The sequence below is a fragment of the Ictalurus punctatus genome, chromosome 2 (genome assembly GCF_001660625.3).
Source record: "Ictalurus punctatus breed USDA103 chromosome 2, Coco_2.0, whole genome shotgun sequence".
Lineage (NCBI taxonomy): Eukaryota > Metazoa > Chordata > Actinopteri > Siluriformes > Ictaluridae > Ictalurus > Ictalurus punctatus.
This window is the reverse complement of record NC_030417.2, coordinates 13,661,189-13,733,277: the sequence shown is the minus strand read 5'-3', so window position 1 is coordinate 13,733,277 and position 72,089 is coordinate 13,661,189. Positions and strand designations below refer to the sequence as shown.

Sequence of the window (72,089 nt, the reverse complement as noted above, 5' to 3'; positions counted from 1 at the left end):
TGTAATCTCTGCATTGCTAGCATTTTACACCGGAAGAGAGCAGAAGTGAAGCGGAAGTTTTGGCATTGAGTCCAAAAAATTTTTTTTCTGCGCTGCCCGAGCTGCTCACGCTGAATTAAAGCGCCAGTACACTGATGAAAGATTTAAATGAAGCTGAGTTGACAAAAAAGGTGTATATATTGCACAGAAAAATATATTAGTAGAGTAGTATGATATCATCAAAAAAAAAAGAGTTAATATTCAGTCTATATTACCAATTTGATGTTCACTGATGAAGTAGAAATGCTTTTGTTTGTGGTGAGTGAATGTGAGACTAACAGGAGGTTTTTTAGAATTCAGTCAATGTTAATATGAATTAATAACATTCAATAAGTTAAGAAATCTTACTTTAATCTTCAGAATTTAGCTAATGTGTTAATGTTAATTTGAGTAATGTATTTTCTGTTTATGAGACCAGTTACTGTGAAACAACTTGTTGAAATGGAGAGAATAAAGTTTTTATTTGCATTTCCTTCAGAATTGTGGAATTAATTATTATTAATTTAAAAGAAGGTATAAAAGGCAGAACTATCGGTATTGGCCGATATCACTCTGAATAATCGTTTATCGGTATCAGCTGAGAAATTTTGGTGCATCTCTAAAACACACACACAAAATAACAATAAACATAAGTGATACATTTTTATAAAATATTATTCAGATATGAGTATTAAAAACTATAAACAAAACAACAAAAATATAACTATTTAAACATTACATTTACATAGAAAATATATGCATATAACTATATAAGGCAGTAAATTCTATTTCTTTTATATTTACACCACCCACTGCTTTTTCTTTTGTTAAAGTCTCGGTGTTTAACAGTAAATACTGCCCCTGTTTTGGCTATGTCTTTGCTGTCCTGTAGTGACCACAGTTTTTTTTTGCAAGTATTGGCCTCCATTCTTGTAATATATTGTGGGCATGTGGTTGACGTGGCACATGTGGTTGTATGGCAGAAGCTGGTGTGGAGTACTGCTGGGGAGTGGTGACGGCTGAGGGTCCAGAGACCAAAAACACACTGAACACACACTCTAATATGGGGTTAGATTGGGGAACAAGCATGACAAAAGTGCTGGGCCCAATGGGATTAACATGGGCTGGCTCCATGATGCCTGGAGGTCGAGGAAGCAGCTGTTTCTGGGGTGCACACTTTGGTCTGGCCCTCTCAGGTAGGTCTGGGGGGATGTGTATGTGATGCACCTCTTATATATTGCTTGACATTTATCTATCTGTAACATTCAAAACACTGTATCAGTTGACAAGCAACCTATAGACTACATTTTATGGCCATTTTGATATTAAAGTTTGCCAATATATACCCTTTTAAACAGGTCATGCCATTTCTTATAGGAAGGATCAGGTCTTTTGCCAGCATCAGCGGGCCACACACCTGTTGAAAATAAATACTGATTATATCATCACACTGCACTGACTACAACATTCTTATGTTTTCTCTTATGAAGTTGTACACATACATTCTACCACTATTATTTAAAAACATCCCTGGTTTCTTTCAATTTTCATTTGTACCATCTTAGTTTTTTGTTTGGTCATTTTTGCCCATGACTTGCCCACTGTAGGTTCTGACCAGTGTCTGTGAAGCTTTGAGACAGTAGGCAAAGTGAAAGCTAAAAAGCTAATACAATTATAATATATAATAATTAAATTAAACAGATTAAAACAGCCAATAAAACATAAAGGTGTACAGTTTATATCCCTATACATTAAAACATTTGTTATAATGAAGTTCAATATATAATGATCTAACAAAAGGTTTCCTTAAAGCATGATAAACATTCCAAGACTTCTTAGACTTCTTATAATAAAGAACAATCAAAGCAGCAAACACCTAAACACACAATATAAAAGTTACTAAAATATGCACATAAATCTTATTATAATAAAGATCCCTCAAAGCACACACATAAATAAGACATTGCAATCATTGCAAAACACACTTAGTTTTGTCCTATCACACTCCAAAGCTGAGATCTGAGATCCACCGTTTTCCAGGGACTTGGCCGAGCAGCATTTCAAAAGAACCTGCGCTGAAATAAACACACTGAAAGACTAAAAATGTTAATAAGAACTTCCCAAATATTACTGAAAAAATCCAGAACAAAATAATTTTGACTCAGTTTTGCAGTATACTTGGACTGGAAGAGGGTCATGACACCTCTTACTATATTAATATTTTTGCTTTGAGCAGGATAATAGAATACAGTGAGGGAAAAAAGTATTTGATCCCCTGATGATTTTGTACGTTTGCCCACTGACAAAGAAATGATCAGTCTATAATTTTAATGGTAGATTTATTTGAACAGTGAGAGACAGAATAACAACAAAAAAATCCAGAAAAACGCATGTCAAAAATGTTATAAATTGATTTGCATTTTAATGAGGGAAATAAGTATTTGACCCCTCTGCAAAACATGACTTAGTACTTCTTGGCAAAACCCTTGTTGGCAATCACAGAGGTCAGATGTTTCTTGTAGTTGGTCACCAGGTTTGCACACATCTCAGGAGGGATTTTGTCCCACTCCTCTTGGAGAAGATCGCAGATCTTCTCCAAGTCATTAAGGTTTTGAGGCTGACATTTGGCAACTCGAACCTTCAGCTCAATCCACAGATTTTCTATGGGATTAAGGTCTGGAGACTGGCTAGGCCACTCCAGGACCATAATGTGCTTCTTCTTGAGCCACTCCTTTGTTGCCTTGGCCGTGTGTTTTGGGTCATTGTCATGCTGGAATACCCATCCATGACCCATTTTCAATGCCCTGGCTGAGGGAAGGAGGTTCTCACCCAAGATTTGACAGCACATGGCCCCGTCCATCATCCCTTTGATGCGGTGAAGTCCTGTCCCCTTAGCAGAAAAACACCTCCAAAGCATAATGTTTCCACCTCCATGTTTGACGGTGGGAATGGTGTTCTTGGGCTCATAGGCAGCAGTCCTCCTCCTCCAAACACAGCGAGTTGAGTTGATGCCAAAGAGCTCCATTTTGGTCTCATCTGACCACAACACTTTCACCCAGTTGTCCTCTGAATCATTCAGATGTTCATTGGCAAACTTCAGACGGGCATGTATATGTGCTTTCTTGAGCAGGGGGACCTTGCGGGCGCTGCAGGATTTCAGTCCTTCACGGCGTAGTGTGTTACCAATTGTTTTCTGGGTGACTATGGTCCCAGCTGCCTTGAGATCATTAACAATATCCTCCCGTGTCGTTCTGTACTGATTCCTCACTGTTCTCATGATCATTGCAACTCCACGAGGTGAGATCTTGCATGGAGCCCCAGGCTGAGGGAGGTTGACAGTTCTTTTGTGTTTCTTCCATTTGCAAATAATTGCACCAACTGTTGTCACCTTCTCACCAAGCTGCTTGGCAATGGTCTTGTAGCCCATTCCAGACTTGTGTAGGTCTACAATCTTGTCTCTGACATCCTTGGAGAGCTCTTTGGTCTTGGCCATGGTGGAGACTTTGGAATCTGATTGATTGATTGCTTCTGTGGACAGGTGTCTTTTATACAGGTAACAAGCTGAGATTAGGAGCACTCCCTTTAAGAGTGTGCTCCTAATCTCAGCTCGTTACCTGTATAAAAGACACCTGGGAGCCAGAAATCTTTCTGATCGAGAGGGGGTCAAATACTTATTTCCCTCATTAAAATGCAAATCAATTTATAACATTTTTGACATGCGTTTTTCTGGATTTTCTTGTTGTTATTCTGCCTCTCACTGTTCAAATAAATCTACCATTAAAATTATAGACTGATCATTTCTTTGTCAGTGGGCAAACGTACAAAATCAGCAGGGGATCAAATATTTCTTTCCCTCACTGTACATCAAAAAACCACTCGGGATAAGCACTGTGTACATGGACTTTTTAATAATGCTCTAAAATGTTTAGAAAAGGGTGACTTCATAATCTTGGTTACAAATCAGAATATATAACTTAAAATAATAATAAACAAACATAGGAACACTTTTCTGTAACCCATCATTCATAACAGCCTTTAAATCTGTTTGCTTGTCCATCTATCCCTCTGTTTGCTTGATCCCTCTGTAATAGAAAAAAAATTTCATTTTATTTATACACATGCATACAAAAACAAATTGCCAGCCCAGCTGCACATTTAAGGTTTCATGCTAACTGCAATTCTAACTGCTTATTATAGTTATATGTGTGGTTCACATTTATTGTGTCATATTTTGCATAGAGCATAACAAATTAGACCCTTCTTTAGCCTACCATGCTTGACTGTTGCTTCGAATTTCATGTGTGTATAACATTACAAGCTTGGTGATTGGAGTAACAATTCAATTTATACTGACATAGACATGGTCTATATAAGGGGTGATCCACTGCTTTGTGTCAGGTGATTTTTTGATGCCATGCATTAAAATGGTGTAATACACACCTAGCCATTTTCATAAAATTTTTGTTTTACAAATAATAATGCTTACAAACGCCAATGAGCATTGGCACAGAAAACCCTTGTAGATGTTTAATTTAATGAGAAAGAAGTCTGAGGAGAAAGCACACTATATAAATGATTCATTTGATTCATATTGCCTCACAGCATTAATGATACTAACTTTTTAATTTATAAAACAAAGTGTTCAATGGCTATACCTAAAATACAACACAGCTATGATGTTGATCTCCAGCTCATCATATCACTGCACAAATCACAGGATTGATTATGACACTTTCCCCTGGTTACACAGACAAGTCTTAAGCCTAGTCCTAGACTAAAATGCATGTTTGAGCTGTTTTAACTGAAAGTAACTTGCACTGACATATCTTAAAATATGTCTGTGCCATCATTTTGTCTCAAGATGTGCACCAGTAATATATTTTTTTTCTAAGGCACGTTTATAAAAGCTACTTAAAAGCTACTTGTCTTAATTGATCGAAGGCCTAATCCTGGCTTAATGTAAACCCTGTCTGTGAAACCAGGCTTTTATCTTCTAGTGAAAGAAAAAAATATATATTCAGCCTGTAATAAACTTTAAAACAACTTTTAAATAGTAAAAAAAATTAAGGACACTTTAAAATAGTAACCGCTGAAAGCATAACGGTGAATATAGTCACAAATAAGGTCAAATGCTTCACAAGACCTTGAGGCTAGATCTTTGTGACTTTTTTCACAATATAACAGCCTCTCCACAATACCAGTCTCAAAGATTATAATGAGCTCTATTAGAACAAAAATCTATAACATTTGTAATGGACAAGGTGCACAGCTGGTTATGGATTGCCAGACGGGACACAGGTGTGGGGATGATGGTGAACTGTGCATTTTAGGATGAACCATCTCCTAAGGTGTTTGAAGAAAAGAAATGGAAAAAGATGAGCATTTTAGCATTTTTAGAGCATTTTATATGAAAACATTTACAAGTTATTGTGGGCAAAAATACTTATTTCTCACAAACAACATTGGGCAATCAACCCCAAATTAATGACAATGAACATGTACAATGTAGCAACATGTCAATAACCTCTCTACTAGATACTACATGGCTGTGCTGATTAAACCAGATTGATATACGTCCTCCAAACAATGTGAAAACTAAAGTCAAACAAAACAATTATAATGAATGTATTTATATAGGCTATGCTACACATTTGCAAAAACAGGGTTAAAATATAAACATGATATTCTAAAACAAAAACAACTGTTTGCCCACCATTTTAAAGCATAAATAAAATAAAAATAAATAGATTAAAAATGATAAAGAAAAACAAAAGCACAGACTAAATGTTAACTGGTATGAAGAACACAGACATTCACTTATCTGAATACAGTAAATGAATATAGTATGTGCCAGCCAGTATCCAGTCAACTCGCTTCATGTAGATTGAGCACAACACAACTTCAACACAACAGAAATATAATTCCTTTTGACAAACGCAAGTTCCACAAGTTTTCATGAAGTTTTACAGCATTAGTAATAAAACAATAAATCAAGTGAAACATCCACCTGCCATGCGGTTAAAAACTGTTTGCTTTTACTGAAAGGCAGTCTTTTCAGTCTACCACATCCTTTTAAAAGGGACTGTACAGGTATCATCTAGGTGCAGTGACTGGTATACAACACTAGAGGGAGGTATTCAGCTCAAAAGAATAACAAAAGGTAAATGGCTTCAACAGGTAAGCAATGAGACAAATACTCTGCTCTAATGAAAAAGGAAAAATAAGATTGCTCTAACAGTAATTATATGACATGTAATATAATTGTAGTAATTATGTCTAGTAATTATATTACATGTATACCCTCTTTACAGTTACTGCTCTCATAAATACAACATGTAGAATATTAAACATATATTTCAATGTAGAACAATAAATATTGAGGCAAAAAGGAAATTTTAGTCCGAATTATAGCGCTCCCATTCTCTTCATCTGTTTCCAACATTAGATAAGGATAAGACCATCAAATGTAAGTTATACACTGGGGGAAACATGTCTGAAGTCCTCATACATCTGTCGAAGCGTCTGACAGGGCAAACTACGATAAACTATATGCTTGGTTGTTTTGAAGCACTCTCTCTGCTCCAGACAGTTTTGTGGTCTGTGTGCGACTCAAATACTCCTCTCTACAAAAGATACCAGCTGCTGTTGATTCAAGATTTGACAGATGAAGACGTGTCAATTGTTATAAGACTTTTGTAGTTTTATGGACATCGACCTCTTTGATATTACATCACTGTTGCAATGGTTACAGGTAATAGTCCGAATAGAATACAGGCTTGACTTCGGTTACTTGTTCATACAGACCAAATTCTAAATGCTATTGTAAGCTGCTGTGTGAACAGGACATTTCGAGACTCACACCTGTAAGTAAATTTGGTTGTTAATTCCCAAACACTGACAGTGTGAACGAAGCCTACCAATGAGTCATAAGCACAGTTTGTGCTTTTATTTTTCTTTTATGATTAATTGAGTTAAACTGGCTTTTGCTTTACAACTCCGGACAAACAGTTGTTTAATATTTTATAATTTTGAATTTATTTAAAACCTCTTTTATATGCATAACAGTAGTCTGCTAAACAATTCATTACCTTGTCTACATGTGTGAAGAGGTTTGGTGGTGGAAGGTGGAGGAGAGGCCAAATCTCACCTAAGATTTGGCCTGCACTTTCCAAAGCTGGTACACCCAGGGGCTTTGGTGAGTGGGTGTCACGATTCCCCCTTGAAGCAGCGTGCTCTAAGAGCGAATGCGCGAGCACCTGCTTTTCCCTTGTTGACTGTAATGACATCTGGACACGTGTGTTTTGTTTATGTTTCTGTCTCCTCCCTCTTCTGTCATTGGCTGGGATTTCACGTGGGTCTGAATTGCTCTCAGCTGCTAGCGGTTTAGACGCTGATCATGTCCGCATATATACCGCGCGCCTCCCAGCACACACGGCGCGGAAGAGTAAATGTTTAGAGTTAGTTTGGCGCGTGTCATAGTCATAGTCATAGTCATAGTCATAGTCATAGTCATAGTCATAGTCATAGTCACAGTCATAGTCACGGTCCATGTTTAGAGTTAGTTCGCGCTGGATTATCCGCTTCCAGTCCCTCGTCATAGTTCGTTTCTTGTTTTGTTTATTGACCCTGTTTTCCGTGACCACGACCTAGATTCCTGCCTTGCCCCGTGTATGCCTGTTTGCCAATCGCCTGACCTCTTGCATGTTTATGGATTACGTTTTGGATTTGTCTACCTGTCTCACTTTCAAATAAACATCTGTTCATCCTGCACTTGCATCCGTCCTATCTCTGCTCCGTCACGATTCGTGACAGTGGGCAGCATTATGAAGGAGATTAGCTCAAAATCTTACAACATTTAAAACATTTAAAAATGATTTACAACATTAAAGCTTGGTCATATTTGTGTTAATCCATCTCAGGTTGTCCAATTGTCCCCATTTTAAATTTGCGGAGAGCCTAGGGTTGCATAATTATGGCCAAAAAATAATTCCGATTATTTTGATCAATATTGAGATCACGATTATTTGTCATGATTATTCATTGATTTTAGGGACAACATATTTTTTTATTGCACTTTCACATTTAAATAAACATACCGCTGCTTTCACCTCCATGTTGTGCTACATTCCTTCTAATGTACAAATCTTTGCATCAAATTAGACTGGTCCTTAAAGTGCATCATCTCGTAAAAGCAAAATATAAATAAAATTCTACCCCCCCCCCTCCCAAAAAAACAAAAAAAAAACAACAAAAAAACAAAAAAAACAACAACTGTTAACCTGTTCCACCTTGTAAACAAATACAATAAACCTCAATGTTCAGTTTTTTTTAAAAGTCTGCTCCTCTTAAATATATTTAAAACTACACTATTAGACATTTTCCGCTGTCATGGTTCTGGGCTGGAGTCAGTTCTTGAACCGCTCTGTGTATATTGTGTATATATGTGAATAATCTCATATAGGATTTGAATGGGTGAGTTCATTTACCCGTCAGATGCAAAGCGCTTTACTTTAATGGTGATCATTACTGATGCTCAGATCAGGATCTTTACGACTGAAACCGATCCAGATACCAATCTTTTTTTGTTTTGTTTTGTTTTGTTTAAGCTTTAATCAGAAGGTCTATCATAAACTGTTAAATGTAAGCTCTCTACTCATGGTCACTGTTAATTGAATTAAAATAATAGCAATGAGGAATACTGTTGGTTAATTGATAAATAAACAAGTATATAATATTTATTTTTAAATATCATAAACAATAAAGAGTCCTGATTAAAAGTAGACTAACACAAAAATTATTCATATTAGGAAAAAGGCTAACAGACTTCTAAGGAAATAGCCTACTAAACTTAATGTCAAATTGATATTAAATGCAACCCATAGTAATTAAACATCATTTCATTTCTCATTTTATTTATATTTTATGAGTTTATTATAATATCTATTTTTTTATATTAAATGATTTATTTATAACTAAGCACATTTTATGTCTTTACATTTCACTATTTTTGTTTGTTTGTTTGTTTATCATTGTTCCTTTTAGATCGGTCCCCCAGTACAGTTTTGCTGTTTCTGCTGATGATATTGCATTTTTGGGGGATTAAATCAAAACCTGAAAACCGGAATTGACTTTTAGTGATATCTTTTATAGTGATATCTGCCAACCCTGAGCTGACAAGTGAATGTGCTGTCTATTAGAGTTGGTGAAGGGAGAGTGGAAGCATACTGTATGTTTGCAGACTGAACAGTTGCTACTCTTGATTATGATTGGTGAGGAATGATTTAATAAAGAAGTTTGAATTAATACCCACCTTGTAGCATTAGCGTTATTATTAATTTACTGGTGAAAGACGCTGTAGTGGCTACACAAGCGTGTCACAGTCACAAGTTCAGGTCATTTTGGATGATCAATAAAAGATGGCGGTTTGTGAGATCGACAAGTTGAAAGAAGCAGATGATGAACAGTGTTACTTTCGTCATCATAATGGCTTCTTTGCAGTATTTACACACTTGTTGATGATGATGAAAAGCAGTGCGAAAGTAACTGTTGCGAGGTGTAGATGCATTCTGGAGTTGTAGTTTTTATTGCTGTAGAAGGAGGAACCTATGACAATAGGCTTATTTTGTGGAGCTGGTAAACCTAGCTCATTGGATGAGTATCTCAAAGAATTTGTGAAATAAAAGAATTAGGTAATGGTTTTGAATTTGAGTAAGTCAAGTTAACACTACAGCTTACCTCAGTGGTTTGTGACGCACCTACACTTGCGCTTCTAAAAAAGGGGAAAGGACACACATGCTACCATGGATGCAAAAAGTGCATTCAGGATGGCGTCTACCTGGAGAACAGAATGACCTTCCCTAGAAATGACATGCCTCTTAGAAATAATAAGAGTTTCCGAAATAAAAACGATTCGGATCACCACCATGGCACCTCACCTCTGGAAGAAACATCCCTGGACATGATCTCTGGATTCCCCCTTGATTACATGCACCTTGTGTGCCTTGGAGTCAAGAGGCGGCTTCTCCACTTGTGGCTTTGGCTGGGTCCTCTCACTTGCAGGCTGTCAGGAATCCAAGTCACTGTGCTGACAGAAAGGTTAGTTGGTGCCCAGAAAAATGTTCCCATGAAATTTGCACGCAAAAAGGTCACTGAGGGAAATAGATAGATGGAAGGCAACCAAGTTTAGACAGTTTTTATTGTACAAAGGCCCTGTTATGCTAAAAGATCTACTCAGCACAGAGGTGTACAAAAACTTTTTTTTTTATTGTAGGCTGAATGTTTAAATGTTAGCAATTACCGCAGACGTTAGCAAAAAGTGGGCGTTTCCTGCAAAGTCATTTCTCACAAAATCAGGTGATAATGTTCGCCCAGCAATGCAACTATCTCTTTATCTATAGAGACAAAAGAAAGATATTACAGAATGATCTCTCTGAATGGCCGCCCATCCATGTAAATATCTCTATTTGTAAAGACAAAAGAATGAGGTTTAATCACCGTCTTAATGTGTAGTGACTGGGTTTATTTGTGAAGATACTGATGAATGAAAACATGGTGCAACCCAAAAGAAAACCTGTCAGCTTGAGCTTTATTTTATATAGCTTTGTTCTTTCAACTTTATGTACAAAAGCAAATAGAAATAACTATATTTTGTAAAAAAAAATTTCCTGAATTTTGCGCCATCTGGCTTTCTCTATGGTTCCCTACTGCCGTCTAACTCCACCTGCCACCTGAAAGAAAAAAATAATAAATTTAAAGGAAGCAAGGAGCCACAAACCGTAGAGGCTAAGCGAAGAAGACCTTCATCGACGTCGAACTCTACCTGCCGCCATATACCGCCATATACCGCCAACCCACCGCCATATAGCTCAAACCTACCACCTGAAAGAAAAAATAAATGTAACAGTAACAATGAGCCACGAGCTCGTCCTCGTAAAATCCTTTGAAACCAACCAAGCCTGTAAAATCAAAGCGCTATTCATTGTATGGGGGCGAGGGAATCTCCTCAACCACCACCATCTGGATGATGGACTAAAACCCACAGTAGGAAAAAAAGAGCAAGTAATCAAATAAGAATGATAAGAAATCCAGAAAACTTTGAGATTATCACTTGTCACCTTACAGGAAAATAAAGCCATGAATATGAGAACCTGTATTAAACTAAATTGATTAACCAATTTTTTAAAATTATTATTTCATTCATTTCTTTAACTTTTTTGATTAAACACTGACCTTTACTTTCATTGAATAGACTTATTATTTATTGTAGACTGGATGTTTAAATGTTAGCAATTAAAGCAGACGTTTGCAAAAAGTGGGCGTTTCCTGCAAATGTCATTTCTCACAAAATCAGGTGATAATGTTCGCCCAGCAATGCAACTATCTCTTTATCTATAGAGACAAAAGAAAGATATTACAGAATGATCACTCTGAATGGCCGCCCATCCATGTAAATATCTCTATTTGTAAAGACAAAAGAATGAGGTTTAATCACCGTCTTAATGTGTAGTGACTGGGCTTATTTGTGAAGATACTGATGAATGAAAACATGGTGCAACCCAAAAGAAAACCTGTCAGCTTGAGCTTTATTTTATATAGCTTTGTACTTTCAACTTTATGTACAAATGCAAATAGAAATAACTATATTTTTTTAAAAAAAATTCCTGAATTTTGCGCCATCTGGCTTTCTCTATGGTTCCCTACTGCCGTCTAACTCCACCTGCCACCTGAAAGAAAAAAATAATAAATTTAAAGGAAGCAAGGAGCCACAAACCGTAGAGGCTAAGCGAAGAAGACCTTCATCGACGTCGAACTCTACCTGCCGCCATATACCGCCATATACCGCCAACCCACCGCCATATAGCTCAAACCTACCACCTGAAAGAAAAAATAAATGTAACAGTAACAATGAGCCACGAGCTCGTCCTCGTAAAATCCTTGGAAACCAACCAAGCCTGTAAAATCAAAGCGCTATTCATTGTATGGGGGCGAGGGAATCTCCTCAACCACCACCATCTGGATGATGGACTAAAACCCACAGTAGGAAAAAAAGAGCAAGTAATCATATAAGAATGATAAGAAATCCAGAAAACTTTGAGAATATCACTTGTCACCTTACAGGAAAATAAAGCCATGAATATGAGAACCTGTATTAAACTAAATCGATCAACCAATTTTTAAAAATTATTATTTCATTCATTTCTTTAACATTTTTGATTAAACACTGACCTTTACTTTCATTGAATAGACTTATTATTTATTGTAGACTGGATGTTTAAATGCTAGCAATTACAGCAGACGTTTGCAAAAAGTGGGCGTTTCCTGCAAATGTCATTTCTCACAAAATCAGGTGATAATGTTCGCCCAGCAATGCAACTATCTCTTTATCTATAGAGACAAAAGAAAGATATTACAGAATGATCACTCTGAATGGCCGCCCATCCATGTAAATATCTCTATTTGTAAAGACAAAAGAATGAGGTTTAATCACCGTCTTAATGTGTAGTGACTGGGTTTATTTGTGAAGATACTGATGAATGAAAACATGGTGCAACCCAAAAGAAAACCTGTCAGCTTGAGCTTTATTTTATATAGCTTTGTACTTTCAACTTTATGTACAAAAGCAAATAGAAATAACTATATATTTTTTTTTTAAAATTCCTGAATTTTGCGCCATCTGGCTTTCTCTATGGTTCCCTACTGCCGTCTAACTCCACCTGCCACCTGAAAGAAAAAAATAATAAATTTAAAGGAAGCAAGGAGCCACAAACCGTAGAGGCTAAGCGAAGAAGACCTTCATCGACGTCGAACTCTACCTGCCGCCATATACCGCCATATACCGCCAACCTACCGCCATATAGCTCAAACCTACCACCTGAAAGAAAAAATAAATGTAACAGTAACAATGAGCCACGAGCTCGTCCTCGTAAAATCCTTGGAAACCAACCAAGCCTGTAAAATGAAAGCGCTATTCATTGTATGGGGGCGAGGGAATCTCCTCAACCACCACCATCTGGATGATGGACTAAAACCCACAGTAGGAAAAAAAAGAGCAAGTAATCATATAAGAATGATAAGAAATCCAGAAAACTTTGAGATTATCACTTGTCACCTTACAGGAAAATAAAGCCATGAATATGAGAACCTGTATTAAACTAAATCGATCAACAAATTTTTAAAAATTATTATTTCATTCATTTCTTTAACTTTTTTGATTAAACACTGACCTTTACTTTCATTGAATAGACTTATTATTTATTGTAGGCTGAATGTTTAAATGTTAGCAATTACCGCAGACGTTAGCAAAAAGTGGGTGTTTCCTGCAAAGTCATTTCTCACAAAATCAGGTGATAATGTTCGCCCAGCAATGCAACTATCTCTTTATCTATAGAGACAAAAGAAAGATATTACAGAATGATCACTCTGAATGGCCGCCCATCCATGTAAATATCTCTATTTGTAAAGACAAAAGAATGAGGTTTAATCACCGTCTTAATGTGTAGTGACTGGGTTTATTTGTGAAGATACTGATGAATGAAAACATGGTGCAACCCAAAAGAAAACCTGTCAGCTTGAGCTTTATTTTATATAGCTTTGTTCTTTCAACTTTATGTACAAGAGCAAATAGAAATAACTATATTTTGTAAAAAAAAATTTCTGAATTTTGCGCCATCTGGCTTTGTCCATGGTTCCCTACTGCCGTCTAACTCCACCTGCCACCTGAAAGAAAAAAATAATAAATTTAAAGGAAGCAAGGAGCCACAAACCGTAGAGGCTAAGCGAAGAAGACCTTCATCGACGTCGAACTCTACCTGCCGCCATATACCGCCATATACCGCCAACCCACCGCCATATAGCTCAAACCTACCACCTGAAAGAAAAAATAAATGTAACAGTAACAATGAGCCACGAGCTCGTCCTCGTAAAATCCTTTGAAACCAACCAAGCCTGTAAAATCAAAGCGCTATTCATTGTATGGGGGCGAGGGAATCTCCTCAACCACCACCATCTGGATGATGGACTAAAACCCACAGTAGGAAAAAAAGAGCAAGTAATCATATAAGAATGATAAGAAATCCAGAAAACTTTGAGATTATCACTTGTCACCTTACAGGAAAATAAAGCCATGAATATGAGAACCTGTATTAAACTAAATTGATTAACCAATTTTTTAAAATTATTATTTCATTCATTTCTTTAACTTTTTTGATTAAACACTGACCTTTACTTTCATTGAATAGACTTATTATTTATTGTAGACTGGATGTTTAAATGTTAGCAATTAAAGCAGACGTTTGCAAAAAGTGGGCGTTTCCTGCAAATGTCATTTCTCACAAAATCAGGTGATAATGTTCGCCCAGCAATGCAACTATCTCTTTATCTATAGAGACAAAAGAAAGATATTACAGAATGATCACTCTGAATGGCCGCCCATCCATGTAAATATCTCTATTTGTAAAGACAAAAGAATGAGGTTTAATCACCGTCTTAATGTGTAGTGACTGGGCTTATTTGTGAAGATACTGATGAATGAAAACATGGTGCAACCCAAAAGAAAACCTGTCAGCTTGAGCTTTATTTTATATAGCTTTGTACTTTCAACTTTATGTACAAATGCAAATAGAAATAACTATATTTTTTTTAAAAAAATTCCTGAATTTTGCGCCATCTGGCTTTCTCTATGGTTCCCTACTGCCGTCTAACTCCACCTGCCACCTGAAAGAAAAAAATAATAAATTTAAAGGAAGCAAGGAGCCACAAACCGTAGAGGCTAAGCGAAGAAGACCTTCATCGACGTCGAACTCTACCTGCCGCCATATACCGCCATATACCGCCAACCCACCGCCATATAGCTCAAACCTACCACCTGAAAGAAAAAATAAATGTAACAGTAACAATGAGCCACGAGCTCGTCCTCGTGAAATCCTTTGAAACCAACCAAGCCTGTAAAATCAAAGCGCTATTCATTGTATGGGGGCGAGGGAATCTCCTCAACCACCACCATGTGGATGATGGACTAAAACCCACAGTAGGAAAAAAAGAGCAAGTAATCATATAAGAATGATAAGAAATCCAGAAAACTTTGAGATTATCACTTGTCACCTTACAGGAAAATAAAGCCATGAATATGAGAACCTGTATTAAACTAAATCGATCAACCAATTTTTAAAAATTATTATTTCATTCATTTCTTTAACATTTTTGATTAAACACTGACCTTTACTTTCATTGAATAGACTTATTATTTATTGTAGACTGGATGTTTAAATGTTAGCAATTAAAGCAGACGTTAGCAAAAAGTGGGCGTTTCCTGCAAATGTCATTTCTCACAAAATCAGGTGATAATGTTCGCCCAGCAATGCAACTATCTCTTTATCTATAGAGACAAAAGAAAGATATTACAGAATGATCACTCTGAATGGCCGCCCATCCATGTAAATATCTCTATTTGTAAAGACAAAAGAATGAGGTTTAATCACCGTCTTAATGTGTAGTGACTGGGCTTATTTGTGAAGATACTGATGAATGAAAACATGGTGCAACCCAAAAGAAAACCTGTCAGCTTGAGCTTTATTTTATATAGCTTTGTACTTTCAACTTTATGTACAAATGCAAATAGAAATAACTATATTTTTTTTAAAAAAATTCCTGAATTTTGCGCCATCTGGCTTTCTCTATGGTTCCCTACTGCCGTCTAACTCCACCTGCCACCTGAAAGAAAAAAATAATAAATTTAAAGGAAGCAAGGAGCCACAAACCGTAGAGGCTAAGCGAAGAAGACCTTCATCGACGTCGAACTCTACCTGCCGCCATATACCGCCATATACCGCCAACCCACCGCCATATAGCTCAAACCTACCACCTGAAAGAAAAAATAAATGTAACAGTAACAATGAGCCACGAGCTCGTCCTCGTGAAATCCTTTGAAACCAACCAAGCCTGTAAAATCAAAGCGCTATTCATTGTATGGGGGCGAGGGAATCTCCTCAACCACCACCATGTGGATGATGGACTAAAACCCACAGTAGGAAAAAAAGAGCAAGTAATCATATAAGAATGATAAGAAATCCAGAAAACTTTGAGATTATCACTTGTCACCTTACAGGAAAATAAAGCCATGAATATGAGAACCTGTATTAAACTAAATCGATCAACCAATTTTTAAAAATTATTATTTCATTCATTTCTTTAACATTTTTGATTAAACACTGACCTTTACTTTCATTGAATAGACTTATTATTTATTGTAGGCTGAATGTTTAAATGTTAGCAATTACCGCAGACGTTAGCAAAAAGTGGGCGTTTCCTGCAAAGTCATTTCTCACAAAATCAGGTGATAATGTTCGCCCAGCAATGCAACTATCTCTTTATCTATAGAGACAAAAGAAAGATATTACAGAATGATCACTCTGAATGGCCGCCCATCCATGTAAATATCTCTATTTGTAAAGACAAAAGAATGAGGTTTAATCACCGTCTTAATGTGTAGTGACTGGGTTTATTTGTGAAGATACTGAAGAATGAAAACATGGTGCAACCCAAAAGAAAACCTGTCAGCTTGAGCTTTATTTTATATAGCTTTGTTCTTTCAACTTTATGTACAAAAGCAAATAGAAATAACTATATATATTTTTTAAAAATTCCTGAATTTTGCGCCATCTGGCTTTCTCTATGGTTCCCTACTGCCGTCTAACTCCACCTGCCACCTGAAAGAAAAAAATAATAAATTTAAAGGAAGCAAGGAGCCACAAACCGTAGAGGCTTAAAAAGGTGTGGCCTCGCACAAATCAGTGTTTTCTTGGCTATTGCTGGAGGTAGTCCAGCATGGTGTTGGCTTGTCAGTGAATCAGTCCTGAGAATTTGTCTGAAGATCAAAGCATCTCATGGCCCGTACGGGGATCGAACCCGTGACCTTGGCGTTATTAGCACCACGCTCTAACCATCTGAGCTAACCGGCCTAAGGGTCACCTTAAGACTTTTGCCTGGCTCCGTACCGTGAGCTAGGACGGGGCTAAGCGAAAAAGACCTTCATCGACGTCGAACTCCACCTCCCGCCATATACCGCCATATACCGCCAACCTACCGCCATATAGCTCAAACCTACCGCCGGCTAACTCCACCTGCCACCTGAAAGAAAAAATAAATGTAACAGTAACAATGAGCCACGCGCTCGTCCTCCTAAAATCCTTGGAAACCAACCAAGCCTGTAAAATCAAAGCGCTATTCATTGTATGGGGGCGAGGGAATCTCCTCAACCACCACCATCTGGATGATGGACTAAAACCCACAGTAGGAAAAAAAGAGCAAGTAATCATATAAGAATGATAAGAAATCCAGAAAACTTTGAGAATATCACTTGTCACCTTACAGGAAAATAAAGCCATGAATATGAGAACCTGTATTAAACTAAATCGATCAACCAATTTTTAAAAATTATTATTTCATTCATTTCTTTAACATTTTTGATTAAACACTGACCTTTACTTTCATTGAATAGACTTATTATTTATTGTAGACTGGATGTTTAAATGCTAGCAATTACAGCAGACGTTTGCAAAAAGTGGGCGTTTCCTGCAAATGTCATTTCTCACAAAATCAGGTGATAATGTTCGCCCAGCAATGCAACTATCTCTTTATCTATAGAGACAAAAGAAAGATATTACAGAATGATCACTCTGAATGGCCGCCCATCCATGTAAATATCTCTATTTGTAAAGACAAAAGAATGAGGTTTAATCACCGTCTTAATGTGTAGTGACTGGGTTTATTTGTGAAGATACTGATGAATGAAAACATGGTGCAACCCAAAAGAAAACCTGTCAGCTTGAGCTTTATTTTATATAGCTTTGTACTTTCAACTTTATGTACAAAAGCAAATAGAAATAACTATATTTTTTTTTTTAAAAATTCCTGAATTTTGCGCCATCTGGCTTTCTCTATGGTTCCCTACTGCCGTCTAACTCCACCTGCCACCTGAAAGAAAAAAATAATAAATTTAAAGGAAGCAAGGAGCCACAAACCGTAGAGGCTAAGCGAAGAAGACCTTCATCGACGTCGAACTCTACCTGCCGCCATATACCGCCATATACCGCCAACCTACCGCCATATAGCTCAAACCTACCACCTGAAAGAAAAAATAAATGTAACAGTAACAATGAGCCACGAGCTCGTCCTCGTAAAATCCTTGGAAACCAACCAAGCCTGTAAAATGAAAGCGCTATTCATTGTATGGGGGCGAGGGAATCTCCTCAACCACCACCATCTGGATGATGGACTAAAACCCACAGTAGGAAAAAAAAGAGCAAGTAATCATATAAGAATGATAAGAAATCCAGAAAACTTTGAGATTATCACTTGTCACCTTACAGGAAAATAAAGCCATGAATATGAGAACCTGTATTAAACTAAATCGATCAACAAATTTTTAAAAATTATTATTTCATTCATTTCTTTAACTTTTTTGATTAAACACTGACCTTTACTTTCATTGAATAGACTTATTATTTATTGTAGGCTGAATGTTTAAATGTTAGCAATTACCGCAGACGTTAGCAAAAAGTGGGTGTTTCCTGCAAAGTCATTTCTCACAAAATCAGGTGATAATGTTCGCCCAGCAATGCAACTATCTCTTTATCTATAGAGACAAAAGAAAGATATTACAGAATGATCACTCTGAATGGCCGCCCATCCATGTAAATATCTCTATTTGTAAAGACAAAAGAATGAGGTTTAATCACCGTCTTAATGTGTAGTGACTGGGTTTATTTGTGAAGATACTGATGAATGAAAACATGGTGCAACCCAAAAGAAAACCTGTCAGCTTGAGCTTTATTTTATATAGCTTTGTTCTTTCAACTTTATGTACAAGAGCAAATAGAAATAACTATATTTTGTAAAAAAAATTTCCTGAATTTTGCGCCATCTGGCTTTGTCCATGGTTCCCTACTGCCGTCTAACTCCACCTGCCACCTGAAAGAAAAAAATAATAAATTTAAAGGAAGCAAGGAGCCACAAACCGTAGAGGCTAAGCGAAGAAGACCTTCATCGACGTCGAACTCTACCTGCCGCCATATACCGCCATATACCGCCAACCCACCGCCATATAGCTCAAACCTACCACCTGAAAGAAAAAATAAATGTAACAGTAACAATGAGCCACGAGCTCGTCCTCGTAAAATCCTTTGAAACCAACCAAGCCTGTAAAATCAAAGCGCTATTCATTGTATGGGGGCGAGGGAATCTCCTCAACCACCACCATCTGGATGATGGACTAAAACCCACAGTAGGAAAAAAAGAGCAAGTAATCATATAAGAATGATAAGAAATCCAGAAAACTTTGAGATTATCACTTGTCACCTTACAGGAAAATAAAGCCATGAATATGAGAACCTGTATTAAACTAAATTGATTAACCAATTTTTTAAAATTATTATTTCATTCATTTCTTTAACATTTTTGATTAAACACTGACCTTTACTTTCATTGAATAGACTTATTATTTATTGTAGACTGGATGTTTAAATGTTAGCAATTAAAGCAGACGTTTGCAAAAAGTGGGCGTTTCCTGCAAATGTCATTTCTCACAAAATCAGGTGATAATGTTCGCCCAGCAATGCAACTATCTCTTTATCTATAGAGACAAAAGAAAGATATTACAGAATGATCACTCTGAATGGCCGCCCATCCATGTAAATATCTCTATTTGTAAAGACAAAAGAATGAGGTTTAATCACCGTCTTAATGTGTAGTGACTGGGCTTATTTGTGAAGATACTGATGAATGAAAACATGGTGCAACCCAAAAGAAAACCTGTCAGCTTGAGCTTTATTTTATATAGCTTTGTACTTTCAACTTTATGTACAAATGCAAATAGAAATAACTATATATTTTTTTAAAAAATTCCTGAATTTTGCGCCATCTGGCTTTCTCTATGGTTCCCTACTGCAGTCTAACTCCACCTGCCACCTGAAAGAAAAAAATAATAAATTTAAAGGAAGCAAGGAGCCACAAACCGTAGAGGCTTAAAAAGGTGTGGCCTCGCACAAATCAGTGTTTTCTTGGCTATTGCTGGAGATAGTCCAGCATGGTGTTGGCTTGTCAGTGAATCAGTCCTGAGAATTTGTCTGAAGATCAAAGCATCTCATGGCCCGTACGGGGATCGAACCCGTGACCTTGGCGTTATTAGCACCACGCTCTAACCATCTGAGCTAACCGGCCTAAGGGTCACCTTAAGACTTTTGCCTGGCTCCGTACCGTGAGCTAGGACGGGGCTAAGCGAAAAAGACCTTCATCGACGTCGAACTCCACCTCCCGCCATATACCGCCATATACCGCCAACCTACCGCCATATAGCTCAAACCTACCGCCGGCTAACTCCACCTGCCACCTGAAAGAAAAAATAAATGTAACAGTAACAATGAGCCACGCGCTCGTCCTCCTAAAATCCTTGGAAACCAACCAAGCCTGTAAAATCAAAGCGCTATTCATTGTATGGGGGCGAGGGAATCTCCTCAACCACCACCATCTGGATGATGGACTAAAACCCACAGTAGGAAAAAAAGAGCAAGTAATCATATAAGAATGATAAGAAATCCAGAAAACTTTGAGAATATCACTTGTCACCTTACAGGAAAATAAAGCCATGAATATGAGAACCTGTATTAAACTAAATCGATCAACCAATTTTTAAAAATTATTATTTCATTCATTTCTTTAACATTTTTGATTAAACACTGACCTTTACTTTCATTGAATAGACTTATTATTTATTGTAGACTGGATGTTTAAATGCTAGCATTTACAGCAGACTTTAGCAAAAAGTGGGCGTTTCCTGCAAAGTCATTTCTCACAAAATCAGGTGATAATGTTCGCCCAGCAATGCAACTATCTCTTTATCTATAGAGACAAAAGAAAGATATTACAGAATGATCACTCTGAATGGCCGCCCATCCATGTAAATATCTCTATTTGTAAAGACAAAAGAATGAGGTTTAATCACCGTCTTAATGTGTAGTGACTGGGCTTATTTGTGAAGATACTGATGAATGAAAACATGGTGCAACCCAAAAGAAAACCTGTCAGCTTGAGCTTTATTTTATATAGCTTTGTACTTTCAACTTTATGTACAAATGCAAATAGAAATAACTATATTTTTTTTAAAAAAAATCCTGAATTTTGCGCCATCTGGCTTTCTCTATGGTTCCCTACTGCCGTCTAACTCCACCTGCCACCTGAAAGAAAAAAATAATAAATTTAAAGGAAGCAAGGAGCCACAAACCGTAGAGGCTAAGCGAAGAAGACCTTCATCGACGTCGAACTCTACCTGCCGCCATATACCGCCATATACCGCCAACCTACCGCCATATAGCTCAAACCTACCACCTGAAAGAAAAAATAAATGTAACAGTAACAATGAGCCACGAGCTCGTCCTCGTAAAATCCTTGGAAACCAACCAAGCCTGTAAAATGAAAGCGCTATTCATTGTATGGGGGCGAGGGAATCTCCTCAACCACCACCATCTGGATGATGGACTAAAACCCACAGTAGGAAAAAAAAGAGCAAGTAATCATATAAGAATGATAAGAAATCCAGAAAACTTTGAGATTATCACTTGTCACCTTACAGGAAAATAAAGCCATGAATATGAGAACCTGTATTAAACTAAATCGATCAACAAATTTTTAAAAATTATTATTTCATTCATTTCTTTAACTTTTTTGATTAAACACTGACCTTTACTTTCATTGAATAGACTTATTATTTATTGTAGGCTGAATGTTTAAATGTTAGCAATTACCGCAGACGTTAGCAAAAAGTGGGTGTTTCCTGCAAAGTCATTTCTCACAAAATCAGGTGATAATGTTCGCCCAGCAATGCAACTATCTCTTTATCTATAGAGACAAAAGAAAGATATTACAGAATGATCACTCTGAATGGCCGCCCATCCATGTAAATATCTCTATTTGTAAAGACAAAAGAATGAGGTTTAATCACCGTCTTAATGTGTAGTGACTGGGTTTATTTGTGAAGATACTGATGAATGAAAACATGGTGCAACCCAAAAGAAAACCTGTCAGCTTGAGCTTTATTTTATATAGCTTTGTTCTTTCAACTTTATGTACAAGAGCAAATAGAAATAACTATATTTTGTAAAAAAAATTTCCTGAATTTTGCGCCATCTGGCTTTGTCCATGGTTCCCTACTGCCGTCTAACTCCACCTGCCACCTGAAAGAAAAAAATAATAAATTTAAAGGAAGCAAGGAGCCACAAACCGTAGAGGCTAAGCGAAGAAGACCTTCATCGACGTCGAACTCTACCTGCCGCCATATACCGCCATATACCGCCAACCCACCGCCATATAGCTCAAACCTACCACCTGAAAGAAAAAATAAATGTAACAGTAACAATGAGCCACGAGCTCGTCCTCGTAAAATCCTTTGAAACCAACCAAGCCTGTAAAATCAAAGCGCTATTCATTGTATGGGGGCGAGGGAATCTCCTCAACCACCACCATCTGGATGATGGACTAAAACCCACAGTAGGAAAAAAAGAGCAAGTAATCATATAAGAATGATAAGAAATCCAGAAAACTTTGAGATTATCACTTGTCACCTTACAGGAAAATAAAGCCATGAATATGAGAACCTGTATTAAACTAAATTGATTAACCAATTTTTTAAAATTATTATTTCATTCATTTCTTTAACATTTTTGATTAAACACTGACCTTTACTTTCATTGAATAGACTTATTATTTATTGTAGACTGGATGTTTAAATGTTAGCAATTAAAGCAGACGTTTGCAAAAAGTGGGCGTTTCCTGCAAATGTCATTTCTCACAAAATCAGGTGATAATGTTCGCCCAGCAATGCAACTATCTCTTTATCTATAGAGACAAAAGAAAGATATTACAGAATGATCACTCTGAATGGCCGCCCATCCATGTAAATATCTCTATTTGTAAAGACAAAAGAATGAGGTTTAATCACCGTCTTAATGTGTAGTGACTGGGCTTATTTGTGAAGATACTGATGAATGAAAACATGGTGCAACCCAAAAGAAAACCTGTCAGCTTGAGCTTTATTTTATATAGCTTTGTACTTTCAACTTTATGTACAAATGCAAATAGAAATAACTATATATTTTTTTAAAAAATTCCTGAATTTTGCGCCATCTGGCTTTCTCTATGGTTCCCTACTGCCGTCTAACTCCACCTGCCACCTGAAAGAAAAAAATAATAAATTTAAAGGAAGCAAGGAGCCACAAACCGTAGAGGCTTAAAAAGGTGTGGCCTCGCACAAATCAGTGTTTTCTTGGCTATTGCTGGAGATAGTCCAGCATGGTGTTGGCTTGTCAGTGAATCAGTCCTGAGAATTTGTCTGAAGATCAAAGCATCTCATGGCCCGTACGGGGATCAAACCCGTGACCTTGGCGTTATTAGCACCACGCTCTAACCATCGGAGCTAACCGGCCTAAGGGTCACCGTACGACTTTTGCCTGGCTCCGTACCGTGAGCTAGGACGGGGCTAAGCGAAAAAGACCTTCATCGACGTCGAACTCCACCTCCCGCCATATACCGCCAACCTACCGCCATATAGCTCAAACCTACCGCCAGCTAACTCCACCTGCAACCTGAAAGAAAAAATAAATGTAACAGTAACAATGAGCCACGAGCTCGTCCTCGTAAAATCCTTGGAAACCAACCAAGCCTGTAAAATCAAAGCGCTATTCATTGTATGGGGGCGAGGGAATCTCCTCAACCACCACCATCTGGATGATGGACTAAAACCCACAGTAGGAAAAAAAAGAGCAAGTAATCATATAAGAATGATAAGAAATCCAGAAAACTTTGAGATTATCACTTGTCACCTTACAGGAAAATAAAGCCATGAATATGAGAACCTGTATTAAACTAAATCGATCAACCAATTTTTAAAAATTATTATTTCATTCATTTCTTTAACTTTTTTGATTAAACACTGACCTTTACTTTCATTGAATAGACTTATTATTTATTGTAGGCTGAATGCTTAAATGTTAGCAATTACCGCAGACGTTAGCAAAAAGTGGGCGTTTCCTGCAAAGTCATTTCTCACAAAATCAGGTGATAATGTTCGCCCAGCAATGCAACTATCTCTTTATCTATAGAGACAAAAGAAAGATATTACAGAATGATCACTCTGAATGGCCGCCCATCCATGTAAATATCTCTATTTGTAAAGACAAAAGAATGAGGTTTAATCACCGTCTTAATGTGTAGTGACTGGGTTTATTTGTGAAGATACTGATGAATGAAAACATGGTTCAACCCAAAAGAAAACCTGTCAGCTTGAGCTTTATTTTATATAGCTTTGTTCTTTCAACTTTATGTACAAGAGCAAATAGAAATAACTATAGTTTGTAAAAAAAAAAATTCCTGAATTTTGCGCCATCTGGCTTTCTCTATGGTTCCCTACTGCCGTCTAACTCCACCTGCCACCTGAAAGAAAAAAATAATAAATTTAAAGGAAGCAAGGAGCCACAAACCGTAGAGGCTAAGAGAAGAAGACCTTCATCGACGTCGAACTCTACCTGCCGCCATATACCGCCATATACCGCCAACCTACCGCCATATAGCTCAAACCTACCACCTGAAAGAAAAAATAAATGTAACAGTAACAATGAGCCACGAGCTCGTCCTCGTAAAATCCTTGGAAACCAACCAAGCCTGTAAAATGAAAGCGCTATTCATTGTATGGGGGCGAGGGAATCTCCTCAACCACCACCATCTGGATGATGGACTAAAACCCACAGTAGGAAAAAAAAGAGCAAGTAATCATATAAGAATGATAAGAAATCCAGAAAACTTTGAGATTATCACTTGTCACCTTACAGGAAAATAAAGCCATGAATATGAGAACCTGTATTAAACTAAATCGATCAACCAATTTTTAAAAATTATTATTTCATTCATTTCTTTAACTTTTTTGATTAAACACTGACCTTTACTTTCATTGAATAGACTTATTATTTATTGTAGGCTGAATGTTTAAATGTTAGCAATTACCGCAGACGTTAGCAAAAAGTGGGTGTTTCCTGCAAAGTCATTTCTCACAAAATCAGGTGATAATGTTCGCCCAGCAATGCAACTATCTCTTTATCTATAGAGACAAAAGAAAGATATTACAGAATGATCACTCTGAATGTCCGCCCATCCATGTAAATATCTCTATTTGTAAAGACAAAAGAATGAGGTTTAATCACCGTCTTAATGTGTAGTGACTGGGTTCATTTGTGAAGATACTGATGAATTAAAACATGGTTCAACCCAAAAGAAAACCTGTCAGCTTGAGCTTTATTTTATATAGCTTTGTTCTTTCAACTTTATGTACAAAAGCAAATAGAAATAACTATATATTTTTAAAAAAATTCCTGAATTTTGCGCCATCTGGCTTTCTCTATGGTTCCCTACTGCCGTCTAACTCCACCTGCCACCTGAAAGAAAAAAATAATAAATTTAAAGGAAGCAAGGAGCCACAAACCGTAGAGGCTTAAAAAGGCGTGGCCTCGCACAAATCAGTGTTTTCTTGGCTATTGCTGGAGGTGGTCCAGCATGGTGTTGGCTTGTCAGTGAATCAGTCTTGAGAATTTGTCTGAAGATCAAAGCATCTCATGGCCCGTACGGGGATCAAACCCGTGACTTTGGCGTTATTAGCACCACGCTCTAACCATCGGAGCTAACCGGCCTAAGGGTCACCGTACGACTTTTGCCTGGCTCCGTACCGCGAGCTAGGACGGGGCTAAGCGAAGAAGACCTTCATGACGTCGAACTCCACCTCCCGCCATATACCGCCAACCTACCGCCATATAGCTCAAACCTACCGCCAGCTAACTCCACCTGCAACCTGAAAGAAAAAATAAATGTAACAGTAACAATGAGCCACGAGCTCGTCCTCGTAAAATCCTTGGAAACCAACCAAGCCTGTAAAATCAAAGCGCTATTCATTGTATGGGGGCGAGGGAATCTCCTCAACCACCACCATCTGGATGATGGACTAAAACCCACAGTAGGAAAAAAAAGAGCAAGTAATCATATAAGAATGATAAGAAATCCAGAAAACTTTGAGATTATCACTTGTCACCTTACAGGAAAATAAAGCCATGAATATGAGAACCTGTATTAAACTAAATCGATCAACCAATTTTTAAAAATTATTATTTCATTCATTTCTTTAACTTTTTTGATTAAACACTGACCTTTACTTTCATTGAATAGACTTATTATTTATTGTAGGCTGAATGCTTAAATGTTAGCAATTACCGCAGACGTTAGCAAAAAGTGGGCGTTTCCTGCAAAGTCATTTCTCACAAAATCAGGTGATAATGTTCGCCCAGCAATGCAACTATCTCTTTATCTATAGAGACAAAAGAAAGATATTACAGAATGATCACTCTGAATGGCCGCCCATCCATGTAAATATCTCTATTTGTAAAGACAAAAGAATGAGGTTTAATCACCGTCTTAATGTGTAGTGACTGGGTTTATTTGTGAAGATACTGATGAATGAAAACATGGTTCAACCCAAAAGAAAACCTGTCAGCTTGAGCTTTATTTTATATAGCTTTGTTCTTTCAACTTTATGTACAAGAGCAAATAGAAATAACTATAGTTTGTAAAAAAAAAAATTCCTGAATTTTGCGCCATCTGGCTTTCTCTATGGTTCCCTACTGCCGTCTAACTCCACCTGCCACCTGAAAGAAAAAAATAATAAATTTAAAGGAAGCAAGGAGCCACAAACCGTAGAGGCTAAGAGAAGAAGACCTTCATCGACGTCGAACTCTACCTGCCGCCATATACCGCCATATACCGCCAACCTACCGCCATATAGCTCAAACCTACCACCTGAAAGAAAAAATAAATGTAACAGTAACAATGAGCCACGAGCTCGTCCTCGTAAAATCCTTGGAAACCAACCAAGCCTGTAAAATGAAAGCGCTATTCATTGTATGGGGGCGAGGGAATCTCCTCAACCACCACCATCTGGATGATGGACTAAAACCCACAGTAGGAAAAAAAAGAGCAAGTAATCATATAAGAATGATAAGAAATCCAGAAAACTTTGAGATTATCACTTGTCACCTTACAGGAAAATAAAGCCATGAATATGAGAACCTGTATTAAATTAAATCGATCAACCAATTTTTAAAAATTATTATTTCATTCATTTCTTTAACTTTTTTTGATTAAACACTGACCTTTACTTTCATTGAATAGACTTATTATTTATTGTAGGCTGAATGTTTAAATGTTAGCAATTACCGCAGACGTTAGCAAAAAGTGGGTGTTTCCTGCAAAGTCATTTCTCACAAAATCAGGTGATAATGTTCGCCCAGCAATGCAACTATCTCTTTATCTATAGAGACAAAAGAAAGATATTACAGAATGATCACTCTGAATGTCCGCCCATCCATGTAAATATCTCTATTTGTAAAGACAAAAGAATGAGGTTTAATCACCGTCTTAATGTGTAGTGACTGGGTTCATTTGTGAAGATACTGATGAATTAAAACATGGTTCAACCCAAAAGAAAACCTGTCAGCTTGAGCTTTATTTTATATAGCTTTGTACTTTCAACTTTATGTACAAATGCAAATAGAAATAACTATATTTTTTTAAAAAAAAATCCTGAATTTTGCGCCATCTGGCTTTCTCTATGGTTCCCTACTGCCGTCTAACTCCACCTGCCACCTGAAAGAAAAAAATAATAAATTTAAAGGAAGCAAGGAGCCACAAACCGTAGAGGCTAAGCGAAGAAGACCTTCATCGACGTCGAACTCTACCTGCCGCCATATACCGCCATATACCGCCAACCCACCGCCATATAGCTCAAACCTACCACCTGAAAGAAAAAATAAATGTAACAGTAACAATGAGCCACGAGCTCGTCCTCGTGAAATCCTTTGAAACCAACCAAGCCTGTAAAATCAAAGCGCTATTCATTGTATGGGGGCGAGGGAATCTCCTCAACCACCACCATGTGGATGATGGACTAAAACCCACAGTAGGAAAAAAAGAGCAAGTAATCATATAAGAATGATAAGAAATCCAGAAAACTTTGAGATTATCACTTGTCACCTTACAGGAAAATAAAGCCATGAATATGAGAACCTGTATTAAACTAAATCGATCAACCAATTTTTAAAAATTATTATTTCATTCATTTCTTTAACATTTTTGATTAAACACTGACCTTTACTTTCATTGAATAGACTTATTATTTATTGTAGGCTGAATGTTTAAATGTTAGCAATTACCGCAGACGTTAGCAAAAAGTGGGCGTTTCCTGCAAAGTCATTTCTCACAAAATCAGGTGATAATGTTCGCCCAGCAATGCAACTATCTCTTTATCTATAGAGACAAAAGAAAGATATTACAGAATGATCACTCTGAATGGCCGCCCATCCATGTAAATATCTCTATTTGTAAAGACAAAAGAATGAGGTTTAATCACCGTCTTAATGTGTAGTGACTGGGTTTATTTGTGAAGATACTGATGAATGAAAACATGGTGCAACCCAAAAGAAAACCTGTCAGCTTGAGCTTTATTTTATATAGCTTTGTTCTTTCAACTTTATGTACAAAAGCAAATAGAAATAACTATATATATTTTTTAAAAATTCCTGAATTTTGCGCCATCTGGCTTTCTCTATGGTTCCCTACTGCCGTCTAACTCCACCTGCCACCTGAAAGAAAAAAATAATAAATTTAAAGGAAGCAAGGAGCCACAAACCGTAGAGGCTTAAAAAGGTGTGGCCTCGCACAAATCAGTGTTTTCTTGGCTATTGCTGGAGGTAGTCCAGCATGGTGTTGGCTTGTCAGTGAATCAGTCCTGAGAATTTGTCTGAAGATCAAAGCATCTCATGGCCCGTACGGGGATCGAACCCGTGACCTTGGCGTTATTAGCACCACGCTCTAACCATCTGAGCTAACCGGCCTAAGGGTCACCTTAAGACTTTTGCCTGGCTCCGTACCGTGAGCTAGGACGGGGCTAAGCGAAAAAGACCTTCATCGACGTCGAACTCCACCTCCCGCCATATACCGCCATATACCGCCAACCTACCGCCATATAGCTCAAACCTACCGCCAGCTAACTCCACCTGCAACCTGAAAGAAAAAATAAATGTAACAGTAACAATGAGCCACGAGCTCGTCCTCGTAAAATCCTTGGAAACCAACCAAGCCTGTAAAATCAAAGCGCTATTCATTGTATGGGGGCGAGGGAATCTCCTCAACCACCACCATCTGGATGATGGACTAAAACCCACAGTAGGAAAAAAAAGAGCAAGTAATCATATAAGAATGATAAGAAATCCAGAAAACTTTGAGATTATCACTTGTCACCTTACAGGAAAATAAAGCCATGAATATGAGAACCTGTATTAAACTAAATCGATCAACCAATTTTTAAAAATTATTATTTCATTCATTTCTTTAACTTTTTTGATTAAACACTGACCTTTACTTTCATTGAATAGACTTATTATTTATTGTAGGCTGAATGCTTAAATGTTAGCAATTACCGCAGACGTTAGCAAAAAGTGGGCGTTTCCTGCAAAGTCATTTCTCACAAAATCAGGTGATAATGTTCGCCCAGCAATGCAACTATCTCTTTATCTATAGAGACAAAAGAAAGATATTACAGAATGATCACTCTGAATGGCCGCCCATCCATGTAAATATCTCTATTTGTAAAGACAAAAGAATGAGGTTTAATCACCGTCTTAATGTGTAGTGACTGGGTTTATTTGTGAAGATACTGATGAATGAAAACATGGTTCAACCCAAAAGAAAACCTGTCAGCTTGAGCTTTATTTTATATAGCTTTGTTCTTTCAACTTTATGTACAAAAGCAAATAGAAATAACTATATATTTTTTTTTAAAAATTCCTGAATTTTGCGCCATCTGGCTTTCTCTATGGTTCCCTACGGCCGTCTAACTCCACCTGCCACCTGAAAGAAAAAAATAATAAATTTAAAGGAAGCAAGGAGCGACAAACCGTAGAGGCTTAAAAAGCTGTGGCCTCGCACAAATCAGTGTTTTCTTGGCTATTGCTGGAGGTAGTCGAGCACCGTGTTGGCTTGTCAGTGAATCAGTCCTGAGAATTTGTCTGAAGATCGAAGCATCTCATGGCCCGTACGGGGATCGAACCCGTGACCTTGGCGTTATTAGCACCACGCTCTAACCATCTGAGCTTAAAGAATGAGGTTTAATCACCGTCTTAATGTGTAGTGACTGGGTTTATTTGTGAAGATACTGATGAATGAAAACATGGTGCAACCCAAAAGAAAACCTGTCAGCTTGAGCTTTATTTTATATAGCTTTGTTCTTTCAACTTTATGTACAAAAGCAAATAGAAATAACTATATATTTTTTTAAAAAATTCCTGAATTTTGCGCCATCTGGCTTTCTCTATGGTTCCCTACTGCCTTCTAACTCCACCTGCCACCTGAAAGAAAAAAATAATAAATTTAAAGGAAGCAAGGAGCCACAAACCGTAGAGGCTAAGCGAAGAAGACCTTTTCTCAGGGACCTTTTCTGCCGTCTAACTCCACCTGCCACCTGAAAGAAAAAAATAATACATTTAAAGGAAGCAAGGAGCCACAAACCGTAGAGGCTAAGCGAAGAAGACCTTAATCGACGTCGAACTCTACCTGCCGCCATATACCGCCATATACCGCCAACCCACCGCCATATAGCTCAAACCTACCACCTGAAAGAAAAAATAAATGTAACAGTAACAATGAGCCACGAGCTCGTCCTCGTGAAATCCTTTGAAACCAACCAAGCCTGTAAAATCAAAGCGCTATTCATTGTATGGGGGCGAGGGAATCTCCTCAACCACCACCATCTGGATGATGGACTAAAACCCACAGTAGGAAAAAAAGAGCAAGTAATCATATAAGAATGATAAGAAATCCAGAAAACTTTGAGATTATCACTTGTCACCTTACAGGAAAATAAAGCCATGAATATGAGAACCTGTATTAAACTAAATTGATTAACCAATTTTTTAAAATTATTATTTCATTCATTTCTTTAACATTTTTGATTAAACACTGACCTTTACTTTCATTGAATAGACTTATTATTTATTGTAGACTGGATGTTTAAATGTTAGCAATTAAAGCAGACGTTTGCAAAAAGTGGGCGTTTCCTGCAAATGTCATTTCTCACAAAATCAGGTGATAATGTTCGCCCAGCAATGCAACTATCTCTTTATCTATAGAGACAAAAGAAAGATATTACAGAATGATCACTCTGAATGGCCGCCCATCCATGTAAATATCTCTATTTGTAAAGACAAATGAATGAGGTTTAATCACCGTCTTAATGTGTAGTGACAGGGTTTATTTGTGAAGATACTGATGAATGAAAACATGGTTCAACCCAAAAGAAAACCTGTCAGCTTGAGCTTTATTTTATATAGCTTTGTTCTTTCAACTTTATGTACAAAAGCAAATAGAAATAACTATATATTTTTAAAAAAATTCCTGAATTTTGCGCCATCTGGCTTTCTCTATGGTTCCCTACTGCCGTCTAACTCCACCTGCCACCTGAAAGAAAAAAATAATAAATTTAAAGGAAGCAAGGAGCCACAAACCGTAGAGGCTTAAAAAGGCGTGGCCTCGCACAAATCAGTGTTTTCTTGGCTATTGCTGGAGGTGGTCCAGCATGGTGTTGGCTTGTCAGTGAATCAGTCTTGAGAATTTGTCTGAAGATCAAAGCATCTCATGGCCCGTACGGGTATCAAACCCGTGACTTTGGCGTTATTAGCACCACGCTCTAACCATCGGAGCTAACCGGCCTAAGGGTCACCGTACGACTTTTGCCTGGCTCCGTACCGCGAGCTAGGACGGGGCTAAGCGAAGAAGACCTTCATGACGTCGAACTCCACCTCCCGCCATATACCGCCAACCTACCGCCATATAGCTCAAACCTACCGCCAACTAACTCCACCTGCAACCTGAAAGAAAAAATAAATGTAACAGTAACAATGAGCCACGAGCTCGTCCTCGTAAAATCCTTGGAAACCAACCAAGCCTGTAAAATCAAAGCGCTATTCATTGTATGGGGGCGAGGGAATCTCCTCAACCACCACCATCTGGATGATGGACTAAAACCCACAGTAGGAAAAAAAAGAGCAAGTAATCATATAAGAATGATAAGAAATCCAGAAAACTTTGAGATTATCACTTGTCACCTTACAGGAAAATAAAGCCATGAATATGAGAACCTGTATTAAACTAAATCGATCAACCAATTTTTAAAAATTATTATTTCATTCATTTCTTTAACTTTTTTGATTAAACACTGACCTTTACTTTCATTGAATAGACTTATTATTTATTGTAGGCTGAATGCTTAAATGTTAGCAATTACCGCAGACGTTAGCAAAAAGTGGGCGTTTCCTGCAAAGTCATTTCTCACAAAATCAGGTGATAATGTTCGCCCAGCAATGCAACTATCTCTTTATCTATAGAGACAAAAGAAAGATATTACAGAATGATCACTCTGAATGGCCGCCCATCCATGTAAATATCTCTATTTGTAAAGACAAAAGAATGAGGTTTAATCACCGTCTTAATGTGTAGTGACTGGGTTTATTTGTGAAGATACTGATGAATGAAAACATGGTTCAACCCAAAAGAAAACCTGTCAGCTTGAGCTTTATTTTATATAGCTTTGTTCTTTCAACTTTATGTACAAGAGCAAATAGAAATAACTATAGTTTGTAAAAAAAAAAATTCCTGAATTTTGCGCCATCTGGCTTTCTCTATGGTTCCCTACTGCCGTCTAACTCCACCTGCCACCTGAAAGAAAAAAATAATAAATTTAAAGGAAGCAAGGAGCCACAAACCGTAGAGGCTAAGAGAAGAAGACCTTCATCGACGTCGAACTCTACCTGCCGCCATATACCGCCATATACCGCCAACCTACCGCCATATAGCTCAAACCTACCACCTGAAAGAAAAAATAAATGTAACAGTAACAATGAGCCACGAGCTCGTCCTCGTAAAATCCTTGGAAACCAACCAAGCCTGTAAAATGAAAGCGCTATTCATTGTATGGGGGCGAGGGAATCTCCTCAACCACCACCATCTGGATGATGGACTAAAACCCACAGTAGGAAAAAAAAGAGCAAGTAATCATATAAGAATGATAAGAAATCCAGAAAACTTTGAGATTATCACTTGTCACCTTACAGGAAAATAAAGCCATGAATATGAGAACCTGTATTAAACTAAATCGATCAACCAATTTTTAAAAATTATTATTTCATTCATTTCTTTAACTTTTTTGATTAAACACTGACCTTTACTTTCATTGAATAGACTTATTATTTATTGTAGGCTGAATGTTTAAATGTTAGCAATTACCGCAGACGTTAGCAAAAAGTGGGTGTTTCCTGCAAAGTCATTTCTCACAAAATCAGGTGATAATGTTCGCCCAGCAATGCAACTATCTCTTTATCTATAGAGACAAAAGAAAGATATTACAGAATGATCACTCTGAATGTCCGCCCATCCATGTAAATATCTCTATTTGTAAAGACAAAAGAATGAGGTTTAATCACCGTCTTAATGTGTAGTGACTGGGTTCATTTGTGAAGATACTGATGAATTAAAACATGGTTCAACCCAAAAGAAAACCTGTCAGCTTGAGCTTTATTTTATATAGCTTTGTTCTTTCAACTTTATGTACAAAAGCAAATAGAAATAACTATATATTTTTTAAAAAATTCCTGAATTTTGCGCCATCTGGCTTTCTCTATGGTTCCCTACTGCCGTCTAACTCCACCTGCCACCTGAAAGAAAAAAATAATAAATTTAAAGGAAGCAAGGAGCCACAAACCGTAGAGGCTTAAAAAGGCGTGGCCTCGCACAAATCAGTGTTTTCTTGGCTATTGCTGGAGGTGGTCCAGCATGGTGTTGGCTTGTCAGTGAATCAGTCTTGAGAATTTGTCTGAAGATCAAAGCATCTCATGGCCCGTACGGGGATCAAACCCGTGACTTTGGCGTTATTAGCACCACGCTCTAACCATCGGAGCTAACCGGCCTAAGGGTCACCGTACGACTTTTGCCTGGCTCCGTACCGCGAGCTAGGACGGGGCTAAGCGAAGAAGACCTTCATGACGTCGAACTCCACCTCCCGCCATATACCGCCAACCTACCGCCATATAGCTCAAACCTACCGCCAGCTAACTCCACCTGCAACCTGAAAGAAAAAATAAATGTAACAGTAACAATGAGCCACGAGCTCGTCCTCGTAAAATCCTTGGAAACCAACCAAGCCTGTAAAATCAAAGCGCTATTCATTGTATGGGGGCGAGGGAATCTCCTCAACCACCACCATCTGGATGATGGACTAAAACCCACAGTAGGAAAAAAAAGAGCAAGTAATCATATAAGAATGATAAGAAATCCAGAAAACTTTGAGATTATCACTTGTCACCTTACAGGAAAATAAAGCCATGAATATGAGAACCTGTATTAAACTAAATCGATCAACCAATTTTTAAAAATTATTATTTCATTCATTTCTTTAACTTTTTTGATTAAACACTGACCTTTACTTTCATTGAATAGACTTATTATTTATTGTAGGCTGAATGCTTAAATGTTAGCAATTACCGCAGACGTTAGCAAAAAGTGGGCGTTTCCTGCAAAGTCATTTCTCACAAAATCAGGTGATAATGTTCGCCCAGCAATGCAACTATCTCTTTATCTATAGAGACAAAAGAAAGATATTACAGAATGATCACTCTGAATGGCCGCCCATCCATGTAAATATCTCTATTTGTAAAGACAAAAGAATGAGGTTTAATCACCGTCTTAATGTGTAGTGACTGGGTTTATTTGTGAAGATACTGATGAATGAAAACATGGTTCAACCCAAAAGAAAACCTGTCAGCTTGAGCTTTATTTTATATAGCTTTGTTCTTTCAACTTTATGTACAAGAGCAAATAGAAATAACTATAGTTTGTAAAAAAAAAAATTCCTGAATTTTGCGCCATCTGGCTTTCTCTATGGTTCCCTACTGCCGTCTAACTCCACCTGCCACCTGAAAGAAAAAAATAATAAATTTAAAGGAAGCAAGGAGCCACAAACCGTAGAGGCTAAGAGAAGAAGACCTTCATCGACGTCGAACTCTACCTGCCGCCATATACCGCCATATACCGCCAACCTACCGCCATATAGCTCAAACCTACCACCTGAAAGAAAAAATAAATGTAACAGTAACAATGAGCCACGAGCTCGTCCTCGTAAAATCCTTGGAAACCAACCAAGCCTGTAAAATGAAAGCGCTATTCATTGTATGGGGGCGAGGGAATCTCCTCAACCACCACCATCTGGATGATGGACTAAAACCCACAGTAGGAAAAAAAAGAGCAAGTAATCATATAAGAATGATAAGAAATCCAGAAAACTTTGAGATTATCACTTGTCACCTTACAGGAAAATAAAGCCATGAATATGAGAACCTGTATTAAACTAAATCGATCAACCAATTTTTAAAAATTATTATTTCATTCATTTCTTTAACTTTTTTGATTAAACACTGACCTTTACTTTCATTGAATAGACTTATTATTTATTGTAGGCTGAATGTTTAAATGTTAGCAATTACCGCAGACGTTAGCAAAAAGTGGGTGTTTCCTGCAAAGTCATTTCTCACAAAATCAGGTGATAATGTTCGCCCAGCAATGCAACTATCTCTTTATCTATAGAGACAAAAGAAAGATATTACAGAATGATCACTCTGAATGTCCGCCCATCCATGTAAATATCTTTATTTGTAAAGACAAAAGAATGAGGTTTAATCACCGTCTTAATGTGTAGTGACTGGGTTCATTTGTGGAGATACTGATGAATTAAAACATGGTTCAACCCAAAAGAAAACCTGTCAGCTTGAGCTTTATTTTATATAGCTTTGTTCTTTCAACTTTATGTACAAGAGCAAATAGAAATAACTATATTTTGTAAAAAAAAATTTCCTGAATTTTGCGCCATCTGGCTTTGTCCATGGTTCCCTACTGCCGTCTAACTCCACCTGCCACCTGAAAGAAAAAAATAATAAATTTAAAGGAAGCAAGGAGCCACAAACCGTCGAGGCTAAGCGAAGAAGACCTTCATCGACGTCGAACTCTACCTGCCGCCATTTACCGCCATATACCGCCAACCTACCGCCATATAGCTCAAACCTACCAACTGAAAGAAAAAATAAATGTAACAGTAACAATGAGCCACGAGCTCGTCCTCGTGAAATCCTTTGAAACCAACCAAGCCTGTAAAATCAAAGCGCTATTCATTGTATGGGGGCGAGGGAATCTCCTCAACCACCACCATCTGGATGATGGACTAAAACCCACAGTAGGAAAAAAAGAGCAAGTAATCATATAAGAATGATAAGAAATCCAGAAAACTTTGAGATTATCACTTGTCACCTTACAGGAAAATAAAGCCATGAATATGAGAACCTGTATTAAACTAAATTGATTAACCAATTTTTTAAAATTATTATTTCATTCATTTCTTTAACATTTTTGATTAAACACTGACCTTTACTTTCATTGAATAGACTTATTATTTATTGTAGACTGGATGTTTAAATGTTAGCAATTACAGCAGACGTTTGCAAAAAGTGGGCGTTTCCTGCAAATGTCATTTCTCACAAAATCAGGTGATAATGTTCGCCCAGCAATGCAACTATCTCTTTATCTATAGAGACAAAAGAAAGATATTACAGAATGATCACTCTGAATGGCCGCCCATCCGTGTAAATATCTCTATTTGTAAAGACAAAAGAATGAGGTTTAATCACCGTCTTAATGTGTAGTGACTGGGTTTATTTGTGAAGATACTGATGAATGAAAACATGGTGCAACCCAAAAGAAAACCTGTCAGCTTGAGCTTTATTTTATATAGCTTTGTTCTTTCAACTTTATGTACAAGAGCAAATAGAAATAACTATATATTTTTTTTAAAAATTCCTGAATTTTGCGCCATCTGGCTTTCTCTATGGTTCCCTACTGCCGTCTAACTCCACCTGCCACCTGAAAGAAAAAAATAATACATTTAAAGGAAGCAAGGAGCCACAAACCGTAGAGGCTAAGCGAAGAAGACCTTCATCGACGTCGAACTCTACCTGCCGCCATATACCGCCATATACCGCCAACCTACCGCCATATAGCTCAAACCTACCACCTGAAAGAAAAGATAAATGTAACAGTAACAATGAGCCACGAGCTCGTCCTCGTAAAATCCTTTGAAACCAACCAAGCCTGTAAAATCAAAGCGCTATTCATTGTATGGGGGCGAGGGAATCTCCTCAACCACCACCATCTGGATGATGGACTAAAACCCACAGTAGGAAAAAAAGAGCAAGTAATCATATAAGAATGATAAGAAATCCAGAAAACTTTGAGATTATCACTTGTCACCTTACAGGAAAATAAAGCCATGAATATGAGAACCTGTATTAAACTAAATTGATCAACCAATTTTTAAAATTATTAATTCATTCATTTCTTTAACATTTTTGATTAAACACTGACCTTTACTTTCATTGAATAGACTTATTATTTATTGTAGACTGGATGTTTAAATGTTAGCAATTACAGCAGACGTTTGCAAAAAGTGGGCGTTTCCTGCAAATGTCATTTCTCACAAAATCAGGTGATAATGTTCGCCCAGCAATGCAACTATCTCTTTATCTATAGAGACAAAAGAAAGATATTACAGAATGATCACTCTGAATGGCCGCCCATCCATGTAAATATCTCTATTTGTAAAGACAAAAGAATGAGGTTTAATCACCGTCTTAATGTGTAGTGACTGGGTTTATTTGTGAAGATACTGATGAATGAAAACATGGTTCAACCCAAAAGAAAACCTGTCAGCTTGAGCTTTATTTTATATAGCTTTGTTCTTTCAACTTTATGTACAAAAGCAAATAGAAATAACTATATATTTTTTTAAAAAATTCCTGAATTTTGCGCCATCTGGCTTTCTCTATGGTTCCCTATTGCCGTCTAACTCCACCTGCCACCTGAAAGAAAAAAATAATAAATTTAAAGGAAGCAAGGAGCCACAAACCGTAGAGGCTAAGCGAAGAAGACCTTCATCGACGTCGAACTCTACCTCCCGCCATATACCGCCATATACCGCCAACCCACCGCCATATAGCTCAAACCTACCACCTGAAAGAAAAAATAAATGTAACAGTAACAATGAGCCACGAGCTCGTCCTCGTGAAATCCTTTGAAACCAACCAAGCCTGTAAAATCAAAGCGCTATTCATTGTATGGGGGCGAGGGAATCTCCTCAACCACCACCATCTGGATGATGGACTAAAACCCACAGTAGGAAAAAAAGAGCAAGTAATCATATAAGAATGATAAGAAATCCAGAAAACTTTGAGATTATCACTTGTCACCTTACAGGAAAATAAAGCCATGAATATGAGAACCTGTATTAAACTAAATTGATCAACCAATTTTTTAAAATTATTATTTCATTCATTTCTTTAACATTTTTTGATTAAACACTGACCTTTACTTTCATTGAATAGACTTATTATTTATTGTAGGCTGAATGTTTAAATGTTAGCAATTACAGCAGACGTTTGCAAAAAGTGGGCGTTTCCTGCAAATGTCATTTCTCACAAAATCAGGTGATAATGTTCGCCCAGCAATGCAACTATCTCTTTATCTATAGAGATAAAAGAAAGATATTACAGAATGATCACTCTGAATGGCCGCCCATCCATGTAAATATCTCTATTTGTAAAGACAAAAGAATGAGGTTTAATCACCGTCTTAATGTGTAGTGACAGGGTTTATTTGTGAAGATACTGATGAATGAAAACATGGTTCAACCCAAAAGAAAACCTGTCAGCTTGAGCTTTATTTTATATAGCTTTGTTCTTTCAACTTTATGTACAAGAGCAAATAGAAATAACTATATTTTGTAAAAAGAATTCCTGAATTTTGCGCCATCTGGCTTTGTCCATGGTTCCCTACTGCCGTCTAACTCCACCTGCCACCTGAAAGAAAAAAATAATAAATTTAAAGGAAGCAAGGAGCCACAAACCGTAGAGGCTAAGCGAAGAAGACCTTCATCGACGTCGAACTCTACCTGCCGCCATATACCGCCATATACCGCCAACCCACCGCCATATAGCTCAAACCTACCACCTGAAAGAAAAAATAAATGTAACAGTAACAATGAGCCACGAGCTCGTCCTCGTAAAATCCTTTGAAACCAACCAAGCCTGTAAAATCAAAGCGCTATTCATTGTATGGGGGCGAGGGAATCTCCTCAACCACCACCATCTGGATGATGGACTAAAACCCACAGTAGGAAAAAAAGAGCAAGTAATCATATAAGAATGATAAGAAATCCAGAAAACTTTGAGATTATCACTTGTCACCTTACAGGAAAATAAAGCCATGAATATGAGAACCTGTATTAAACTAAATTGATTAACCAATTTTTAAAAATTATTATTTCATTCATTTCTTTAACATTTTTGATTAAACACTGACCTTTACTTTCATTGAATAGACTTATTATTTATTGTAGACTGGATGTTTAAATGTTAGCAATTACAGCAGACGTTTGCAAAAAGTGGGCGTTTCCTGCAAATGTCATTTCTCACAAAATCAGGTGATAATGTTCGCCCAGCAATGCAACTATCTCTTTATCTATAGAGACAAAAGAAAGATATTACAGAATGATCACTCTGAATGGCCGCCCATCCATGTAAATATCTCTATTTGTAAAGACAAATGAATGAGGTTTAATCACCGTCTTAATGTGTAGTGACAGGGTTTATTTGTGAAGATACTGATGAATGAAAACATGGTTCAACCCAAAAGAAAACCTGTCAGCTTGAGCTTTATTTTATATAGCTTTGTTCTTTCAACTTTATGTACAAAAGCAAATAGAAATAACTATATATTTTTAAAAAAATTCCTGAATTTTGCGCCATCTGGCTTTCTCTATGGTTCCCTACTGCCGTCTAACTCCACCTGCCACCTGAAAGAAAAAAATAATAAATTTAAAGGAAGCAAGGAGCCACAAACCGTAGAGGCTAAGCGAAGAAGACCTTCATCGACGTCGAACTCTACCTGCCGCCATATACCGCCATATACCGCCAACCCACCGCCATATAGCTCAAACCTACCACCTGAAAGAAAAAATAAATGTAACAGTAACAATGAGCCACGAGCTCGTCCTCGTGAAATCCTTTGAAACCAACCAAGCCTGTAAAATCAAAGCGCTATTCATTGTATGGGGGCGAGGGAATCTCCTCAACCACCACCATCTGGATGATGGACTAAAACCCACAGTAGGAAAAAAAGAGCAAGTAATCATATAAGAATGATAAGAAATCCAGAAAACTTTGAGATTATCACGTTTCACCTTACAGGAAAATAAAGCCATGAATATGAGAACCTGTATTAAACTAAATCGATCAACCAATTTTTAAAAATTATTATTTCATTCATTTCTTTAACATTTTTGATTAAACACTGACCTTTACTTTCATTGAATAGACTTATTATTTATTGTAGGCTGAATGTTTAAATGTTAGCAATTACCGCAGACGTTAGCAAAAAGTGGGCGTTTCCTGCAAAGTCATTTCTCACAAAATCAGGTGATAATGTTCGCCCAGCAATGCAACTATCTCTTTATCTATAGAGACAAAAGAAAGATATTACAGAATGATCACTCTGAATGGCCGCCCATCCATGTAAATATCTCTATTTGTAAAGACAAAAGAATGAGGTTTAATCACCGTCTTAATGTGTAGTGACTGGGTTTATTTGTGAAGATACTGATGAATGAAAACATGGTGCAACCCAAAAGAAAACCTGTCAGCTTGAGCTTTATTTTATATAGCTTTGTACTTTCAACTTTATGTACAAAAGCAAATAGAAATAACTATATTTTTTTAAAAAAAAATCCTGAATTTTGCGCCATCTGGCTTTCTCTATGGTTCCCTACTGCCGTCTAACTCCACCTGCCACCTGAAAGAAAAAAATAATAAATTTAAAGGAAGCAAGGAGCCACAAACCGTAGAGGCTAAGCGAAGAAGACCTTCATCGACGTCGAACTCTACCTGCCGCCATATACTGCCATATACCGCCAACCTACCGCCATATAGCTCAAACCTACCACCTGAAAGAAAAAATAAATGTAACAGTAACAATGAGCCACGAGCTCGTCCTCGTGAAATCCTTTGAAACCAACCAAGCCTGTAAAATCAAAGCGCTATTCATTGTATGGGGGCGAGGGAATCTCCTCAACCACCACCATCTGGATGATGGACTAAAACCCACAGTAGGAAAAAAAGAGCAAGTAATCATATAAGAATGATAAGAAATCCAGAAAACTTTGAGATTATCACTTGTCACCTTACAGGAAAATAAAGCCATGAATATGAGAACCTGTATTAAACTAAATCGATCAACCAATTTTTAAAAATTATTATTTCATTCATTTCTTTAACATTTTTGATTAAACACTGACCTTTACTTTCATTGAATAGACTTATTATTTATTGTAGGCTGAATGTTTAAATGTTAGCAATTACCGCAGACGTTAGCAAAAAGTGGGCGTTTCCTGCAAAGTCATTTCTCACAAAATCAGGTGATAATGTTCGCCCAGCAATGCAACTATCTCTTTATCTATAGAGACAAAAGAAAGATATTACAGAATGATCACTCTGAATGGCCGCCCATCCATGTAAATATCTATATTTGTAAAGACAAAAGAATGAGGTTTAATCACCGTCTTAATGTGTAGTGACTGGGTTTATTTGTGAAGATACTGATGAATGAAAACATGGTGCAACCCAAAAGAAAACCTGTCAGCTTGAGCTTTATTTTATATAGCTTTGTACTTTCAACTTTATGTACAAAAGCAAATAGAAATAACTATATTTTTTAAAAAAAAAATCCTGAATTTTGCGCCATCTGGCTTTCTCTATGGTTCCCTACTGCCGTCTAACTCCACCTGCCACCTGAAAGAAAAAAATAATAAATTTAAAGGAAGCAAGGAGCCACAAACCGTAGAGGCTAAGCGAAGAAGACCTTAATCGACGTCGAACTCTACCTGCCGCCATATACTGCCATATACCGCCAACCTACCGCCATATAGCTCAAACCTACCACCTGAAAGAAAAAATAAATGTAACAGTAACAATGAGCCACGAGCTCGTCCTCGTAAAATCCTTTGAAACCAACCAAGCCTGTAAAATCAAAGCGCTATTCATTGTATGGGGGCGAGGGAATCTCCTCAACCACCACCATCTGGATGATGGACTAAAACCCACAGTAGGAAAAAAAGAGCAAGTAATCATATAAGAATGATAAGAAATCCAGAAAACTTTGAGATTATCACTTGTCACCTTACAGGAAAATAAAGCCATGAATATGAGAACCTGTATTAAACTAAATTGATCAACCAATTTTTAAAATTATTATTTCATTCATTTCTTTAACATTTTTGATTAAACACTGACCTTTACTTTCATTGAATAGACTTATTATTTATTGTAGACTGGATGTTTAAATGTTAGCAATTACAGCAGACGTTTGCAAAAAGTGGGCGTTTCCTGCAAATGTCATTTCTCACAAAATCAGGTGATAATGTTCGCCCAGCAATGCAACTATCTCTTTATCTATAGAGACAAAAGAAAGATATTACAGAATGATCACTCTGAATGGCCGCCCATCCGTGTAAATATCTCTATTTGTAAAGACAAAAGAATGAGGTTTAATCACCGTCTTAATGTGTAGTGACTGGGTTTATTTGTGAAGATACTGATGAATGAAAACATGGTTCAACCCAAAAGAAAACCTGTCAGCTTGAGCTTTATTTTATATAGCTTTGTTCTTTCAACTTTATGTACAAGAGCAAATAGAAATAACTATATATTTTTTTTAAAAATTCCTGAATTTTGCGCCATCTGGCTTTCTCTATGGTTCCCTACGGCCGTCTAACTCCACCTGCCACCTGAAAGAAAAAAATAATAAATTTAAAGGAAGCAAGGAGCCACAAAACGTAGAGGCTTAAAAAGGTGTGGCCTCGCACAAATCAGTGTTTTCTTGGCTATTGCTGGAGGTAGTCCAGCATGGTGCTGGTTTGTCAGTGAATCAGTCTTGAGAATTTGTCTGAAGATCAAAGCATCTCATGGCCCGTACGGGGATCGAACCCGTGACCTTGGCGTTATTAGCACCACGCTCTAACCATCTGAGCTAACCGGCCTAAGGGTCACTTTAAGACTGGCTCCGTACCGTGAGCTAGGACGGGGCTAAGCGAAGAATACCTTCATCGACGTCGAACTCCACCTCCCGCCATATACCGCCATATACCGCCAACCTACCGCCATATAGCTCAAACCTACCGCCGGCTAACTCCACCTGCCACCTGAAAGAAAAAATAAATGTAACAGTAACAATGAGCCACGCGCTCGTCCTCCTAAAATCCTTGGAAACCAACCAAGCCTGTAAAATCAAAGCGCTATTCATTGTATGGGGGCGAGGGAATCTCCTCAACCACCACCATCTGGATGATGGACTAAAACCCACAGTAGGAAAAAAAGAGCAAGTAATCATATAAGAATGATAAGAAATCCAGAAAACTTTGAGATTATCACTTGTCACCTTACAGGAAAATAAAGCCATGAATATGAGAACCTGTATTAAACTAAATTGATCAACCAATTTTTAAAAATTATTATTTCATTCATTTCTTTAACATTTTTGATTAAACACTGACCTTTACTTTCATTGAATAGACTTATTATTTATTGTAGGATGAATGTTTAAATGTTAGAAATTACCGCAGACGTTTGCAAAAAGTGGGTGTTTCCTGCAAAGTCACTTCTCACAAAATCAGGTGATAATGTTCACCCAGCAATGCAACTATCTCTTTATCTATAGAGACAAAAGAAAGATATTACAGAATGATCACTCTGAATGGCCGCCCATCCATGTAAATATCTCTATTTGTAAAGACAAAAGAATGAGGTTTAATCACCGTCTTAATGTGTAGTGACTGGGTTTATTTGTGAAGATACTGATGAATGAAAACATGGTGCAACCCAAAAGAAAACCTGTCAGCTTGAGCTTTATTTTATATAGCTTTGTACTTTCAACTTTATGTACAAAAGCAAATAGAAATAACTATATTTTTTTTTTTAAAAATTCCTGAATTTTGCGCCATCTGGCTTTCTCTATGGTTCCCTACTGCCGTCTAACTCCACCTGCCACCTGAAAGAAAAAAATAATAAATTTAAAGGAAGCAAGGAGCCACAAACCGTAGAGGCTAAGCGAAGAAGACCTTCATCGACGTCGAACTCTACCTGCCGCCATATACCGCCATATACCGCCAACCTACCGCCATATAGCTCAAACCTACCACCTGAAAGAAAAAATAAATGTAACAGTAACAATGAGCCACGAGCTCGTCCTCGTAAAATCCTTGGAAACCAACCAAGCCTGTAAAATGAAAGCGCTATTCATTGTATGGGGGCGAGGGAATCTCCTCAACCACCACCATCTGGATGATGGACTAAAACCCACAGTAGGAAAAAAAAGAGCAAGTAATCATATAAGAATGATAAGAAATCCAGAAAACTTTGAGATTATCACTTGTCACCTTACAGGAAAATAAAGCCATGAATATGAGAACCTGTATTAAACTAAATCGATCAACAAATTTTTAAAAATTATTATTTCATTCATTTCTTTAACTTTTTTGATTAAACACTGACCTTTACTTTCATTGAATAGACTTATTATTTATTGTAGGCTGAATGTTTAAATGTTAGCAATTACCGCAGACGTTAGCAAAAAGTGGGTGTTTCCTGCAAAGTCATTTCTCACAAAATCAGGTGATAATGTTCGCCCAGCAATGCAACTATCTCTTTATCTATAGAGACAAAAGAAAGATATTACAGAATGATCACTCTGAATGGCCGCCCATCCATGTAAATATCTCTATTTGTAAAGACAAAAGAATGAGGTTTAATCACCGTCTTAATGTGTAGTGACTGGGTTTATTTGTGAAGATACTGATGAATGAAAACATGGTGCAACCCAAAAGAAAACCTGTCAGCTTGAGCTTTATTTTATATAGCTTTGTTCTTTCAACTTTATGTACAAGAGCAAATAGAAATAACTATATTTTGTAAAAAAAATTTCCTGAATTTTGCGCCATCTGGCTTTGTCCATGGTTCCCTACTGCCGTCTAACTCCACCTGCCACCTGAAAGAAAAAAATAATAAATTTAAAGGAAGCAAGGAGCCACAAACCGTAGAGGCTAAGCGAAGAAGACCTTCATCGACGTCGAACTCTACCTGCCGCCATATACCGCCATATACCGCCAACCCACCGCCATATAGCTCAAACCTACCACCTGAAAGAAAAAATAAATGTAACAGTAACAATGAGCCACGAGCTCGTCCTCGTAAAATCCTTTGAAACCAACCAAGCCTGTAAAATCAAAGCGCTATTCATTGTATGGGGGCGAGGGAATCTCCTCAACCACCACCATCTGGATGATGGACTAAAACCCACAGTAGGAAAAAAAGAGCAAGTAATCATATAAGAATGATAAGAAATCCAGAAAACTTTGAGATTATCACTTGTCACCTTACAGGAAAATAAAGCCATGAATATGAGAACCTGTATTAAACTAAATTGATTAACCAATTTTTTAAAATTATTATTTCATTCATTTCTTTAACTTTTTTGATTAAACACTGACCTTTACTTTCATTGAATAGACTTATTATTTATTGTAGACTGGATGTTTAAATGTTAGCAATTAAAGCAGACGTTTGCAAAAAGTGGGCGTTTCCTGCAAATGTCATTTCTCACAAAATCAGGTGATAATGTTCGCCCAGCAATGCAACTATCTCTTTATCTATAGAGACAAAAGAAAGATATTACAGAATGATCACTCTGAATGGCCGCCCATCCATGTAAATATCTCTATTTGTAAAGACAAAAGAATGAGGTTTAATCACCGTCTTAATGTGTAGTGACTGGGCTTATTTGTGAAGATACTGATGAATGAAAACATGGTGCAACCCAAAAGAAAACCTGTCAGCTTGAGCTTTATTTTATATAGCTTTGTACTTTCAACTTTATGTACAAATGCAAATAGAAATAACTATATTTTTTTAAAAAAAAATCCTGAATTTTGCGCCATCTGGCTTTCTCTATGGTTCCCTACTGCCGTCTAACTCCACCTGCCACCTGAAAGAAAAAAATAATAAATTTAAAGGAAGCAAGGAGCCACAAACCGTAGAGGCTAAGCGAAGAAGACCTTCATCGACGTCGAACTCTACCTGCCGCCATATACCGCCATATACCGCCAACCCACCGCCATATAGCTCAAACCTACCACCTGAAAGAAAAAATAAATGTAACAGTAACAATGAGCCACGAGCTCGTCCTCGTGAAATCCTTTGAAACCAACCAAGCCTGTAAAATCAAAGCGCTATTCATTGTATGGGGGCGAGGGAATCTCCTCAACCACCACCATGTGGATGATGGACTAAAACCCACAGTAGGAAAAAAAGAGCAAGTAATCATATAAGAATGATAAGAAATCCAGAAAACTTTGAGATTATCACTTGTCACCTTACAGGAAAATAAAGCCATGAATATGAGAACCTGTATTAAACTAAATCGATCAACCAATTTTTAAAAATTATTATTTCATTCATTTCTTTAACATTTTTGATTAAACACTGACCTTTACTTTCATTGAATAGACTTATTATTTATTGTAGGCTGAATGTTTAAATGTTAGCAATTACCGCAGACGTTAGCAAAAAGTGGGCGTTTCCTGCAAAGTCATTTCTCACAAAATCAGGTGATAATGTTCGCCCAGCAATGCAACTATCTCTTTATCTATAGAGACAAAAGAAAGATATTACAGAATGATCACTCTGAATGGCCGCCCATCCATGTAAATATCTCTATTTGTAAAGACAAAAGAATGAGGTTTAATCACCGTCTTAATGTGTAGTGACTGGGTTTATTTGTGAAGATACTGATGAATGAAAACATGGTGCAACCCAAAAGAAAACCTGTCAGCTTGAGCTTTATTTTATATAGCTTTGTTCTTTCAACTTTATGTACAAAAGCAAATAGAAATAACTATATATATTTTTTAAAAATTCCTGAATTTTGCGCCATCTGGCTTTCTCTATGGTTCCCTACTGCCGTCTAACTCCACCTGCCACCTGAAAGAAAAAAATAATAAATTTAAAGGAAGCAAGGAGCCACAAACCGTAGAGGCTTAAAAAGGTGTGGCCTCGCACAAATCAGTGTTTTCTTGGCTATTGCTGGAGGTAGTCCAGCATGGTGTTGGCTTGTCAGTGAATCAGTCCTGAGAATTTGTCTGAAGATCAAAGCATCTCATGGCCCGTACGGGGATCGAACCCGTGACCTTGGCGTTATTAGCACCACGCTCTAACCATCTGAGCTAACCGGCCTAAGGGTCACCTTAAGACTTTTGCCTGGCTCCGTACCGTGAGCTAGGACGGGGCTAAGCGAAAAAGACCTTCATCGACGTCGAACTCCACCTCCCGCCATATACCGCCATATACCGCCAACCTACCGCCATATAGCTCAAACCTACCGCCAGCTAACTCCACCTGCAACCTGAAAGAAAAAATAAATGTAACAGTAACAATGAGCCACGAGCTCGTCCTCGTAAAATCCTTGGAAACCAACCAAGCCTGTAAAATCAAAGCGCTATTCATTGTATGGGGGCGAGGGAATCTCCTCAACCACCACCATCTGGATGATGGACTAAAACCCACAGTAGGAAAAAAAAGAGCAAGTAATCATATAAGAATGATAAGAAATCCAGAAAACTTTGAGATTATCACTTGTCACCTTACAGGAAAATAAAGCCATGAATATGAGAACCTGTATTAAACTAAATCGATCAACCAATTTTTAAAAATTATTATTTCATTCATTTCTTTAACTTTTTTGATTAAACACTGACCTTTACTTTCATTGAATAGACTTATTATTTATTGTAGGCTGAATGCTTAAATGTTAGCAATTACCGCAGACGTTAGCAAAAAGTGGGCGTTTCCTGCAAAGTCATTTCTCACAAAATCAGGTGATAATGTTCGCCCAGCAATGCAACTATCTCTTTATCTATAGAGACAAAAGAAAGATATTACAGAATGATCACTCTGAATGGCCGCCCATCCATGTAAATATCTCTATTTGTAAAGACAAAAGAATGAGGTTTAATCACCGTCTTAATGTGTAGTGACTGGGTTTATTTGTGAAGATACTGATGAATGAAAACATGGTTCAACCCAAAAGAAAACCTGTCAGCTTGAGCTTTATTTTATATAGCTTTGTTCTTTCAACTTTATGTACAAAAGCAAATAGAAATAACTATATATTTTTTTTTAAAATTCCTGAATTTTGCGCCATCTGGCTTTCTCTATGGTTCCCTACGGCCGTCTAACTCCACCTGCCACCTGAAAGAAAAAAATAATAAATTTAAAGGAAGCAAGGAGCCACAAAACGTAGAGGCTTAAAAAGGTGTGGCCTCACACAAATCAGTGTTTTCTTGGCTATTGCTGGAGGTAGTCCAGCATGGTGCTGGTTTGTCAGTGAATCAGTCTTGAGAATTTGTCTGAAGATCAAAGCATCTCATGGCCCGTACGGGGATCGAACCCGTGACCTTGGCGTTATTAGCACCACGCTCTAACCATCTGAGCTAACCGGCCTAAGGGTCACTTTAAGACTGGCTCCGTACCGTGAGCTAGGACGGGGCTAAGCGAAGAATACCTTCATCGACGTCGAACTCCACCTCCCGCCATATACCGCCATATACCGCCAACCTACCGCCATATAGCTCAAACCTACCACCTGAAAGAAAAAATAAATGTAACAGTAACAATGAGCCACGAGCTCGTCCTCGTAAAATCCTTTGAAACCAACCAAGCCTGTAAAATCAAAGCGCTATTCATTGTATGGGGGCGAGGGAATCTCCTCAACCACCACCATCTGGATGATGGACTAAAACCCACAGTAGGAAAAAAAGAGCAAGTAATCATATAAGAATGATAAGAAATCCAGAAAACTTTGAGATTATCACTTGTCACCTTACAGGAAAATAAAGCCATGAATATGAGAACCTGTATTAAACTAAATTGATCAACCAATTTTTAAAATTATTAATTCATTCATTTCTTTAACATTTTTGATTAAACACTGACCTTTACTTTCATTGAATAGACTTATTATTTATTGTAGACTGGATGTTTAAATGTTAGCAATTACAGCAGACGTTTGCAAAAAGTGGGCGTTTCCTGCAAATGTCATTTCTCACAAAATCAGGTGATAATGTTCGCCCAGCAATGCAACTATCTCTTTATCTATAGAGACAAAAGAAAGATATTACAGAATGATCACTCTGAATGGCCGCCCATCCATGTAAATATCTCTATTTGTAAAGACAAAAGAATGAGGTTTAATCACCGTCTTAATGTGTAGTGACTGGGTTTATTTGTGAAGATACTGATGAATGAAAACATGGTTCAACCCAAAAGAAAACCTGTCAGCTTGAGCTTTATTTTATATAGCTTTGTTCTTTCAACTTTATGTACAAAAGCAAATAGAAATAACTATATATTTTTTTAAAAAATTCCTGAATTTTGCGCCATCTGGCTTTCTCTATGGTTCCCTATTGCCGTCTAACTCCACCTGCCACCTGAAAGAAAAAAATAATAAATTTAAAGGAAGCAAGGAGCCACAAACCGTAGAGGCTAAGCGAAGAAGACCTTCATCGACGTCGAACTCTACCTGCCGCCATATACCGCCATATACCGCCAACCCACCGCCATATAGCTCAAACCTACCACCTGAAAGAAAAAATAAATGTAACAGTAACAATGAGCCACGAGCTCGTCCTCGTGAAATCCTTTGAAACCAACCAAGCCTGTAAAATCAAAGCGCTATTCATTGTATGGGGGCGAGGGAATCTCCTCAACCACCACCATCTGGATGATGGACTAAAACCCACAGTAGGAAAAAAAGAGCAAGTAATCATATAAGAATGATAAGAAATCCAGAAAACTTTGAGATTATCACTTGTCACCTTACAGGAAAATAAAGCCATGAATATGAGAACCTGTATTAAACTAAATTGATCAACCAATTTTTTAAAATTATTATTTCATTCATTTCTTTAACATTTTTTGATTAAACACTGACCTTTACTTTCATTGAATAGACTTATTATTTATTGTAGGCTGAATGTTTAAATGTTAGCAATTACAGCAGACGTTTGCAAAAAGTGGGCGTTTCCTGCAAATGTCATTTCTCACAAAATCAGGTGATAATGTTCGCCCAGCAATGCAACTATCTCTTTATCTATAGAGATAAAAGAAAGATATTACAGAATGATCACTCTGAATGGCCGCCCATCCATGTAAATATCTCTATTTGTAAAGACAAAAGAATGAGGTTTAATCACCGTCTTAATGTGTAGTGACAGGGTTTATTTGTGAAGATACTGATGAATGAAAACATGGTTCAACCCAAAAGAAAACCTGTCAGCTTGAGCTTTATTTTATATAGCTTTGTTCTTTCAACTTTATGTACAAGAGCAAATAGAAATAACTATATTTTGTAAAAAGAATTCCTGAATTTTGCGCCATCTGGCTTTGTCCATGGTTCCCTACTGCCGTCTAACTCCACCTGCCACCTGAAAGAAAAAAATAATAAATTTAAAGGAAGCAAGGAGCCACAAACCGTAGAGGCTAAGCGAAGAAGACCTTCATCGACGTCGAACTCTACCTGCCGCCATATACCGCCATATACCGCCAACCCACCGCCATATAGCTCAAACCTACCACCTGAAAGAAAAAATAAATGTAACAGTAACAATGAGCCACGAGCTCGTCCTCGTAAAATCCTTTGAAACCAACCAAGCCTGTAAAATCAAAGCGCTATTCATTGTATGGGGGCGAGGGAATCTCCTCAACCACCACCATCTGGATGATGGACTAAAACCCACAGTAGGAAAAAAAGAGCAAGTAATCATATAAGAATGATAAGAAATCCAGAAAACTTTGAGATTATCACTTGTCACCTTACAGGAAAATAAAGCCATGAATATGAGAACCTGTATTAAACTAAATTGATTAACCAATTTTTAAAAATTATTATTTAATTCATTTCTTTAACATTTTTGATTAAACACTGACCTTTACTTTCATTGAATAGACTTATTATTTATTGTAGACTGGATGTTTAAATGTTAGCAATTACAGCAGACGTTTGCAAAAAGTGGGCGTTTCCTGCAAATGTCATTTCTCACAAAATCAGGTGATAATGTTCGCCCAGCAATGCAACTATCTCTTTATCTATAGAGACAAAAGAAAGATATTACAGAATGATCACTCTGAATGGCCGCCCATCCATGTAAATATCTCTATTTGTAAAGACAAATGAATGAGGTTTAATCACCGTCTTAATGTGTAGTGACAGGGTTTATTTGTGAAGATACTGATGAATGAAAACATGGTTCAACCCAAAAGAAAACCTGTCAGCTTGAGCTTTATTTTATATAGCTTTGTTCTTTCAACTTTATGTACAAAAGCAAATAGAAATAACTATATATTTTTAAAAAAATTCCTGAATTTTGCGCCATCTGGCTTTCTCTATGGTTCCCTACTGCCGTCTAACTCCACCTGCCACCTGAAAGAAAAAAATAATAAATTTAAAGGAAGCAAGGAGCCACAAACCGTAGAGGCTAAGCGAAGAAGACCTTCATCGACGTCGAACTCTACCTGCCGCCATATACCGCCATATACCGCCAACCCACCGCCATATAGCTCAAACCTACCACCTGAAAGAAAAAATAAATGTAACAGTAACAATGAGCCACGAGCTCGTCCTCGTGAAATCCTTTGAAACCAACCAAGCCTGTAAAATCAAAGCGCTATTCATTGTATGGGGGCGAGGGAATCTCCTCAACCACCACCATCTGGATGATGGACTAAAACCCACAGTAGGAAAAAAAGAGCAAGTAATCATATAAGAATGATAAGAAATCCAGAAAACTTTGAGATTATCACGTTTCACCTTACAGGAAAATAAAGCCATGAATATGAGAACCTGTATTAAACTAAATCGATCAACCAATTTTTAAAAATTATTATTTCATTCATTTCTTTAACATTTTTGATTAAACACTGACCTTTACTTTCATTGAATAGACTTATTATTTATTGTAGGCTGAATGTTTAAATGTTAGCAATTACCGCAGACGTTAGCAAAAAGTGGGCGTTTCCTGCAAAGTCATTTCTCACAAAATCAGGTGATAATGTTCGCCCAGCAATGCAACTATCTCTTTATCTATAGAGACAAAAGAAAGATATTACAGAATGATCACTCTGAATGGCCGCCCATCCATGTAAATATCTCTATTTGTAAAGACAAAAGAATGAGGTTTAATCACCGTCTTAATGTGTAGTGACTGGGTTTATTTGTGAAGATACTGATGAATGAAAACATGGTGCAACCCAAAAGAAAACCTGTCAGCTTGAGCTTTATTTTATATAGCTTTGTACTTTCAACTTTATGTACAAAAGCAAATAGAAATAACTATATTTTTTTAAAAAAAAATCCTGAATTTTGCGCCATCTGGCTTTCTCTATGGTTCCCTACTGCCGTCTAACTCCACCTGCCACCTGAAAGAAAAAAATAATAAATTTAAAGGAAGCAAGGAGCCACAAACCGTAGAGGCTAAGCGAAGAAGACCTTCATCGACGTCGAACTCTACCTGCCGCCATATACTGCCATATACCGCCAACCTACCGCCATATAGCTCAAACCTACCACCTGAAAGAAAAAATAAATGTAACAGTAACAATGAGCCACGAGCTCGTCCTCGTGAAATCCTTTGAAACCAACCAAGCCTGTAAAATCAAAGCGCTATTCATTGTATGGGGGCGAGGGAATCTCCTCAACCACCACCATCTGGATGATGGACTAAAACCCACAGTAGGAAAAAAAGAGCAAGTAATCATATAAGAATGATAAGAAATCCAGAAAACTTTGAGATTATCACTTGTCACCTTACAGGAAAATAAAGCCATGAATATGAGAACCTGTATTAAACTAAATCGATCAACCAATTTTTAAAAATTATTATTTCATTCATTTCTTTAACATTTTTGATTAAACACTGACCTTTACTTTCATTGAATAGACTTATTATTTATTGTAGGCTGAATGTTTAAATGTTAGCAATTACCGCAGACGTTAGCAAAAAGTGGGCGTTTCCTGCAAAGTCATTTCTCACAAAATCAGGTGATAATGTTCGCCCAGCAATGCAACTATCTCTTTATCTATAGAGACAAAAGAAAGATATTACAGAATGATCACTCTGAATGGCCGCCCATCCATGTAAATATCTATATTTGTAAAGACAAAAGAATGAGGTTTAATCACCGTCTTAATGTGTAGTGACTGGGTTTATTTGTGAAGATACTGATGAATGAAAACATGGTGCAACCCAAAAGAAAACCTGTCAGCTTGAGCTTTATTTTATATAGCTTTGTACTTTCAACTTTATGTACAAAAGCAAATAGAAATAACTATATTTTTTAAAAAAAAAATCCTGAATTTTGCGCCATCTGGCTTTCTCTATGGTTCCCTACTGCCGTCTAACTCCACCTGCCACCTGAAAGAAAAAAATAATAAATTTAAAGGAAGCAAGGAGCCACAAACCGTAGAGGCTAAGCGAAGAAGACCTTAATCGACGTCGAACTCTACCTGCCGCCATATACTGCCATATACCGCCAACCTACCGCCATATAGCTCAAACCTACCACCTGAAAGAAAAAATAAATGTAACAGTAACAATGAGCCACGAGCTCGTCCTCGTAAAATCCTTTGAAACCAACCAAGCCTGTAAAATCAAAGCGCTATTCATTGTATGGGGGCGAGGGAATCTCCTCAACCACCACCATCTGGATGATGGACTAAAACCCACAGTAGGAAAAAAAGAGCAAGTAATCATATAAGAATGATAAGAAATCCAGAAAACTTTGAGATTATCACTTGTCACCTTACAGGAAAATAAAGCCATGAATATGAGAACCTGTATTAAACTAAATTGATCAACCAATTTTTAAAATTATTATTTCATTCATTTCTTTAACATTTTTGATTAAACACTGACCTTTACTTTCATTGAATAGACTTATTATTTATTGTAGACTGGATGTTTAAATGTTAGCAATTACAGCAGACGTTTGCAAAAAGTGGGCGTTTCCTGCAAATGTCATTTCTCACAAAATCAGGTGATAATGTTCGCCCAGCAATGCAACTATCTCTTTATCTATAGAGACAAAAGAAAGATATTACAGAATGATCACTCTGAATGGCCGCCCATCCGTGTAAATATCTCTATTTGTAAAGACAAAAGAATGAGGTTTAATCACCGTCTTAATGTGTAGTGACTGGGTTTATTTGTGAAGATACTGATGAATGAAAACATGGTTCAACCCAAAAGAAAACCTGTCAGCTTGAGCTTTATTTTATATAGCTTTGTTCTTTCAACTTTATGTACAAGAGCAAATAGAAATAACTATATATTTTTTTTAAAAATTCCTGAATTTTGCGCCATCTGGCTTTCTCTATGGTTCCCTACGGCCGTCTAACTCCACCTGCCACCTGAAAGAAAAAAATAATAAATTTAAAGGAAGCAAGGAGCCACAAAACGTAGAGGCTTAAAAAGGTGTGGCCTCGCACAAATCAGTGTTTTCTTGGCTATTGCTGGAGGTAGTCCAGCATGGTGCTGGTTTGTCAGTGAATCAGTCTTGAGAATTTGTCTGAAGATCAAAGCATCTCATGGCCCGTACGGGGATCGAACCCGTGACCTTGGCGTTATTAGCACCACGCTCTAACCATCTGAGCTAACCGGCCTAAGGGTCACTTTAAGACTGGCTCCGTACCGTGAGCTAGGACGGGGCTAAGCGAAGAATACCTTCATCGACGTCGAACTCCACCTCCCGCCATATACCGCCATATACCGCCAACCTACCGCCATATAGCTCAAACCTACCGCCGGCTAACTCCACCTGCCACCTGAAAGAAAAAATAAATGTAACAGTAACAATGAGCCACGCGCTCGTCCTCCTAAAATCCTTGGAAACCAACCAAGCCTGTAAAATCAAAGCGCTATTCATTGTATGGGGGCGAGGGAATCTCCTCAACCACCACCATCTGGATGATGGACTAAAACCCACAGTAGGAAAAAAAGAGCAAGTAATCATATAAGAATGATAAGAAATCCAGAAAACTTTGAGATTATCACTTGTCACCTTACAGGAAAATAAAGCCATGAATATGAGAACCTGTATTAAACTAAATTGATCAACCAATTTTTAAAAATTATTATTTCATTCATTTCTTTAACATTTTTGATTAAACACTGACCTTTACTTTCATTGAATAGACTTATTATTTATTGTAGGATGAATGTTTAAATGTTAGAAATTACCGCAGACGTTTGCAAAAAGTGGGTGTTTCCTGCAAAGTCACTTCTCACAAAATCAGGTGATAATGTTCACCCAGCAATGCAACTATCTCTTTATCTATAGAGACAAAAGAAAGATATTACAGAATGATCACTCTGAATGGCCGCCCATCCATGTAAATATCTCTATTTGTAAAGACAAAAGAATGAGGTTTAATCACCGTCTTAATGTGTAGTGACTGGGTTTATTTGTGAAGATACTGATGAATGAAAACATGGTTCAACCCAAAAGAAAACCTGTCAGCTTGAGCTTTATTTTATATAGCTTTGTTCTTTCAACTTTATGTACAAGAGCAAATAGAAATAACTATATTTTGTAAAAAAAAATTTCCTGAATTTTGCGCCATCTGGCTTTGTCCATGGTTCCCTACTGCCGTCTAACTCCACCTGCCACCTGAAAGAAAAAAATAATAAATTTAAAGGAAGCAAGGAGCCACAAACCGTAGAGGCTAAGCGAAGAAGACCTTCATCGACGTCGAACTCTACCTGCCGCCATTTACCGCCATATACCGCCAACCTACCGCCATATAGCTCAAACCTACCAACTGAAAGAAAAAATAAATGTAACAGTAACAATGAGCCACGAGCTCGTCCTCGTGAAATCCTTTGAAACCAACCAAGCCTGTAAAATCAAAGCGCTATTCATTGTATGGGGGCGAGGGAATCTCCTCAACCACCACCATCTGGATGATGGACTAAAACCCACAGTAGGAAAAAAAGAGCAAGTAATCATATAAGAATGATAAGAAATCCAGAAAACTTTGAGATTATCACTTGTCACCTTACAGGAAAATAAAGCCATGAATATGAGAACCTGTATTAAACTAAATTGATTAACCAATTTTTTAAAATTATTATTTCATTCATTTCTTTAACATTTTTGATTAAACACTGACCTTTACTTTCATTGAATAGACTTATTATTTATTGTAGACTGGATGTTTAAATGTTAGCAATTACAGCAGACGTTTGCAAAAAGTGGGCGTTTCCTGCAAATGTCATTTCTCACAAAATCAGGTGATAATGTTCGCCCAGCAATGCAACTATCTCTTTATCTATAGAGACAAAAGAAAGATATTACAGAATGATCACTCTGAATGGCCGCCCATCCGTGTAAATATCTCTATTTGTAAAGACAAAAGAATGAGGTTTAATCACCGTCTTAATGTGTAGTGACTGGGTTTATTTGTGAAGATACTGATGAATGAAAACATGGTGCAACCCAAAAGAAAACCTGTCAGCTTGAGCTTTATTTTATATAGCTTTGTTCTTTCAACTTTATGTACAAGAGCAAATAGAAATAACTATATATTTTTTTTAAAAATTCCTGAATTTTGCGCCATCTGGCTTTCTCTATGGTTCCCTACTGCCGTCTAACTCCACCTGCCACCTGAAAGAAAAAAATAATACATTTAAAGGAAGCAAGGAGCCACAAACCGTAGAGGCTAAGCGAAGAAGACCTTAATCGACGTCGAACTCTACCTGCCGCCATATACCGCCATATACCGCCAACCTACCGCCATATAGCTCAAACCTACCACCTGAAAGAAAAGATAAATGTAACAGTAACAATGAGCCACGAGCTCGTCCTCGTAAAATCCTTTGAAACCAACCAAGCCTGTAAAATCAAAGCGCTATTCATTGTATGGGGGCGAGGGAATCTCCTCAACCACCACCATCTGGATGATGGACTAAAACCCACAGTAGGAAAAAAAGAGCAAGTAATCATATAAGAATGATAAGAAATCCAGAAAACTTTGAGATTATCACTTGTCACCTTACAGGAAAATAAAGCCATGAATATGAGAACCTGTATTAAACTAAATTGATCAACCAATTTTTAAAATTATTAATTCATTCATTTCTTTAACATTTTTGATTAAACACTGACCTTTACTTTCATTGAATAGACTTATTATTTATTGTAGACTGGATGTTTAAATGTTAGCAATTACAGCAGACGTTTGCAAAAAGTGGGCGTTTCCTGCAAATGTCATTTCTCACAAAATCAGGTGATAATGTTCGCCCAGCAATGCAACTATCTCTTTATCTATAGAGACAAAAGAAAGATATTACAGAATGATCACTCTGAATGGCCGCCCATCCATGTAAATATCTCTATTTGTAAAGACAAAAGAATGAGGTTTAATCACCGTCTTAATGTGTAGTGACTGGGTTTATTTGTGAAGATACTGATGAATGAAAACATGGTTCAACCCAAAAGAAAACCTGTCAGCTTGAGCTTTATTTTATATAGCTTTGTTCTTTCAACTTTATGTACAAAAGCAAATAGAAATAACTATATATTTTTTAAAAAAATTCCTGAATTTTGCGCCATCTGGCTTTCTCTATGGTTCCCTATTGCCGTCTAACTCCACCTGCCACCTGAAAGAAAAAAATAATAAATTTAAAGGAAGCAAGGAGCCACAAACCGTAGAGGCTAAGCGAAGAAGACCTTCATCGACGTCGAACTCTACCTGCCGCCATATACCGCCATATACCGCCAACCCACCGCCATATAGCTCAAACCTACCACCTGAAAGAAAAAATAAATGTAACAGTAACAATGAGCCACGAGCTCGTCCTCGTGAAATCCTTTGAAACCAACCAAGCCTGTAAAATCAAAGCGCTATTCATTGTATGGGGGCGAGGGAATCTCCTCAACCACCACCATCTGGATGATGGACTAAAACCCACAGTAGGAAAAAAAGAGCAAGTAATCATATAAGAATGATAAGAAATCCAGAAAACTTTGAGATTATCACTTGTCACCTTACAGGAAAATAAAGCCATGAATATGAGAACCTGTATTAAACTAAATTGATCAACCAATTTTTTAAAATTATTATTTCATTCATTTCTTTAACATTTTTTGATTAAACACTGACCTTTACTTTCATTGAATAGACTTATTATTTATTGTAGGCTGAATGTTTAAATGTTAGCAATTACAGCAGACGTTTGCAAAAAGTGGGCGTTTCCTGCAAATGTCATTTCTCACAAAATCAGGTGATAATGTTCGCCCAGCAATGCAACTATCTCTTTATCTATAGAGATAAAAGAAAGATATTACAGAATGATCACTCTGAATGGCCGCCCATCCATGTAAATATCTCTATTTGTAAAGACAAAAGAATGAGGTTTAATCACCGTCTTAATGTGTAGTGACTGGGTTTATTTGTGAAGATACTGATGAATGAAAACATGGTTCAACCCAAAAGAAAACCTGTCAGCTTGAGCTTTATTTTATATAGCTTTGTTCTTTCAACTTTATGTACAAGAGCAAATAGAAATAACTATATTTTGTAAAAAAAATTCCTGAATTTTGCGCCATCTGGCTTTGTCCATGGTTCCCTACTGCCGTCTAACTCCACCTGCCACCTGAAAGAAAAAAATAATAAATTTAAAGGAAGCAAGGAGCCACAAACCGTAGAGGCTAAGCGAAGAAGACCTTCATCGACGTCGAACTCTACCTGCCGCCATATACCGCCATATACCGCCAACCTACCGCCATATAGCTCAAACCTACCACCTGAAAGAAAAAATAAATGTAACAGTAACAATGAGCCACGAGCTCGTCCTCGTAAAATCCTTTGAAACCAACCAAGCCTGTAAAATCAAAGCGCTATTCATTGTATGGGGGCGAGGGAATCTCCTCAACCACCACCATCTGGATGATGGACTAAAACCCACAGTAGGAAAAAAAGAGCAAGTAATCATATAAGAATGATAAGAAATCCAGAAAACTTTGAGATTATCACTTGTCACCTTACAGGAAAATAAAGCCATGAATATGAGAACCTGTATTAAACTAAATTGATCAACCAATTTTTAAAAATTATTATTTCATTCATTTCTTTAACATTTTTTGATTAAACACTGACCTTTACTTTCATTGAATAGACTTATTATTTATTGTAGACTGGATGTTTAAATGTTAGCAATTACAGCAGACGTTTGCAAAAAGTGGGCGTTTCCTGCAAATGTCATTTCTCACAAAATCAGGTGATAATGTTCGCCCAGCAATGCAACTATCTCTTTATCTATAGAGATAAAAGAAAGATATTACAGAATGATCACTCTGAATGGCCGCCCAACCATGTAAATATCTCTATTTGTAAAGACAAAAGAATGAGGTTTAATCACCGTCTTAATGTGTAGTGACTGGGTTTATTTGTGAAGATACTGATGAATGCAAACATGGTGCAACCCAAAAGAAAACCTGTCAGCTTGAGCTTTATTTTATATAGCTTTGTTCTTTCAACTTTATGTACAAGAGCAAATAGAAATAACTATATTTTGTAAAAAAAATTCCTGAATTTTGCGCCATCTGGCTTTGTCCATGGTTCCCTACTGCCGTCTAACTCAACCTGCCACCTGAAAAAAAAAAAAAAAAAATTTAAAGGAAGCAAGGAGCCACAAACCGTAGAGGCTAAGCGAAGCAGACCTTCATCGACGTCGAACTCTACCTGCCGCCATATACCGCCATATACCGCCAACCTACCGCCATATAGCTCAAACCTACCACCTGAAAGAAAAAATAAATGTAACAGTAACAATGAGCCACGAGCTCTTCCTCGTAAAATCCTTTGAAACCAACCAAGCCTGTAAAATCAAAGCGCTATTCATTGTATGGGGGCGAGGGAATCTCCTCAACCACCACCATCTGGATGATGGACTAAAACCCACAGTAGGAAAAAAAGAGCAAGTAATCATATAAGAATGATAAGAAATCCAGAAAACTTTGAGATTATCACTTGTCACCTTACAGGAAAATAAAGCCATGAATATGAGAACCTGTATTAAACTAAATTGATCAACCAATTTTTAAAATTATTAATTCATTCATTTCTTTAACATTTTTGATTAAACACTGACCTTTACTTTCATTGAATAGACTTATTATTTATTGTAGACTGGATGTTTAAATGTTAGCAATTACAGCAGACGTTTGCAAAAAGTGGGCGTTTCCTGCAAATGTCATTTCTCACAAAATCAGGTGATAATGTTCGCCCAGCAATGCAACTATCTCTTTATCTATAGAGACAAAAGAAAGATATTACAGAATGATCACTCTGAATGGCCGCCCATCCGTGTAAATATCTCTATTTGTAAAGACAAAAGAATGAGGTTTAATCACCGTCTTAATGTGTAGTGACTGGGTTTATTTGTGAAGATACTGATGAATGCAAACATGGTGCAACCCAAAAGAAAACCTGTCAGCTTGAGCTTTATTTTATATAGCTTTGTTCTTTCAACTTTATGTACAAGAGCAAATAGAAATAACTATATTTTGTAAAAAAAAAAATTCCTGAATTTTGCGCCATCTGGCTTTCTCTATGGTTCCCTACTGCCGTCTAACTCCACCTGCCACCTGAAAGAAAAAAATAATAAATTTAAAGGAAGCAAGGAGCCACAAACCGTAGAGGCTAAGCGAAGAAGACCTTCATCGACGTCGAACTCTACCTGCCGCCATATACCGCCATATACCGCCAACCCACCGCCATATAGCTCAAACCTACCACCTGAAAGAAAAAATAAATGTAACAGTAACAATGAGCCACGAGCTCGTCCTCGTGAAATCCTTTGAAACCAACCAAGCCTGTAAAATCAAAGCGCTATTCATTGTATGGGGGCGAGGGAATCTCCTCAACCACCACCATCAGGATGATGGACTAAAACCCACAGTAGGAAAAAAAGAGCAAGTAATCATATAAGAATGATAAGAAATCCAGAAAACTTTGAGATTATCACTTGTCACCTTACAGGAAAATAAAGCCATGAATATGAGAACCTGTATTAAACTAAATTGATCAACCAATTTTTTAAAATTATTATTTCATTCATTTCTTTAACATTTTTGATTAAACACTGACCTTTACTTTCATTGAATAGACTTATTATTTATTGTAGGCTGAATGTTTAAATGTTAGCAATTACCGCAGACGTTAGCAAAAAGTGGGTGTTTCCTGCAAAGTCATTTCTCACAAAATCAGGTGATAATGTTCGCCCAGCAATGCAACTATCTCTTTATCTATGGAGACAAAAGAAAGATATTACAGAATGATCTCTCTGAATGGCCGCCCATCCATGTAAATATCTCTATTTGTAAAGACAAAAGAATGAGGTTTAATCACCGTCTTAATGTGTAGTGACTGGGTTTATTTGTGAAGATACTGATGAATGAAAACATGGTTCAACCCAAAAGAAAACCTGTCAGCTTGAGCTTTATTTTATATAGCTTTGTTCTTTCAACTTTATGTACAAGAGCAAATAGAAATAACTATATTTTGTAAAAAGAATTCCTGAATTTTGCGCCATCTGGCTTTGTCCATGGTTCCCTACTGCCGTCTAACTCCACCTGCCACCTGAAAGAAAAAAATAATAAATTTAAAGGAAGCAAGGAGCCACAAACCGTAGAGGCTAAGCGAAGAAGACCTTCATCGACGTCGAACTCTACCTGCCGCCATATACCGCCATATACCGCCAACCCACCGCCATATAGCTCAAACCTACCACCTGAAAGAAAAAATAAATGTAACAGTAACAATGAGCCACGAGCTCGTCCTCGTAAAATCCTTTGAAACCAACCAAGCCTGTAAAATCAAAGCGCTATTCATTGTATGGGGGCGAGGGAATCTCCTCAACCACCACCATCTGGATGATGGACTAAAACCCACAGTAGGAAAAAAAGAGCAAGTAATCATATAAGAATGATAAGAAATCCAGAAAACTTTGAGATTATCACTTGTCACCTTACAGGAAAATAAAGCCATGAATATGAGAACCTGTATTAAACTAAATTGATTAACCAATTTTTTAAAATTATTATTTCATTCATTTCTTTAACATTTTTGATTAAACACTGACCTTTACTTTCATTGAATAGACTTATTATTTATTGTAGACTGGATGTTTAAATGTTAGCAATTACAGCAGACGTTTGCAAAAAGTGGGCGTTTCCTGCAAATGTCATTTCTCACAAAATCAGGTGATAATGTTCGCCCAGCAATGCAACTATCTCTTTATCTATAGAGACAAAAGAAAGATATTACAGAATGATCACTCTGAATGGCCGCCCATCCATGTAAATATCTCTATTTGTAAAGACAAATGAATGAGGTTTAATCACCGTCTTAATGTGTAGTGACAGGGTTTATTTGTGAAGATACTGATGAATGAAAACATGGTTCAACCCAAAAGAAAACCTGTCAGCTTGAGCTTTATTTTATATAGCTTTGTTCTTTCAACTTTATGTACAAAAGCAAATAGAAATAACTATATATTTTTAAAAAAATTCCTGAATTTTGCGCCATCTGGCTTTCTCTATGGTTCCCTACTGCCGTCTAACTCCACCTGCCACCTGAAAGAAAAAAATAATAAATTTAAAGGAAGCAAGGAGCCACAAACCGTAGAGGCTAAGCGAAGAAGACCTTCATCGACGTCGAACTCTACCTGCCGCCATATACCGCCATATACCGCCAACCCACCGCCATATAGCTCAAACCTACCACCTGAAAGAAAAAATAAATGTAACAGTAACAATGAGCCACGAGCTCGTCCTCGTGAAATCCTTTGAAACCAACCAAGCCTGTAAAATCAAAGCGCTATTCATTGTATGGGGGCGAGGGAATCTCCTCAACCACCACCATCTGGATGATGGACTAAAACCCACAGTAGGAAAAAAAGAGCAAGTAATCATATAAGAATGATAAGAAATCCAGAAAACTTTGAGATTATCACGTTTCACCTTACAGGAAAATAAAGCCATGAATATGAGAACCTGTATTAAACTAAATCGATCAACCAATTTTTAAAAATTATTATTTCATTCATTTCTTTAACATTTTTGATTAAACACTGACCTTTACTTTCATTGAATAGACTTATTATTTATTGTAGGCTGAATGTTTAAATGTTAGCAATTACCGCAGACGTTAGCAAAAAGTGGGCGTTTCCTGCAAAGTCATTTCTCACAAAATCAGGTGATAATGTTCGCCCAGCAATGCAACTATCTCTTTATCTATAGAGACAAAAGAAAGATATTACAGAATGATCACTCTGAATGGCCGCCCATCCATGTAAATATCTCTATTTGTAAAGACAAAAGAATGAGGTTTAATCACCGTCTTAATGTGTAGTGACTGGGTTTATTTGTGAAGATACTGATGAATGAAAACATGGTGCAACCCAAAAGAAAACCTGTCAGCTTGAGCTTTATTTTATATAGCTTTGTACTTTCAACTTTATGTACAAAAGCAAATAGAAATAACTATATTTTTTTAAAAAAAAATCCTGAATTTTGCGCCATCTGGCTTTCTCTATGGTTCCCTACTGCCGTCTAACTCCACCTGCCACCTGAAAGAAAAAAATAATAAATTTAAAGGAAGCAAGGAGCCACAAACCGTAGAGGCTAAGCGAAGAAGACCTTCATCGACGTCGAACTCTACCTGCCGCCATATACTGCCATATACCGCCAACCTACCGCCATATAGCTCAAACCTACCACCTGAAAGAAAAAATAAATGTAACAGTAACAATGAGCCACGAGCTCGTCCTCGTGAAATCCTTTGAAACCAACCAAGCCTGTAAAATCAAAGCGCTATTCATTGTATGGGGGCGAGGGAATCTCCTCAACCACCACCATCTGGATGATGGACTAAAACCCACAGTAGGAAAAAAAGAGCAAGTAATCATATAAGAATGATAAGAAATCCAGAAAACTTTGAGATTATCACTTGTCACCTTACAGGAAAATAAAGCCATGAATATGAGAACCTGTATTAAACTAAATCGATCAACCAATTTTTAAAAATTATTATTTCATTCATTTCTTTAACATTTTTGATTAAACACTGACCTTTACTTTCATTGAATAGACTTATTATTTATTGTAGGCTGAATGTTTAAATGTTAGCAATTACCGCAGACGTTAGCAAAAAGTGGGCGTTTCCTGCAAAGTCATTTCTCACAAAATCAGGTGATAATGTTCGCCCAGCAATGCAACTATCTCTTTATCTATAGAGACAAAAGAAAGATATTACAGAATGATCACTCTGAATGGCCGCCCATCCATGTAAATATCTATATTTGTAAAGACAAAAGAATGAGGTTTAATCACCGTCTTAATGTGTAGTGACTGGGTTTATTTGTGAAGATACTGATGAATGAAAACATGGTGCAACCCAAAAGAAAACCTGTCAGCTTGAGCTTTATTTTATATAGCTTTGTACTTTCAACTTTATGTACAAAAGCAAATAGAAATAACTATATTTTTTAAAAAAAAAATCCTGAATTTTGCGCCATCTGGCTTTCTCTATGGTTCCCTACTGCCGTCTAACTCCACCTGCCACCTGAAAGAAAAAAATAATAAATTTAAAGGAAGCAAGGAGCCACAAACCGTAGAGGCTAAGCGAAGAAGACCTTAATCGACGTCGAACTCTACCTGCCGCCATATACTGCCATATACCGCCAACCTACCGCCATATAGCTCAAACCTACCACCTGAAAGAAAAAATAAATGTAACAGTAACAATGAGCCACGAGCTCGTCCTCGTAAAATCCTTTGAAACCAACCAAGCCTGTAAAATCAAAGCGCTATTCATTGTATGGGGGCGAGGGAATCTCCTCAACCACCACCATCTGGATGATGGACTAAAACCCACAGTAGGAAAAAAAGAGCAAGTAATCATATAAGAATGATAAGAAATCCAGAAAACTTTGAGATTATCACTTGTCACCTTACAGGAAAATAAAGCCATGAATATGAGAACCTGTATTAAACTAAATTGATCAACCAATTTTTAAAATTATTATTTCATTCATTTCTTTAACATTTTTGATTAAACACTGACCTTTACTTTCATTGAATAGACTTATTATTTATTGTAGACTGGATGTTTAAATGTTAGCAATTACAGCAGACGTTTGCAAAAAGTGGGCGTTTCCTGCAAATGTCATTTCTCACAAAATCAGGTGATAATGTTCGCCCAGCAATGCAACTATCTCTTTATCTATAGAGACAAAAGAAAGATATTACAGAATGATCACTCTGAATGGCCGCCCATCCGTGTAAATATCTCTATTTGTAAAGACAAAAGAATGAGGTTTAATCACCGTCTTAATGTGTAGTGACTGGGTTTATTTGTGAAGATACTGATGAATGAAAACATGGTTCAACCCAAAAGAAAACCTGTCAGCTTGAGCTTTATTTTATATAGCTTTGTTCTTTCAACTTTATGTACAAGAGCAAATAGAAATAACTATATATTTTTTTTTAAAATTCCTGAATTTTGCGCCATCTGGCTTTCTCTATGGTTCCCTACGGCCGTCTAACTCCACCTGCCACCTGAAAGAAAAAAATAATAAATTTAAAGGAAGCAAGGAGCCACAAAACGTAGAGGCTTAAAAAGGTGTGGCCTCACACAAATCAGTGTTTTCTTGGCTATTGCTGGAGGTAGTCCAGCATGGTGCTGGTTTGTCAGTGAATCAGTCTTGAGAATTTGTCTGAAGATCAAAGCATCTCATGGCCCGTACGGGGATCGAACCCGTGACCTTGGCGTTATTAGCACCACGCTCTAACCATCTGAGCTAACCGGCCTAAGGGTCACTTTAAGACTGGCTCCGTACCGTGAGCTAGGACGGGGCTAAGCGAAGAATACCTTCATCGACGTCGAACTCCACCTCCCGCCATATACCGCCATATACCGCCAACCTACCGCCATATAGCTCAAACCTACCACCTGAAAGAAAAAATAAATGTAACAGTAACAATGAGCCACGAGCTCGTCCTCGTAAAATCCTTTGAAACCAACCAAGCCTGTAAAATCAAAGCGCTATTCATTGTATGGGGGCGAGGGAATCTCCTCAACCACCACCATCTGGATGATGGACTAAAACCCACAGTAGGAAAAAAAGAGCAAGTAATCATATAAGAATGATAAGAAATCCAGAAAACTTTGAGATTATCACTTGTCACCTTACAGGAAAATAAAGCCATGAATATGAGAACCTGTATTAAACTAAATTGATCAACCAATTTTTAAAATTATTATTTCATTCATTTCTTTAACATTTTTGATTAAACACTGACCTTTACTTTCATTGAATAGACTTATTATTTATTGTAGACTGGATGTTTAAATGTTAGCAATTACAGCAGACGTTTGCAAAAAGTGGGCGTTTCCTGCAAATGTCATTTCTCACAAAATCAGGTGATAATGTTCGCCCAGCAATGCAACTATCTCTTTATCTATAGAGACAAAAGAAAGATATTACAGAATGATCACTCTGAATGGCCGCCCATCCATGTAAATATCTCTATTTGTAAAGACAAAAGAATGAGGTTTAATCACCGTCTTAATGTGTAGTGACTGGGTTTATTTGTGAAGATACTGATGAATGAAAACATGGTTCAACCCAAAAGAAAACCTGTCAGCTTGAGCTTTATTTTATATAGCTTTGTTCTTTCAACTTTATGTACAAAAGCAAATAGAAATAACTATATATTTTTTTTAAAAATTCCTGAATTTTGCGCCATCTGGCTTTCTCTATGGTTCCCTACGGCCGTCTAACTCCACCTGCCACCTGAAAGAAAAAAATAATAAATTTAAAGGAAGCAAGGAGCCACAAAACGTAGAGGCTTAAAAAGGTGTGGCCTCGCACAAATCAGTGTTTTCTTGGCTATTGCTGGAGGTAGTCCAGCATGGTGTTGGTTTGTTAGTGAATCAGTCCTCAGAATTTGTCTGAAGATCAAAGCCTCTCATGACCCGTACGGGGATCGAACCCGTGACCTTGGCGTTATTAGCACCACGCTCTAACCATCTGAGCTAACCGGCCTAAGGGTCACCTTAAGACTGGCTCCGTACCGTGAGCTAGGACGGGGCCAAGCGAAGAATACCTTCATCGACGTCGAACTCCACCTCCCGCCATATACCGCCATATACCGCCAACCTACCGCCATATAGCTCAAACCTACCGCCGGCTAACTCCACCTGCCACCTGAAAGAAAAAATAAATGTAACAGTAACAATGAGCCACGCGCTCGTCCTCCTAAAATCCTTGGAAACCAACCAAGCCTGTAAAATCAAAGCGCTATTCATTGTATGGGGGCGAGGGAATCTCCTCAACCACCACCATCTGGATGATGGACTAAAACCCACAGTAGGAAAAAAAGAGCAAGTAATCATATAAGAATGATAAGAAATCCAGAAAACTTTGAGATTATCACTTGTCACCTTACAGGAAAATAAAGCCATGAATATGAGAACCTGTATTAAACTAAATTGATCAACCAATTTTTAAAAATTATTATTTCATTCATTTCTTTAACATTTTTTGATTAAACACTGACCTTTACTTTCATTGAATAGACTTATTATTTATTGTAGACTGGATGTTTAAATGTTAGCAATTACAGCAGACGTTTGCAAAAAAGTGGGCGTTTCCTGCAAATGTCATTTCTCACAAAATCAGGTGATAATGTTCGCCCAGCAATGCAACTATCTCTTTATCTATAGAGACAAAAGAAAGATATTACAGAATGATCACTCTGAATGGCCGCCCATCCATGTAAATATCTCTATTTGTAAAGACAAGAATGAGGTTTAATCACCGTCTTAATGTGTAGTGACTGGGTTTATTTGTGAAGATACTGATGAATGAAAACATAGTGCAACCCAAAAGAAAACCTGTCAGCTTGAGCTTTATTTTATATAGCTTTGTTCTTTCAACTTTATGTACAAAAGCAAATAGAAATAACTATATTTTGTAAAAAAAATTTCCTGAATTTTGCGCCATCTGGCTTTCTCTATGGTTCCCTACTGCCGTCTAACTCCACCTGCCACCTGAAAGAAAAAAATAATAAATTTAAAGGAAGCAAGGAGCCACAAACCGTAGAGGCTAAGCGAAGAAGACCTTAATCGACGTCGAACTCTACCTGCCGCCATATACTGCCATATACCACCAACCTACCGCCATATAGCTCAAACCTACCACCTGAAAGAAAAAATAAATGTAACAGTAACAATGAGCCACGAGCTCGTCCTCCTAAAATCCTTGGAAACCAACCAAGCCTGTAAAATCAAAGCGCTATTCATTGTATGGGGGCGAGGGAATCTCCTCAACCACCACCATCTGGATGATGGACTAAAACCCACAGTAGGAAAAAAAGAGCAAGTAATCATATAAGAATGATAAGAAATCCAGAAAACTTTGAGATTATCACTTGTCACCTTACAGGAAAATAAAGCCATGAATATGAGAACCTGTATTAAACTAAATTGATCAACCAATTTTTAAAAATTATTATTTCATTCATTTCTTTAACATTTTTTGATTAAACACTGACCTTTACTTTCATTGAATAGACTTATTATTTATTGTAGACTGGATGTTTAAATGTTAGCAATTACAGCAGACGTTTGCAAAAAAGTGGGCGTTTCCTGCAAATGTCATTTCTCACAAAATCAGGTGATAATGTTCGCCCAGCAATGCAACTATCTCTTTATCTATAGAGACAAAAGAAAGATATTACAGAATGATCACTCTGAATGGCCGCCCATCCATGTAAATATCTCTATTTGTAAAGACAAGAATGAGGTTTAATCACCGTCTTAATGTGTAGTGACTGGGTTTATTTGTGAAGATACTGATGAATGAAAACATAGTGCAACCCAAAAGAAAACCTGTCAGCTTGAGCTTTATTTTATATAGCTTTGTTCTTTCAACTTTATGTACAAAAGCAAATAGAAATAACTATATTTTGTAAAAAAAATTTCCTGAATTTTGCGCCATCTGGCTTTCTCTACGGTTCCCTACTGCCGTCTAACTCCACCTGCCACCTGAAAGAAAAAAATAATAAATTTAAAGGAAGCAAGGAGCCACAAACCGTAGAGGCTAAGCGAAGAAGACCTTAATCGACGTCGAACTCTACCTGCCGCCATATACCGCCATATACCGCCAACCTACCGCCATATAGCTCAAACCTACCACCTGAAAGAAAAGATAAATGTAACAGTAACAATGAGCCACGAGCTCGTCCTCGTGAAATCCTTTGAAACCAACCAAGCCTGTAAAATCAAAGCGCTATTCATTGTATGGGGGCGAGGGAATCTCCTCAACCACCACCATCTGGATGATGGACTAAAACCCACAGTAGGAAAAAAAGAGCAAGTAATCATATAAGAATGATAAGAAATCCAGAAAACTTTGAGATTATCACTTGTCACCTTACAGGAAAATAAAGCCATGAATATGAGAACCTGTATTAAACTAAATTGATCAACCAATTTTTTAAAATTATTATTTCATTCATTTCTTTAACATTTTTGATTAAACACTGACCTTTACTTTCATTGAATAGACTTACTATTTATTGTAGGCTGAATGTTTAAATGTTAGCAATTACCGCAGACGTTAGCAAAAAGTGGGTGTTTCCTGCAAAGTCATTTCTCACAAAATCAGGTGATAATGTTCGCCCAGCAATGCAACTATCTCTTTATCTATAGAGACAAAAGAAAGATATTACAGAATGATCACTCTGAATGGCCGCCCATCCATGTAAATATCTCTATTTGTAAAGACAAAAGAATGAGGTTTAATCACCGTCTTAATGTGTAGTGACTGGGTTTATTTGTGAAGATACTGATGAATGAAAACATGGTTCAACCCAAAAGAAAACCTGTCAGCTTGAGCTTTATTTTATATAGCTTTGTTCTTTCAACTTTATGTACAAGAGCAAATAGAAATAACTATATTTTGTAAAAAAAATTCCTGAATTTTGCGCCATCTGGCTTTCTCTATGGTTCCCTACTGCCGTCTAACTCCACCTGCCACCTGAAAGAAAAAAATAATAAATTTAAAGGAAGCAAGGAGCCACAAACCGTAGAGGCTAAGCGAAGAAGACCTTCATCGACGTCGAACTCTACCTGCCGCCATATACCGCCATATACCGCCAACCTACCGCCATATAGCTCAAACCTACCACCTGAAAGAAAAAATAAATGTAACAGTAACAATGAGCCACGAGCTCGTCCTCGTAAAATCCTTTGAAACCAACCAAGCCTGTAAAATCAAAGCGCTATTCATTGTATGGGGGCGAGGGAATCTCCTCAACCACCACCATCTGGATGATGGACTAAAACCCACAGTAGGAAAAAAAAGAGCAAGTAATCATATAAGAATGATAAGAAATCCAGAAAACTTTGAGATTATCACTTGTCACCTTACAGGAAAATAAAGCCATGAATATGAGAACCTGTATTAAACTAAATTGATCAACCAATTTTTTTAAATTATTATTTCATTCATTTCTTTAACATTTTTGATTAAACACTGACCTTTACTTTCATTGAATAGACTTATTATTTATTGTAGGCTGAATGTTTAAATGTTAGCAATTACAGCAGACGTTTGCAAAAAGTGGGTGTTTCCTGCAAATGTCATTTCTCACAAAATCAGGTGATAATGTTCGCCCAGCAATGCAACTATCTCTTTATCTATAGAGACAAAAGAAAGATATTACAGAATGATCACTCTGAATGGCCGCCCATCCATGTAAATATCTCTATTTGTAAAGACAAAAGAATGAGGTTTAATCACCGTCTTAATGTGTAGTGACTGGGTTTATTTGTGAAGATACTGATGAATGAATACATGGTGCAACCCAAAAGAAAACCTGTCAGCTTGAGCTTTATTTTATATAGCTTTGTTCTTTCAACTTTATGTACAAGAGCAAATAGAAATAACTATATTTTGTAAAAAAAATTTCCTGAATTTTGCGCCATCTGGCTTTCTCTATGGTTCCCTACTGCCGTCTAACTCCACCTGCCACCTGAAAGAAAAAAATAATAAATTTAAAGGAAGCAAGGAGCCACAAACCGTAGAGGCTAAGCGAAGAAGACCTTAATCGACGTCGAACTCTACCTGCCGCCATATACTGCCATATACCGCCAACCTACCGCCATATAGCTCAAACCTACCACCTGAAAGAAAAAATAAATGTAACAGTAACAATGAGCCACGAGCTCGTCCTCGTAAAATCCTTTGAAACCAACCAAGCCTGTAAAATCAAAGCGCTATTCATTGTATGGGGGCGAGGGAATCTCCTCAACCACCACCATCTGGATGATGGACTAAAACCCACAGTAGGAAAAAAAGAGCAAGTAATCATATAAGAATGATAAGAAATCCAGAAAACTTTGAGATTATCACTTGTCACCTTACAGGAAAATAAAGCCATGAATATGAGAACCTGTATTAAACTAAATTGATTAACCAATTTTTTAAAATTATTATTTCATTCATTTCTTTAACATTTTTGATTAAACACTGACCTTTACTTTCATTGAATAGACTTATTATTTATTGTAGACTGGATGATTAAATGTTAGCAATTACAGCAGACGTTTGCAAA

General features: G+C 37.2%; 10 non-coding genes across 10 annotated transcripts; all 10 read right to left on the bottom strand.

Moving 5' to 3' along the window:
* Positions 1–16,899: 16,899 nt before the first annotated feature.
* trnai-aau (transfer RNA isoleucine (anticodon AAU)) lies at positions 16,900–16,973 on the bottom strand. Its single transcript has one exon. It is a non-coding gene; the product is annotated as a tRNA-Ile (tRNA).
* A 3,185-nt stretch (positions 16,974–20,158) lies between these two features.
* Positions 20,159–20,232, bottom strand: trnai-aau (transfer RNA isoleucine (anticodon AAU)). Its single transcript has one exon. It is a non-coding gene; the product is annotated as a tRNA-Ile (tRNA).
* A 3,183-nt stretch (positions 20,233–23,415) lies between these two features.
* Positions 23,416–23,489, bottom strand: trnai-aau (transfer RNA isoleucine (anticodon AAU)). The gene has a single exon. It is a non-coding gene; the product is annotated as a tRNA-Ile (tRNA).
* Positions 23,490–28,917: 5,428 nt separating this feature from the next.
* On the bottom strand, positions 28,918–28,991 carry trnai-aau (transfer RNA isoleucine (anticodon AAU)). Its single transcript has one exon. It is a non-coding gene; the product is annotated as a tRNA-Ile (tRNA).
* Positions 28,992–43,262: 14,271 nt separating this feature from the next.
* trnai-aau (transfer RNA isoleucine (anticodon AAU)) lies at positions 43,263–43,336 on the bottom strand. Its single transcript has one exon. It is a non-coding gene; the product is annotated as a tRNA-Ile (tRNA).
* A 4,172-nt stretch (positions 43,337–47,508) lies between these two features.
* Positions 47,509–47,582, bottom strand: trnai-aau (transfer RNA isoleucine (anticodon AAU)). The gene has a single exon. It is a non-coding gene; the product is annotated as a tRNA-Ile (tRNA).
* Positions 47,583–48,774: 1,192 nt separating this feature from the next.
* On the bottom strand, positions 48,775–48,848 carry trnai-aau (transfer RNA isoleucine (anticodon AAU)). The gene has a single exon. It is a non-coding gene; the product is annotated as a tRNA-Ile (tRNA).
* Positions 48,849–54,988: 6,140 nt separating this feature from the next.
* On the bottom strand, positions 54,989–55,062 carry trnai-aau (transfer RNA isoleucine (anticodon AAU)). The gene has a single exon. It is a non-coding gene; the product is annotated as a tRNA-Ile (tRNA).
* Positions 55,063–66,201: 11,139 nt separating this feature from the next.
* On the bottom strand, positions 66,202–66,275 carry trnai-aau (transfer RNA isoleucine (anticodon AAU)). The gene has a single exon. It is a non-coding gene; the product is annotated as a tRNA-Ile (tRNA).
* Positions 66,276–67,439: 1,164 nt separating this feature from the next.
* Positions 67,440–67,513, bottom strand: trnai-aau (transfer RNA isoleucine (anticodon AAU)). Its single transcript has one exon. It is a non-coding gene; the product is annotated as a tRNA-Ile (tRNA).
* Positions 67,514–72,089: the final 4,576 nt, after the last annotated feature.